At 36.3% G+C, this 72,089-nt stretch overlaps 2 protein-coding genes, 2 long non-coding RNA genes and 1 pseudogene across 5 annotated transcripts in view; 2 read left to right on the plus strand and 3 right to left on the minus strand.

The window, feature by feature from the left end:
* Window positions 1-5,113: 5,113 nt before the first annotated feature.
* LOC146731539 (monocarboxylate transporter 13-like) lies at window positions 5,114-8,936 on the minus strand. The gene is made up of 4 exons (XM_085492847.1): window positions 8,788-8,936; window positions 7,374-7,517; window positions 6,285-7,115; window positions 5,114-6,091 (listed from the first exon to the last, which is right to left on the minus strand). The coding sequence occupies exons 1-4, from the start codon at window positions 8,912-8,914 to the stop codon at window positions 5,859-5,861; spliced, it is 1,335 nt and encodes a 444-aa protein (XP_085348973.1). The 5' UTR covers window positions 8,915-8,936; the 3' UTR covers window positions 5,114-5,858.
* A 549-nt stretch (window positions 8,937-9,485) lies between these two features.
* LOC146731540 (uncharacterized) lies at window positions 9,486-10,329 on the plus strand. The gene is made up of 2 exons (XR_014927072.1): window positions 9,486-9,563; window positions 9,770-10,329. It is a non-coding gene; the product is annotated as an uncharacterized LOC146731540 (long non-coding RNA).
* A 23,352-nt stretch (window positions 10,330-33,681) lies between these two features.
* On the minus strand, window positions 33,682-38,076 carry LOC102805381 (monocarboxylate transporter 13-like). Its single transcript, XM_085492912.1, has 4 exons — window positions 37,869-38,076; window positions 35,954-36,097; window positions 34,865-35,695; window positions 33,682-34,668 (listed from the first exon to the last, which is right to left on the minus strand). The coding sequence occupies exons 1-4, from the start codon at window positions 38,074-38,076 to the stop codon at window positions 34,436-34,438; spliced, it is 1,416 nt and encodes a 471-aa protein (XP_085349038.1). The 3' UTR covers window positions 33,682-34,435.
* A 431-nt stretch (window positions 38,077-38,507) lies between these two features.
* LOC144349914 (uncharacterized) lies at window positions 38,508-39,372 on the plus strand. The gene is made up of 2 exons (XR_013420079.2): window positions 38,508-38,636; window positions 38,843-39,372. It is a non-coding gene; the product is annotated as an uncharacterized LOC144349914 (long non-coding RNA).
* Window positions 39,373-55,098: 15,726 nt separating this feature from the next.
* Window positions 55,099-72,089, minus strand: part of LOC100377315 (rab GDP dissociation inhibitor alpha-like) — a 28,562-nt pseudogene continuing 11,571 nt past the window's right edge. The window contains exons 3-9 of the transcript XR_014926973.1: window positions 60,567-60,669; window positions 59,820-59,957; window positions 57,576-57,774; window positions 57,314-57,445; window positions 56,951-57,225; window positions 56,254-56,453; window positions 55,099-55,378 (exon numbers count right to left, since the gene is read on the minus strand). The product of XR_014926973.1 is annotated as a rab GDP dissociation inhibitor alpha-like (transcript). The remainder of the gene's footprint in view (window positions 55,379-56,253; window positions 56,454-56,950; window positions 57,226-57,313; window positions 57,446-57,575; window positions 57,775-59,819; window positions 59,958-60,566; window positions 60,670-72,089) is intronic.

Raw genomic sequence — 72,089 nt, forward strand, 5'->3', positions numbered from 1 at the left:
TGAAGCCTAAATTTGTCTTTCACACTTTGTACATTCTTCGATTTCATTAAATTTTTTGACTATGTGGTCATAGTTTTAAGATTGTTACAGGTCTTGTTTACAATTCTTGAGAATAATTGAAAAAAATCGGCAGGTTAATACTTTAAACACCTGAAGCGTGTTCGTATTGAAACAAAATCATTCTAGAATTATATTTAAAATTTATAAAATCAGTTGCAGTTGGTCAACTTGGTCGATCAATAAATGAATAAATACAGGATGTAAAAAAAAAAAAAACAGCCACGTTGGAGAGAAACTGAAACGGGATAGTGAAGAATATAATCTCGCGAAAATAACAATTAAAATGGTTCATGGCGATTTACATCGTGAATAGTATACCACTGTGTTTCACTCTGTTATACGGTCAACAAATCTACTTCTACGCATATATCTTGCGCATCTCGCGAGGGCGCATCATGATTTATTCACTGTCAAAAAACGAGTGGCAGTGCTATAATTAACAACATAGGAATTTTACTCTTCAATCTAATTCAAAATCTAACTCTAATCACATAGAAATCACAATATTTCAGACGTATGGTCTTGGATCTTACATATAGATGATGATGCTATTTTGCAGTGGGTCGACCTCTGGGACAATATGCTCAGTGCATTTAAAATACAATCAAGAAAGACAAACTGTGACCGCAGGGTTGGACATGGACTTGTGATGTGATCAGAGAACTACTCACGATCACATCAGGTCTGCTTGACCTTGTAGCGAATGATAACTCCATAATTGTGAGAGGCGCCCTTCCCGCGGTGATACAGCTGTACTTAAGGATTGCATTTCCAACAATTTTAGCAATTGTCAATATACATGTACCAGGAAATGGGTTTCTGTGTCCATTACCGTTAGATACCCTGCGGGTAAGCGTGGAATCGATTTCATGTTAAGTTCTAATTGCTGCGTATAGTGTATGTCTAGTTGGGTTGCGTAGAGTGAGGGCGCACTAACACAAATACTATGCGAAAACAATGGAATGGATGAAGACGTCAAAAACTCACTTTTGGCGGTTCACAAAACGTCACGTCGACTGCGACGAAACAAAACTGGGTGATATTTTGGAATATTGCGTATAATTTATTCTCTATTGCTGTCAAATGCGAAGCAGGTAAAAGTCATGACCTGAATTCAAATTATCTCTTCATCATACATAAATCTTAATTTTGGCGAATTTTCCATGTTAGAATAAATTTTCATTTTGTTAAAAAAACGCCAAAGTAATATATATGCAAATTAGGTTTTGTAATTAACGGGTTCATTATTTTAACGACTTTCTCAATCATGTTTGCGATTGTCTTTGGTATGATAGCGACACGTCTCCCATTAAACGAATGATTTATTTATGCTACACGTGATTTACGACCTGTACTTATATTGTTGTCTCATGTACACACAAAATGGCCTAATCATACGGGCACTCGTATCTAAAACTGAGTGCAGTGCAATGGCTAACATATCCGTCCAGCATCAGTGCGCGGTGTCATGAATGTTAGGAAACATGGATATTTCAGTCCCGAATGCTGTTTCATGATGAAAAATCATAAACGAGTATACTGATCTTAACTATACGTGAGACTTTCTCTCCACTCCTTGTTAATCAGTACGTATTAGTTATATTAGCTATCGAGTATAACATGAAAAATGCACGGCCTATAAATTTAGGAGATGATTCGATTTATTTATGGAATGTCATGCCGTTCACCGTCAGAATTAGTGTGACCTTAAATACAAATTCACGGAAAAAATTATTGAATCAACAAAGCAAAGGAGGTTATAAAATGTATGACCATTATTTAAGAAACCTAAACTATTTTTTTTAAATGTAGGCTAGTAGCCCCATTCTGAAAAAAGTGGATCTAATTTGACTCTGCGGTCTTGTTCTGGCATTTTTTGGCACTTCACTCGAGTAATATAAATATTGATATCAGCAGTTGTAATGTATGCTAAATGTTAGATTGGGCAAATATTTTTTGAGATGTTATTTTTATTATGAAATCTGAGAACATTCAACATTTTTAAATTACGTTTTAAATTACCAATATAACTTAGTAATAATTTAAATTCATGATTTGTTAAGACATATGCCTAATAATAAATACGTTACATATTACACCGGACAATTTATTACACTATAGTGCAGTTATTTTGTGTATCGGAATTGCAATTATATGTTTAAAAACATGAAAATACACCGTTTATTTAAAAACTTGCCTAAATCCCAAGAAATCACATGTGAAACAATGAAAACAGCAGCACGGTTAACGGTGTTCAAAGTTGCTACCATGTAACCTCTGACCTTCCATCGCATCATGGATAATAATAAAATGGCAGCCTAATGGTGAACTGGCTGGCTTATTAAAGCCGGGGAGTCGTCATATGTGCATGCGTCAGATGGCCATAACGTGTCAATGTTTACAAACAGGCGTCTACCCATGAGCCTTTGTGATTTTAGCGTGTGTTTTTATCGTCGCTTGGGACTCAATTTCCGCGCGTGCGCAGGTGGCGACCCTCCCGCTTTAAAATGTATAACAAATTGAATGAATTGTAGTTTTACGTTTTTTTTAAATCATGCGACTTAGCTTGTCCCCGGTGAACAGCGCCATTTTCACCGCTATGCGCTGAGCTACATACAGCGGCGAGAAGGTGTGAATGCGTTTGCGTTTTGTAGACATAAAGGGGGAATGTCACAGGGTCAACAAACACGTACGTTTCCGATCATAAATACACAATCAAAATACCTGAATTATAGCTCTGAGTTTTGATATGAAAATTTGAAGAAAAAAAATAATATAGAATAAAACAAATTGCAGCTACAATTGAGCATACAAATATGGATATTGCATGGAAATACACATCGGTAATCTGAAAAATATGGTAATAAAAGTGGGCATTACATGGTTTTGCGTGTTTGTAGGGCAATACAATGGCAATGGGGATTCTAGACACGTGGTCATTCAAAATAAGTATTATAATAACGTATTTTATACATCACGCGTTACATCACATACTAAAGGAACGCATGGCCCCGATATGGTTGTATGGTCAATGTTTTCTTGACACGTACGATTAGAGGTACACTTAGCACATATACTAAAACGTGGAAATGTCACATTAACAGGAATCCATTAGCCCGAATACTAACAAAAACGTGCAAATCACTCAAAGTTTAGATATAAGATTAATCACGTAGTTATTTGCTATGCTTGACTGCAGATTCGTTGTGTTTCGAAGAACGTAACTATCGATGATGAAGTAATACAGGTGAAATGTACATACAAACTCACGCTTCAAAATAATGCATACATTTATAATTTTCAATTTTTTCCCATAGACTCTCAGTATATAATTAAATCACCCAAATTTTGTAGGAACTAATTTGGATATTTAAATCGAATCGGTCGATATTGAGAAATAAGTTGGCGATGAATAATACACCACACACTTTCTAAAGACCACATGAAGACAATTCGTTCACTAAATGTCTTCGTCCTTCCTAATTTTTACATTTATATATTTCACACTCATTGTGCTATAGTACATTGTCAACTCCCTTCGTCTACTGCGCCATGCTGATTGGAAGAGTGGAATATGGAATTGAATAAATCACAAAAGACCATTTTCAGTTCAATTCAGGATCCCCCGTTATGCGTGAAATAGAACGTGAAAACAGAACAAAACAAAAATCATAGCGTGGCAGTGACGTCAAATCATCGCGTTGGATTCGACAAAGGCAAAAATATAAGGGTATTTTCATGCTTAATAATGTACTGTACACATTTGATGATAGTCAATGAATTAAGTGTATTCCAACGCAAAATTCCCCTCTACGACGATATGCTGGCATTTCGACATTGAATTATATAAAAAAACAAAATCAAAATCGTTCGATTTATGCGGCAGACGTTTGGTCAACACCTTTCACGCAGTATGCCAGATCTCGCATTGAACTTATTGAAAATACATAAGTATATACAAATGACATCGACATCAAATGGTGTATGCATGCAGGACGAACCACACAAACACACCGTGCTGGCTGGCGAGTTTGCAAAGGCGAATATTCGGAGTTCGAATACGGGCAGGTTTGATACACTTGATTACTACTACATATATTGAAAATAATCTTGTCAACTTGATTACAAACAATTTCAATTGTGCAACGCGATTAGCTGACCAGATCGCAACCACGCGAATCGCTTGTAATAAACCAACACAAGTTTAATACGCCAACTGCCATTCGTACCGCCACATGAATTTGACATTCAAGTACATTCTGAATTTCGAGATGACAAAAAAAAAATTATCTGTAAACGTCTGAATATAAGAAGATTTTACTCCGTGGTGCGAAACATATTCAGTACAGTGGCGCCTTGGTGAATAACTGAATCATCAGGAGACAAAAACTTAAACACCCCTCAGTTGCAGTAATATTTAATTATGAATAGCACAGGGTAAGTGAAGAACACTGAATTATGTTTCTCATAGCACGGCCGCTTGAGGGCGTCGTATATTTAGTTTTTATTAGTGCTTTGGTGCGGTCGAGTTTACCGTTGGTGGCGTTTGATGTCAGTTTACTCGTCTTATGTTATTTGATGGCAGGCAATGTATACTCACTGCCGTTGGTGTGCTATACTTGTTTGTGTAAACACAGAGAAACTCACTTGACCTAGTTACCTGAACAATTCCGAATGTATCGAATGCAGACGTGGGCAACATTAGAATATAGCCCCCCTCCCCCCATTTCGCGCACTGCCTCATGAGAAACTAATCATTTTGACCTACCCAAAAAGAAGAAATCTAATTTAAAAAATGTAATTTACGTCATTGGCTGATAAACAATATGCACCATTCTATTTGTATTATGACAGATCTGCAAAACAAGGTGCACTTCGTATTATAGAAATACTATCGTGTCGACACCATTACGTGACCAACAGTCAAACGCACACTCGTGCGAACCTTGGTTCCAGGAAATGCTTGCCCTGCAAGGTGGAATATTATTTTTACAGATGACTACGAAAAAGGTTGAAAATTCATGTTGCTTGTTAGACATCACATTATAACACGCCAGAGTTAAAATATATTTTATTGTCTTACAGTATTTAATAACTAAGACTTAAATACAATCATGTAACATTTTTATTTCATTTCGAGTCAAAAGTAGTTTGATCTGCTTTTTTTGCCAACTTACATGATACTATGTTGTATTTTACGTCATATATTGGAAATAAGTATGGCATTAATTTGTACGTAATTTGCATACTAATGTACTACTTCAGGATGTTATTGTTTACTTCCGCATGTATTATATTGGCTCGTTGTTACAAATAAATTGTTTAAAATCGGTGCTATTGACTATATGTAGCGTCCAAGGTTTAATATCAAAGCTGGGTCAATGAGAAGTGTACTGCACAATCAGATAACCATGCTTCTTGAAATGTATCCCGGTATAAATAGGATAGTTTAGATGCTGGGCAGTCAAGTCGTTGGGCGACCTGGTATCTGCTTCAAACACTCAAGTGACTAAATATGTCTCGAAACCTTTGCCCTAGAAACTCAAGATAATATTGAACGTTCAAATCAATGGTTTGCTCAATATATACGTTTTCAAGATGGTAACCTGCGTTTATCCTATCGTCACCTACTAGCACATGTCTCACTGTCCTTATTGAGCTTGATACATCTGTTCCACCAGCTTGTTAAATAATGTGCATTAAGTATCCCTCCATAACATTGTGAAATACACTGTGAATTAATTTACAATAATTATTCAAACTGACACTGAAATACCAAACACTGACTTCACACAAGTTCAGCTGCCTGTCTGCGTTGTTGAATCACACGTGTCCGGTCTTCCGTGATATTCATAAACGACTACTTCGTCGAATTCGTTGTTTATGAGAATATCGGTATCCCTGTCTTTTGTCCGGTGGATTCGCAGAATGATTGGTTCTACTGTTAACATAAGCATCCCAGCAAATGTAGTGCAACCACCGCAGAAATAAAAAGAAGTGATAGAATCTTCAGTAATATCGTATAGCAATCCTAGAATAAAGATGAAATTAAGATGTGAATAATACTAATGATAGTATGTGGTGTGAAATTTAGAAATCTGCGTCAAAGTATATGATTGAGAATTTCAACGAAAATTTCATTTTTTAAAGTACTTGTTGAAGCTTCTTCAAATCGAAAGGTGTTTGCCAACAGGCAACTAATTTTTTTTTAGCAGTAGTCTTACCAGCTACGGTTGGTCCAATCATTGCACCCAATCCATTAAACGTTGATGCTAATGCGAGAGCAGCAGTAAGGTTTGGTCCGCCAACGTAATCTTTCGTAACATGAGAATACAGCGCAAATACAACTCCAATGAAGAAACCGTACAGTGCTGTATGCACGGCATATGTCACATATGACATTGTCAAGTGAGGACTGATCACAGTAGAAATGCCAGCCAACAGTAAACATATACCAAACAGGCGGCCACTATTCATCCATTTACAAGTTATATGTAACAATACAGGAGGGGCGACCCTTCCGATTATCCCACCAGTTGCAAGTATTGAAATTAGAAATGTGATAATAAAAGGCGATGCCAGATGGAGGTCATTTGCATTAAGCACGATAAACGATGGTACGGCAAAAGAGCCTAATCCAATACCACTAAAAACACACACAATTTGAAGGGCAAAAAGAGGATGTCTGCTAATTAATTTCAAATCCAATGCGTGTAGTATTGCGTCTAATGGAGCACACCAGGCAACATGATGTCGTTTTGCAAGATCGTGATCATCACTGGGACGCGAGACTAGATCTGTGTTATTCTGTCTGATCGTGGTTGGAGCTTTGAACAAAGCTCCCGATATAAACATATGGGCGTTTATTGCTGACATCACAATGAACGTGCCTCTCCAACCGTACGCGTCAATCAGTAGTTGAATTATGGGTGTAAGTAAAAATGGACCAATTCCAGATCCCAGTACTGCTAGTGAGTTTGCTAGTGTGTATTTCTTCTTAATATACAGAGGTATAATTCCAAGACAAGGGCTCAGTATCAAGCTGTATCCTAGTCCTAATGGAAAATAAAATTGTTAACATTATACATTTTATATTGGTGTGTCCCACTCTATAATTCCACTTTACAGTTGTGAATAACCATTTTCTCATATTTTCCGATACATGCAGAATATAAAAAAAAACAAAAACATTATTCTCACATTGATGTAGGGTCATGTAATTTACACAATAACAATGTATTTATCAACGACCACACTTTGAATTAGTTAATTTTTTTTCACCATCCTAGTATTGGTAAAATTAAATAACTCACCTACGCATACACCATATGTTATGTATAGAACTTCAACACTTGGTGAAAACGAACTGGAAAGAAATCCAATGGATGATATCAATGTTCCGGTCATGATTGTTGCTCTATATCCAAACCTTTTTACACACACGTTAGCTAATGGACCTGGTGAAAATATAAAACTAACATTTACAAATGTCATCACTACAAATCAAGAAAACGGACATACAATCACATATTACAGTGTCATGGTGCCACTGGCGCTGATCAGTAGATGAAGTAATTATCTTGGGATGGCACCATAATCTCAATTTTATCCTTGTAAATTGTAAATTGGTTTCGGTTGTAACTGTTCAAATACTTTCGGTGAATTTGTTAGTAAAGCTTTATAGCAATAATAAGTGAACATTCCCCATAGTGCACAAAGTCAGGTGTAGTATTTGGACCATGATTTTAGTGAAATGTGTAAAAAATTCAATTTGTAAATAGATTTTTTTTGAGAACCACAAGGTCTGTTTAGTTGAGTTTGGGTACATTTTCTCGTCAGGCTGGGAGATAAATTTTCTTGAAAGGTAGAACATATAATGATGACACCTAGCATCCCATAGCAACCAGTTCAAATGATATATAGTCGTAAGTTTCTGACCAATACAGTTCATACTTTGATGATACATTTTTGTTCCATTAACCATTGACGTAATCATAACAACGTTGGTGCAATAGCGTATTGGCCCGATCATTGCTGCTCGCAGCTATAGTTTGACTTGAGTCAGCTTATTGTTTGCGATTCGATATATTCGATATATGACAAGGTTTAAAACAGTGTTCTTCAAATTAATGTCAATTACTTGTATTTCAAACACATAATGGAAGTATCATCACGGGCATCATATTTCCTTACAGCAATATTGTTATATATATACTATGTGTAATCCCAATAAAAGTGACGCCATTACATCATTCTTTGCGATGAATATCATCTGTCAAACTGTGTGTATTACATGGCCTTGCCAATCTGCTGAGGGGCAATTGGAAAACCCCGATAAACGACTACCAACGTTACGAATGGTCGTCGCGACATGTCGTTTTAAAAATAAAATATTTGCTATAAAATATCATATTTATTTTTATTGAATGATATATATGAGAACGGAATAGATGAGTTCGATTCGTAATATTGATTTTGGCGTTTTCGTTTTGCTGGTGAATAATTAATCATTTTTTTTTAAAGTGTTTCTGACCCCATGTCACAACGGAACTTGGAACCCTCCTCATAACATCTCGCTTTTCAGACCGCCCTTCACCTTGTCATCGCTTAAAAAGATGTAAAAAATATGTTGAGGGGTGTTATGGCAAAACATTATTTCTCCCACAAATGTATGTTGTGACATAAACACACAAATTAATTCAGTACATAAGCTGCTGGTGTACTTACCTAACCCTAGTTCCAGGAATAAAGATAGAGACAAAATCCACGATGTACATGAAGATGTTGCATGGAAACAACATTGTATTGCCACGAACAGTGGACCAAACGCCTGGTAAACACCATAGATGAACATGCAGCAAATATGGGAACCGAGAACAACCAACCAACCGTCACAACCACCATCTTGTGGTCTCGTGGTTTTCTTCGCAATCATCAGTATAAACACAACACTCACAATAACAGAAGAATAGTCAGTATGAGACAAACACCGTCGTCAAAATAATGTTTGTCACGAATGCCAGACCTTATTACTGCTTACTAAACATGGAACTAGAACGCAGTACAACACCGGAAACAGGTCAAATGAGGACAACATACGCAAACGATAGAGACATTTTGAACCCTAACTACGTTTCCTTTCGTGACATTTTCGGTGATTTGTTGTAAATCCCCCCAAAAGTTCACTACATGCTCAGAGCCCTTGAAAAAATTATAAACGCATTTGTCGGCTATTTTAGTTTGAATCATTCGTTTCTTCGACCGCATCGAACATCTCATGAATAATTAATCACATCACACAATGCTTCGTGATGTCATACTTTGAAAGTAAGGCTATTCACACCCATCATTGTCGTGACGTCAATCCCTTTGACCACCGTTAGGCTACGTTCGAACTGACACGCTGACACGTATGTGGATAGAACCAGAGTTCTAAACCAGCAGCATTTGATCGTCACTTCGTCATTACCCAAGTGGATTTTGGTACAGAACTAAATCGAGAGGTAGGCTACAAATATCGCTGTCACGGGTCTCTACACTTACAGTTTGTTCTCGTTTCAATATCGCAGGTCATGTTGCGTCTATTTCCGGCATCAGAGCAGTATATGTGAAAAATATATATTTAAGATAAAATACTAGGTTATTGGTTATAGCGAGCATTGTACAGCATTTGTGATGGGGCAATATAAATAATTATCTCCTTACACAGGACTACAACAGAGCGATCGGGGTCAATGACCGACCAGGCACCTCAAAAGCTATACAAAGGAAACGGGACAAACAGCGGTAATCTATAGAATAAATCTATATGAGAATATAAATAGAAAACTCCGTGTGACGTCACAACTATTATTTGTTGCACCGGTAGAAAGAAAGATGTATTCCATGATGATATTTCTTGATATATTCTAGATAAATATTTTACATTTCACTGTACCCTATTTATCATCTAGATCAATGACCCCATGTATCATTTAAAGTATCGTGTAATGCGAACAGGGTTTCTGAATATGCGCCAGTGGCATAATATAAATAGCATTGCACAACGGATTAATGAACCGAATTTGACCTACATGCTATATGTATGAACTAGATTGAATGGTTTTATTTTGTGTGTCCGACTTTGCTCACTGAGATCAAGGTCAGGGCAAGGTTGTGTGTTCACATCATTTTGTATATTTAGTTTTAATTGTGTTAATGTTTTGTCCGTCTGGCATGAATTAAAATGTGAATACACTATGGAGTAATGTTATTTACTATTTGAAGCAATGTTTGAATATTTTGTTATTTTCTGCCTTGTGAAAAGTGTAGCAAATCTAAGAATATTCTTTCGATTTGCTAAAACTATCTAATCCTGTCTTACTGTCTCAATAGCCTCTGGTTACTCCTTCTGCACTGAAGGTTTCGTTCGGTGAAGGTATTTCATTCTTGACCTGTGTGAGTCATATGGAGTGGCGTGTAATAATAATTTTGCTTCACAGAGAATATCATTTTTAAATAGTGTATTGAATAAACAAAATTGTGTATTTGTGATGGGGGAAAGTTATTTATGGCTTGTCGTGCCATATCCTTACCTTTCTCTGTATAAAGCCGACCTGGCGACACGAGAGATTAATCGATTGACATATAGAGCTAGTCTGACAGGGGAAACCTCCAATGGCCTGCGTGCGACTCTCTGTGAAGAGAAGCCATGGATACGCTCAAAATTGCGGTAGTTTACCAACGCACCAAATATATATAATTATGAATAGTCAGTCTGCAAGGGGGCACACACAATGATATTAATTCCATTGGTTTGCTTGTATATCAATCAATTCGGTAGAAGCTCCTAGGTCGTTGGTATTGGCTAACATGGTTTGTAGGCGAGTTCTTGGTCCGGTTCTAGTCGACATCAAAAGTTCATTCATCGTCCCTATGTGGCGTGGGTCATTCTGTTGCCACTAATCACGACCAATTTGCCATTTTTATATTATCCCTTGCGTCCTTGTTTTCTCAGATTAGCCAGACATCTACGCTACCGTTTGGTTTTATCACTTCCAATTCCGCCCACTTTCAGGTCAGCGTGTACCGACAGTGCTAATATTTTGTCTTCGAAATGATGGAATTTCACGACAATTGGCCGATTTTGTTGATTGACCGTTTCATAAGTCTCGCCAACATCGATATCTAACAATACCACATTGTCTCTCCTAATAATTACTTCTCGTTTGTCAACGTCATCATCCAAATGTTTGACCTGATTTGCAAGTGTTTCTAGTTTATCGCTTAGATCCTATACATCAAGTTTGGAATATGCATGCTCTCTTTTAATGCACCCACGTCAGTAGTTATGTTCGATACTGTTTTAGATAAATCTTGCAATTTGTTAGCTATATTTGAACACGTCTGCTGTAGTTTATCCTGGGTCGCTTTCATTTCAAGGATTTCTGTAGTAGTCCTTTTTACCATTGAGCTATTTGCCCATTTTGCGAACTTCTACTATTAATTTAGTACTGTCGTCAGCCTTAGCTGTGTCCTTTAGGCCCGGGTTGGATTCTACATTGCCAATACACAGCAGCATAAGGATAAGTCGTATACTCATCACCAGATTGATTCCATTGTTATGTAAATGTATAGGTGTCACTAATGGACACCTCACCTTGGCGGCAATTGGCTGTGTAAAACAACCAATTCTTGCTCTGTACGCATCTATGCTTATTCTCATACTGATGGTATTTTCACAGCAAATCACGTATGTATTACAAGTACTTACAGTAGATCTTTACGTGAGATTGTATCTGTTACAGCAGCGAAAATCGGATAAATTTGGCAGCCGATTTAATCGAATTGTTCTGTCTTCTATTTGCTGATGACATTGCAATTAGCTTCATATTCACTTGTTGGGCTCCAGAGGGTACTAGAACAACTAGAATTGTATAGTGAGCGCTGGTGTATGTCTGTAAACTTGGACAAGACCAAAATGTTTGTTTTCAAGGCCAGGGGACATTTATCAAGGAACGAAAAGTGAGTTTATGGAGGGAATAAACCGTTTCATACTACAAATATCTTGGAATTATGTTTCCTGTAGACTACACCGGTCAATGGCAACAAAACAATTGGCGTAGCAAGCGAAAAAATCACTCTTTTGTTCATTTGTTCCTAAAGAATCTACAGAAGGTCTTTGATACAACTTCCCTGTAGAATGTTTCTTTGTGTTTCCAATAGATCACTGAATTGTAGTATTCTAGAAGAGTGTGGGAGATATCCTATTTATCTGTACATAGCGAAACACTGCGTTAAATATGGGGCAAAATTAATTTCCATGCCAAATTTAAGGTACCCCAAGAAATGTTAAAATATGCTATACAAACCAGAACAAAACACACCTGGATCAGTAACATCCAAAATTTACTTTCCATTTGTAATATAAATGATGATTGGGATGCACAAGAAGTTGAAAATGTTAATGTGTTTATCAATATATTTGTTTGAACGATTCTAACATTATCTTTCCTTGGTATGGAGGGCTGACTAAAATTACCATGGAACCAATAAATTTACCAAACCCAATTAATAAAGATCCTATTCCTTTTTATTGGTATAGAAAATATTATGGCTCACCGAACATCGTATCAACATCAGAGGTTTAAATAACAAAATGTAAACACGTAACGTGTTGTGTAATTACAACGGCATTGAATGAGATGCATTGAAACAGATACAGACATGGAACAACAAGATTGAATTACGGAAACGTAAAAAAAACAACCACTGACCAATAACAGTGTGAGTTCAAGTTCACAAATGGATTTGTAATTTTCCATTTTTCAAGGAACAGGGAGCGTCATTTGCGGTCCAAAGTGTGAAGTACTGGTTCTAGAACACGGGAGAGAAATTTACGTGAGTAGTGAGCTGGCAAAATACCGAACTACCAAAGAGGAACCGTTAAACCAGGTTGTAAAAGATCAGTAAATATATGAGAAATGAAGCGAAAAAGGCTGTCAATCGCCGGACATTAAATAAAAATATGAATGAGAGAACCCAGGTCACCACAATGTGAACAGTTTTCAGAATCAGCAAAATTTGCCCCCCCCCCCCCAAAAAAAAAACAAAAAAAACAGCAGTAGTGTATGCTCCATGCATTATACACCGTTTTGTGATTGGGAGTATAACACTATTTGAAATTGGGTTTAATATCTGAAGACAAGGCCAGCAGATCACGCCACACAGTGTCAAGTTTGTCCGGATAACCTATTTTTGTTCATAACCGCTATGAGGTATTTTTAAAAAGCGTCCTCTTCAAATTTGTATAGTGGCAAATTGAGCTCATCTGGGAAATGTAACTGGAAACTGAGGTGATTAGATAAAGGTTGATTTTCTAAATTGTCTTTTAATTTTGTATTTATGGTTGCCTTCTATTTACCAGAAATAGCATCATGTAAAACATTCAAACAAAGGCCAAATATGCGTCTGGAGTGTATATTGATTTTATTAACAAAAAATGCGATAAGAAGCCAGGTGTTATTTTCAAAGTCAAAAAGGCAACGTACACTCAAAACGGCCCATTGCGCACTGGATGACAAATATGGGGGTTGATAAACAATGGTTCAGCAAGAATGTCGGTAACATTTGAGTCATTCAAAGTAAGCTTCTTGCTAATTAGCTGTTTTGAGAGCATTCGCTTCATTGCTGTTATCTTTTCTTTGTTCGGTTCTATGCACCTGATAATAGGTACACTTGATAATGGTGAAAAATCGGGCGACTTGGGAGTAAATTCTAAAGATGGCACTGAGTCGAAAGTCATGATTGCAGTTTGTTTCATTGGCTGGGAATGCCCAAAGTGGCGGGTCGCGTACGACCTCCTCATATACATGTGGCGGCACTTCACAGAGTTTTGGGTGGGTTGAGGTGAAGATGGGGGTTCAAATCGGGGGTTTAGAGGAGGGGTCTGTACCTCTCTTCATCAGTTATTTTATTCAAGAGTTCTGTATTATTACTGTTATTGCCTTCGATGTTTTATTTTTTTCTCATTTCATTTAGTTTTTCAAGATCCACCTGCAACGTTTCTTATTTGCATTTCGCACTTTTATTTTTCTATCACGCTTATTGCCTCAAAATTTTAATCATTTTTCCCTTTTTTTATTTTCAACCCGAGTTTCATCTCTTGAGTATTACTTTTCACTGTTTCTATATGTTCTGTATGTTCACCTTTGTTTTCAATGACATATGTGACATTTTACCATAGTTTTTACCAGTATTAATTGCGTTATTTAAGTGTCCACTGTTATTGTTTGGTTCCGAGCTCATACTTGTGACAAGATCATAGTTTTTCACAGTTTTTACGGGTGTGATCCGGTTTTCTTTTACAAAGTAAACAAATAAACTTATCAGTAGAGACATAAATATTGTACACCTGACCATCATGTTGTATTGACATCAAACCATTTATATTGACGTCTTTTAAATATAGAAATACCTGTCTACGAAAAGGCTGGAGATTTTAATGTCGGCCTTTTACAACCGATTATCCGAACGTTGGTCATTACACAACCCTACACAACGAACAATATGATTTCTTGTCAGCTTAGGCTTAGATATGGTCAAGGCATTTGTTTGAACGGGGGCCCCCATCTTGGTTGCCTTTCCTCTTTGCCATACCTAAAAAACAGAACGCCTCCCAAAACGCCAAAATAACCAGGTAAAAGAACACAAATACTTACAAAATACTGTATGAAATATTTACAAATAACGTCATTGTATAGTATGGTGTGCTATAGAAAAAACTACACTGCAACGCCCATGCACAGTAGTTGTATTCATTCATTCGTTCATTCATTCATTCATTCGTCTGTTCGAGTTTCACTCTCTGTCGGAATAATCTTTGAGTAACTTGGTACTTTACTATTGCCACTGCTGCTACATTAGGCTTTTCTATTTTCTGTATGGCTTCTACTTTTATTGGATCTGGCTTCAAACCTTCCTATGTCAAGGAATGTCCAATAAAGTGTATGTATCTCTTTGCACTAGGAGACGTTTATATTTGTTTAGCTTTATACTTGACTCATCATCAAACTCAATCTCTAAGCAACTTTGCAAGGACCTTTTAGATTCTGAGTACCTTTTCATTTGTCAAAATGTTTCACCTTCCTTCTTCACAAACTGTTTTTGTTCCAGTTAGTTGCTCTACATGTGTCGATATGTTTTGTCTTGTAGATTTGGTTCTTGTAGCAATTTACGTCTGACAACATGTTTGTGAATGCCACACACAAATCTATTCAGTAAATCTTTTTGCAGTGTACCATAATGACAGTTATTAAACAGGGTTTGTAGTGGTGTTGCATAGAAATTAAATTCATTATTCTGACTGATATTAACGATTATTAAACACATAGCGTTGGTTTCACAAATGCTAGTGTGTTTCCTCATTCATTAATATTACTTGTTGTTTATTCAGTTTTATTCTCTCGTATTCGTAATTTAGTAATATTATGAGAATATATTTTACTGCATCCTTTCGTCTTCATTTTATACAATTTCAAGCTGTATCAGCTATGTTACAATAATTGAAAATTGTTACATATCTGAAATTATACAGTAATGCATGTATCTCTATTGTCAAGAAACATAGATTCGAGTTGCACAAGCCATTTAGTAATAACTACTATCAGCACGAACGCAATAGAAATCTGTTGCAAGGTCTAATTAAAGCTCAGTGGCGGCAGCACCGTGGGGGCAATGGGGCTGGTCGCCCCCACGAAAAATAGGTCATTGGGGCAATAAAATAAGGTGAAACACTCATCTATATTTGTAAATATACTTCAGTTTACCATGAAAATTTGCTCCCCAAAATGCAGGAAACAGCGTTTCAGAGGGTCTAGATTTCACAATTTTCTCGGGGGAGCATGTCTCCGGACCTAAAACGAAAGGTCGCGCTTTGGGAATGTCAATTTGTTGACATTCACATAAAATTTTCGCCACCACAGTCAAAAAAACCTGCCGCCGCCTCTGAAGCTGATATATCAATATTACTTTCCAATCATTGTGTTTTCTCCCAATCTTTAATCCAGAGGTGTGAATCCTACTCAACCCTATATAAGGACACCTCATTGTATATTTCTTTAGTTTGCATCCTTGTTACATTGTAGTTCTTATGTTGTAACACTGTACGAATAAACAGTGTATTGTTTAGATGTACATTACGCTGTCTTTATTATCTGACTATAGTGTATTTCTAAAGCGTATATTAAAGCCAATACTCGAGATGAAAGTGGCAACCCAGCACTCATTCCTGTCATAGAACAGTTTCATATACATCCCATATATTTTTCAATTTGCTTCAATTATCAGCAATATTACTATTTAAATTCAGCTTGGGTGGACCATTTGAGACAAAATTCGACTTTAGAGAAACAATCGCTAGTGTTTCCTCGCAGAAAGACCTGATGCAAACGTGTCCGATGTAAGGTTATCAAACTGGTAAACAGCACTTGGTGGTAAAATCGGCGTACGGAATTTTCAGTCACTACAAACTCACCTCGAAACTTAAATTCTTAGTAACAGACAGTTATTTGCATATTCATTGAGCACGGATCCCGATAATAACAAAATGTAAATTAAATCAGGCGACTTCGCAATTAGGAAAATGAAGTGACATTACCAAGATTCAGAGTGTAAATAACTTCGCCATTTTTTTTCTAAATCTAGAATTCCCGTGCAGGTGAAGGACATACCGTTAGGCTACAGGGATGCATATGTTTACACGTCAACGACGTTACAGTTGGGATAGAGTGTTTACGGGACATGAATTGTTGGATTGAACACTTCTGTTTCTAGAAATTTGCGTTGGTCACAACTAATTAGCAAAACAGCATTTTGCAAAATTATTTTTACATTTGCTTAACCTAACTGTGTCAAAGCATTCATTTTGAATGTCAACTAGTAGCTTCGCGGTGAGTGGCTTTCGCGGTAATTGGGTTTCGTATCTGTAGAGTTTTGCGGGGAGTAGGGCTTTGTCTCAGTAACTGGTCCTTTCATCCTTGTTGAGAATTAAAGTTTTATTTTTCTTTAACAACTGGCCCTATTCCGGGAATACCATCCTAGCAGGAGTTCCAAAATAAGACCCATGCTCTCATAATGCCTCTAGTTTCAAAGACCAATAAACATTACCATTATGATCTTATTGGTGTTGCAAAAGATAGTTGAATATTGTTTATTGAAATTAATAATTCCCATAACCGTTTTCCAATATAGATAAATTGTAGTACGTAACAAACTGTATAACTCAGTCTCAACAATAAAATAAAGGAATGTATACATTTAAATTATTTATACTTATTTATTACACTTTTATTGCTACTGTACTGATATAAATACTGTATTTCTAAAGATGCAATAAATATTATTATTATTATTATTATTATTATTATTATTATTATTATTATTATTATTAATAATAATGCATTGCAATACAACTAATTCAAATTGAAAGAAATTGCAATATAAAGTATTCATCAGTGATACTTCTCAAAGGCGTATTTCGCGGTCCGTGTTATTTACGAAAATATTTTATAAACTTGCTTGGCAATACCCACCCCAATTAGATATAATGTGTACATATTTTAATACATAAAGATATACTAACACAAATGACATATTAATTATTTCATATTTTATTATATAACCTGCACAACAGTAATCAATATTTTTCCTTGCTAGAATGATGTGTAACTTCATACGGGAATCCTGATAAAGTTCACAACTAGCGATTTAGCAGTATTAGGGATTGTCAACTTCCCGTGAATTTGATTACCTAACATGTTTAGGTTCATGCGTTGCAAGTTGCAGAGCACGTACCTAAGCGGCCGTCCCCCCAGCAAATAATTAAGCCAAGGCGGTTTCGATATCGAAATCAAGAAACCCTCCGATTTGACACAATCTGGGAAGTTCAAATTACTAAATGAAGTACAGGACGACGAAGCTGAAATATCCAAGAACCAACACATACCACAAATCTCAAAAGTGAATATTCGTGGTGTATTTTAATTCTAATCGGACAGGAAGTGGGAATTTGTTAGTACTCTAAATAACATACTGGCGATCTGCTCTGCTAGGTTTGCCCTTAAAATCACTTTTTGGCGATCCGCTCCGCAAGGATTGCCCTTATAATCACTTTTGTAGGTTTGCATGTGTGTGTCTGTGTGTGTGATTTCCAGTGTTTTCATGTATTATTTCTTTTGTGATTTTTTTGGCTTGGCCGATTTCGCTCAAAATTAGCAGGTAGGTCACACCTTCACCCTAGTTATTGGGAAAAATCTGAAAAAAAATTTGGCCCACCGTTGCCGTTTTTGGATAGCTTCGCGCCAAATGTATCCCCTCCTACAAATTTGAGATAAAACACCCCTAACATAGCTCATTCTACTCAGCTTGAGTGTGGGCACAAAGTTACTATTTAAATTTGTTTTCATTACCGAGAAATTTGACCCCAAAGTTGGGGTAACTGTTCACTATGAATGGCTTTTTAACTCTTCTGCGATTTTTTTGGCTGAGCCGATTTGGTTCAAACTTGGCAGGCGAATCACACCTTCACTGTAGTTAGGTTGTAAAATCTGCACACAAATTCTGGCCCATCGTTTCTAATGCAATAGCCAAAAATCTGATTTTGTTTAATACATTCGCGCCAAATGTATCTCACCCTACATTTCTACGATTAAAAAGCACGGACGTAGCTCATTATAATCAGCTTGGGTGTGGGCAAAAATATACTGTTTGTTTTCTTATGTCTATTTTCATTACCGAGAAAATTTACCTCAAAGTGGAGGTAACTTTTAATCAGCAACGACTTTTAACTCCTCTGTGATTTTTTTGGCTTGGCTGATTTTGTTCATACTTGACAGGCAGGTCGTACCGCCACTAATTGGAATACTTTCGTCCCAAATGTATTACATCTTACCAGTCTTGTAATAGCAGTGTTCAAATGACCATGCTTTTTATTTTGGCTACGTTGCCTGTACACCGGTAAGAGATCACCGGCGCCGACATTGTTAAACTGTATCAACGTAATCCCAACGCAACTTTGAACTTTGAATGAACTGTAAATGCTGCCTTCAGTCTAGAAACTACTATTGCAAAACGGTTGGAAATAATAAATTGAACAGCAGAATACGTCCTAACAATAAAATAAAGTGACTTCTAAAGACTGAGTGTTTTTTGGCGAACTTCGTATACGGTGCCCGGTGCCTACCGTGGCAACAGCCGAAAACATTTGCTTGTTTTTTGAGTGGAGCCGATCGCCAACCAGCCTACCGGCTTGTCTTAGTATAAGCTAGTAACAACTTGTCAATAATTATGGGATGATTTGTAGGCATAAGATTGTCATGTGAACTTCGTTCATTAATGGAATACTGTGCGATGACGCTATTTTCAGGGCCTAACTGATTCAGGCTCCTATATTGACTATGTCCCGAGCTGTTTACTAGTACCAACCTACTTACTTGTCAGTGTCTAACTGTTATATACAGACCAGAACACGTCAGAATAGTAAAAAAAGTCAGCTAATGTCAGTTGCCCGTGCCATGAGAGCCGGCGACAGAACCAAAACAATCGGTCAGCCTTCGCCGTCCACAGCATCGATATGATTTTATATTGCATATATGAACACTAAATGCAGCGATCCCGGTCAGCAATCGAATCATCAATCTTAGTGGTCCATAAGTGAATGTTGTCAAGTTCGAGAGTGTGTTTTAACGTACAGCGACGTGAACATTATTGCTACAATTTTAAGCTTGGACATGTTCTATATTAACCCAAAACAACGACGAACCTGAAACAAGAGTAACCGTCCGATCTAAACGACCTGCGTCTATGAAAATCGAGTCTTATCTCCCTTGCGTTTCCGATCGACAGGAAGTCGGCCTATTAGGAGGATCGTTTTCAGGAAAGTTGTGGCAATACAGAGATTATATTTTAAAGAGACAGTCCGGGCGTTCTGAGGGCAAACAAATGCAAACCAATTTCCATGCAGTACTGAGCATAGTTACCATGTATATAGGCTTGCCTGAATGTTTCGGATATAATTGGATGTGCCTGTGTTTCATGAATATAGAACATTGTTTTACCTGTACTTTCACCTTTATCTTTAATTTACACTATTTTTCAGCATTGCTGAAATGACAACGAAGGGTATTGAATACTAAAGTATCGTATAAACTATACGTTTTTCATATTTTATTGTGGTCTGTTATGAATATAATATATAAAACATACATAATAATATGTATAGTAATCGGCAACGCATTTTGTAAGTATTAACTCCAAAGAACCTTCAGTTTTCATGATATATCTACTTCATTATATAGCCTTCATAACAGCGTTGGAATCTTGAATACACACCTTCGTTGTCGTCTACGACATCACAGTTGTATTAAATGTGTTTTATTTGTGGGCAAAATTGATTAGTTTGTCATCAGCTACTCGTTGTTGTTAGCCAATCCGAATATGTTCCAATTGGATCAAATATCAAATAATCAGGAAGATGGAAGAAATAATCATGGTGCAGTTTTATTTTTAGATTTGGAAAAATTCGTCAATGTTAAACACAAATCACTTTTTATTCTGACTGTTTTTTTTATTAAAGACTAAGATTACCAACTTGTATGAACACAAGTACACAATTTATTCTTTCCATTTACTCCAGGATTAGTTTTCGTGACTACTCGATATTCTCTGCTCCAATTATTACCCGAGTTTTGTGGGTCATATCGATTGAGTTATGCAAAAACTAATCTCTCTTATATATGAATGTCTGATTTCCTGTCATCTCCACCCGGTTGACTTCTCGAGACGTCGTGGTATTGATTTGTCGATGCGTGTCAGCCATTCCCTAATTGCTACATTGGTAACATCAACGTATAAGGTTATGATTAGGATGAGTGTGTTTCTACAAAGTCAAAATCCATTGCTGTCAAGCAATACTAGCGTGAAATGTTGACCTTCGCTATAACGACTGGTGGATAGACGATAATATTTAAATAGCGCTGCATGAATAGCACATATGGTGCACGATACAAAGTACTAATTCGAATGTGTGTATGTCATGACATCGGTCATAGGTCATAGGTCGACATCATCACACTGGAGTGAATAATCAATATGTGTATCCAAGCGAAAATGGTGAATACATCAATATCCAAAGCATGCCATCACGTTTTTTATTTGCGTGCGTCAGTTTTCTTAAGGAGAGTTCAACATTAGTTCAGTGTAGACATGTCTAGTATTATCAACTTTATGGCTTTGTGTTGCCAAATGCATTCGTTCATCCAAATGTGTTATATAATAGCTAATGTAAATTGAATTATGTGAAATAAACTTTAAAATAAAGGGACAAAAAATTGCGATTTTTTCTATCGTGTTCTGGTATTGAATAAGATCTCGAATCCTCCATGTACAAAATCACATTCGAAAGTTTATCATACATATACCCAAGAAAAATGGGCGAATTTTGAAACAAAAGCTTGCATGGGTAATATATTGAGTGTTTTGAACGGCTTTGGTGTTTTCAAAAATAGCTTACATAAAAAGCATGAAGCTTATAGCATGTATATTAAAAAATGAGTTATATGAACTACCCTGAATAACATGATATAGCGGTTGTGAACTTGTTGCATGCATCATGAAGCTCACGTAATAGAACGCGACGCGCCAAGAGACGTTGCAAGGAATATTAAATCATTTCTCTTGATGTTTGCCACAATTGCCAATGCCTATGTTTTCTAATGCTTAAATGTATCTTTCGAAATTCAAGTTACAATACTTACATTTTATATTTATTACTATATTTAGCAATTACAATACATATATATATATTTCACAACGTGTCTCAGTTGCACCATGGTTTCGACCAAACTTTTATATTCTTAGTCGCAAACAACCTTCTAAAACCTTCCCGAATTTTCAATAGTCGAATAAACAGTACATGCTTTTTGGCGTCTAAAATTGCACGATGTTGTGATAACTTTTTTTTCCCGATAACACAGTTCATTCCAATTCGCAATTCACGTCATACAACACAGAACACACGTAATCAAAGCAAGCAATCGGATCTCACATTCAAGCGTTTGTTATTCCTGCTTCAGTTAGTCTCCGTGTAAATAAACATTCTTCTTGAAACGCGTTTTCCCTGGTAAATTTATGCTCGCAGATTATCAACGTGATATAGGCAACATGTACACAACTCAAGCAGTGTGTTGCGTGTGTTTCAAGGTCACCGCATAACGTGGTACTGTATTGAGTAAACGTTCCCACGATCTGTATCATCTACCATAAGCACACGCATTAAGAAAATAAAGTGCTAGTAAATATTCTACTCTCGGAATCGAGACTATTGAGGAATTGACATGTTTTGGCCTTACAAATTTGTCTTCTAATTGACAAAATTACTTTTATAGAGCAAGTCCCAGACTGTGCTGGGCTTTACAAGGACGTATATCTACCCATTCCAGGCAACGAATCGTTCAAGCGTTTAACTTTTAACAGATTAATGTGGACATAGTGACACACAATTGTATTATTCCTAAATTGTGCACGATACTATAAAACGAATTATTCAAACTACCTAATGTAAGTGTATTTGCAATTATAAATACATTAACGAGATGCAAACGCCTAATTGAAGAAATCGCCCTAACATTGCGCTTACACTGTCCAACTGAGAACAGTGAAATATATGTATAAAAACTTCATTATAATGTTTTTGAACGCAAATTCCCTCGTAGGTAAATCCATACCGCGATATTAATTGTCCCATACAATAGCACAATGACTATGTGTCATTAGAGGTAAAATTAAAATACAGGGTTTCAATGTTACGCAGGGGAAACCTCCACTAGTGGCTTATTGTTAAAACTAAACAAACATATACTGCAAATGCTACTGACTAATGAAGGCTCCTAAGGCACTCGGCAAAATCTCATAATAAATCGGCTGCCCTGCAAAGCTCAGATTTATAAAAAAAATAATGTGCATATAAGGTTAATTGGAACAGTATATATTTATAATTATACACATCAAAACTATTACATTGGAGTTTAATGTCCACAGAGAAAAGTACATAATCACTGCGACCTACATTCTGCTTTTGGGCCCCGGGTAAATGTAATGTAAGCAATAATGATACCACTGAATTATTTGTTATAGTACTTAACAATATGTATTTTATTTTCTCTGTATATTATACATTTCTGCCTTAATCGCTAGAGTTCATGATGAACCGATTGATTAAAAATGCTATTATAATGCGGTTATTGAATATTTGCTTAATAGTCGTATTTGTTGTGTTTGATGAATGAAAAGTACTTTTTTATGTGGAGAGTGCAAAATTTTGGTCTAAGTTTTAACTCGCCCAACTTATTCCTGGGATGCCGTGTGGATAATACAGCCGATTGTATTTCGGTAAACAATATTGATTGATAATTATTTGATTGGCATGAAGTACACGTGTGTGTTTAGTTTATATCGTTTTTAAAATAATTACTGAGCTATTTTGCAGCGCTCTCTGGTGTATTGTACTTACTTTGAATTTGATATATGTTTGGGGCCAGTAGCCTATTATATCTCAAGAAAATAATATTATTATCACAAACTTACCTTGCGTGATTGGTCAGTGTATGCAAATACGAATTATTTCTATAGCTAATTGGGTTCATCCGTGCAAAATCATGGTCAGAACACCAGTCTCCCAACAATAAATACTTACAAAAAAAAAAAAAAAAAAAAAAAAAAAAAAAAAAAAAAAACGATGTGTGTACTTTCAGACCACACATCTCACCAGTTGGCAGTGCAACCCAACCTTATAACAACGAAACCCATCTTAACTATGTTAAAACAAAGCTGCCTTTTGATTACATAGTTTTATCATGGGAGAATCGTTTTCAATATAATCAGATATACCACCAGGTTTAATTTGAAGTAGACTAGAATTTACACAGGGGATTATATCCAAGAACGTATTAGTGAAAGCTTTCCGCCCCTGCAACAAGCAGATTAGTTGGTCTAGGGATTAGAATCATGAAATGAACAAGGAATTGGGGGGATAGCATTAATTAAAATTACTTTGCCTGTGTATAAACACACACAAATTTAAGTATCGGCAATATTGCGATAACATAATCCGAGAGGAATTTACTTCCATATGGTGTATGTACAATAATAATTGGATGTGGATAGTAAGTTCATGTCTACACTTATTACAAACATATTAGTTTCGCTAACCTGCTGTGGATGGCGCTGTTTGCGCATGTAGCAACACATTGGCTTTGGAAACAAACCTTTTCTACACATGTCTGTGTTTTTTTATTCCTCGATAAACTCGGCACGATACAGTAATTGGCATATCAACGGATTGGTTTCTTAACAAGAAGCACAAACATAAACAATTTTAGCGTTGCCCAAACGTTAAAAAAACATGTTATAAACGAAAATTGTGCCTATTCACAGATGGCTTCGCGTTACACACAGTTCAATAGTTTTGGCATGTCTATATAATAATAACAGAAAGTGTTGTATGTGTGTGTGTGTGTGTGTGCTGAATCTAAACAAGACGAACAAAAATAGTATACGGTATACATCGCCCGCCATGTCGGTGTACCATAACCATATCGGCAACCTTAGATGATAGAAACACTAAAACTAAAGTTACAACATTCAGCTAATATCAAATGGATTACGTGCTCCGACGTTCAAACACATCATAGGAAACGTTACTCTACATGACAGATTGTTCTGATATTACAAGATGGTCAGCTCACTGTAAATACGTGATCAAGCACCAAAGCCGTACATACCCGCCAGTCATTGCCATTTAAACGCGCGATCTAATTGAAATTGTTTCTATTAATCAACACGTAGCGCAAATAATCGCTCGCTTAAATGAATGTGCGTCGAGATTCAATTTTGATTTCACTTCAAATCAACTGTGGCCATGATTGCATGCAATTTGTCATATATCTGACCTGAATCTTAGCGACAACTAATTAGTTATAGGTAAGGAATAAACAGGGGAAATACAAGGATTCATTCTTAACAGTAATTCATGTGGTCAATATTATGATAGGATCAATTGTAATGGATCGATGTAAAGTAACATTTATATACATAGTCCAAAGTCATCTTCACATTAAGGATCGAAAAAGGAGTGTTAGTCACTTTTAAGTGCCAAAAGCTACCACAACGTGTCTAGGAATACTGAAGACCTCGCCAACGTAAAACGTTATTATCGCGACGGCGCACGGCACTAGCTTACAATGTGTTTTAAAAGCACGTGCAACGAATGCGTTTTAAATAAAGAATGACAAGGTCATATATCCAAACATCAGGTAAACACGTTGTCTACCTATTTGGTTCTGCACGTTTTTGTTGCTTGAACAAATTAAAGTTTTCCCAGCCTTTAATTCTCCAATCGACCGTTTTTGTAAAATCCCCTTGTTTTGCGCACACTTGCTCCACACTAGTTTTATTGCATTCACTAAAGTTGTCATCAAATTACTATCTATTGCACCACCTCTTTGCGGGAGAATGTGACGCGAAATCGTATTATGAACTTGAGGGTACACCAGTAGACTTAAGAAGGTGAAGGTCAATGTGCTGATAACTATCATCCATTTCACATATTCATCATCATATTAAGTTAATGCCATTACGATACAGAACATGAAAAACAAACATATTAGTGTCGCCAATCAACGTTAGGAGATGAGTTCTAAATGTTATGTACTATAAAGAAAACTTGCATTTTTACACTGGAATTTATGATGTAATTTATTTGTCATATTTCGAAGATTTTTTTAGTTACATGCGATAATAAATTCATATACTATTAACGATATGAATCCTAATACTATTTCAAAAACATTTCTATTTATTTAGTGATTTTCTTGTGTGCTAATAATTTCATATTAAATTCAATGACAAGATCACCCCGGAATGCATTGCAGTAACAACTTGAATTTGGCACGAACTGCCTTAATATTATTTTGTTAGGATTACACGGGCGACATTACATAGCAAATGGCGTCACCTCTGTCAGGTGGTGTAGAAAGAATGTTATTCGACACAACAAGAGGACATAACGTAACAAGGGTTCATTTCTTGGTGAACAGCTGCAATTTTACTGTCACCGGACTAACAAACTAACCATTGAGCCACTCATGTAACCTTATAATTATAAAATTACTAGTATAGTACTCAAACATTTGTTTCGAATTTGTAAAATCATTCACTTGTTGATTTAACTGGGATTACGTTTGAGGAAACTGACATAAAGATAGGGTCGTTAAATATTAGAGTGTATATTCGACTCCAGAATAATATCATTATTAAGTCCAAGTACCAATTGTTTGTACAAATCTTCTTAATGCAGATGTGCCATGCGTGACACTGAGTAACTCTCACCCATATTATCGACTCGATATATACAGTTGCCTGCGTACACGGCGCAGTGTCCTAAATCAAGGGACAGGTGGCTACAGGCATGATACTAACACGATGCCTCCGTAGAAAGACTTAAGACAGCGTTGTATGTATAGTTTTTCATTTTAAATATCCCTCTCTTGTTTCTTCTCTCAACCTTCAACGAGTTACAAAAAAATTATTTCTCTTTAGCATGGTGTAAGTATCTCAACAAGTCATTAAAATATTCTGTTCTATCCCATGGCAGTTGCTGACATCAATGGGTGATCCCCACCACACTCGTATTACGCATGTACAGTGATTGTGTACGTGCTTGGCTTTAAATAGCGTGTAATCGGCTATGCTAGTGGCGCTCTACAAACACCACATTGTGTTCTCGTGTGACCATAGTCTAGTCAATAACATCCCGTAGTGGGAAATAATAAACACAATTAATTGCAACTTCTCAGGCCGATCTAATAAAATGTATACAACTTAAAAAAAAAGATCTATGTCGGCCCCATAAAATCGCTATTTGTTCATGTCGTGTCTATTTTGTCAATGATTCCTGTATAACTCTATCATCACGGCCCTCGATTGACTTCTCGGTAGTGCATGTTGCTAAAGCGATTAGTTTCAAACAAAATACATATGATGAAAGACATTTGGGGAAAGCTGACGTTCCTGAGTTCCCATTGTAGGGAAGTTAATTCACCTTTGGGATTTCCCTAACAACCTAACCAAAAACAAATCGAGAGATTTTTTTATTCTGGTATTAAACAGATTCGCAGATTGTTGTGAAATCTGTAGTATAGTGATGACTTCCTATCCCAGTACCCAGGCACTGGTTTAAGTGGGGTTGTAAATCTGTCGTATGGTGGCGATCACAATCTTGCCTCGGGCACTATACTCGCCCGTGTGAATTCCGTTCTGAAATAAAAATACATGTAGCTGACGCAATTAATGATTCATTATTTGTGAAGCGACATACACTGGATTTATTTGAGGATTTGTCCTGGCCAGCGATTGAACATAAATTTGTCGAATCTCAGGTATGAACTAACACCACCACCAGAATAATAATAGATAACGACGTTTCTGTAATGGTTGCCCATATAAAAGACTAATTGATTTGGGCACTGAAGAGGGTAGGAGGGTGGAGGTACGTCACCTTTATTCATCAACATCTGAGTTATTATTGACTTTGTAGAATAGGTAGAGCTTCAAACCACTATTGATTAATTCGATTTCACATATCCAGGTTCTAAGGTGTCAATTATTACAAATTACCAGCATAGTACTGTGCGTGTCCGTACAAAAAATTTTCTAATTACTCGAGTGACACTATTGCAAAAGTGCGTCTATCGTGACAAAATACTACATGTATAGATTAATTTGTTGTAGAACTTGCTTTGAACGCCATAGTTTTTGAAGCCCTAATTTGTCATTCACACTTTGTACATTCTTCGATTTCTTTCAAATTTTCGACTATATTATTATAATTTCAAGATGGTTACAGGTCTTGGTTACAATTCTTGAGAATAATTGAAAAAATAGGCAGGTTTATACTTTCAACACCTGAAGCGTTAATAACAACAGATTTGTTTTCGTATTGAAAAAAAAAAAGAAATCATTCCAGAATTATATTTACATTTTATAAAATCAGTTGCAGTTGGCCAACTTGGTCAGGCACTAAATGAATAAATACAGGATGTAAAAAAAAACAAAAAAAAAGCTACGTGGGGGAGGAACTGAAACGGAATAGTAAAGAATATAATCTCGCGAAAACGATAAAAAGTAAAATGGTTCATGGCAATTTACATCGTGAATAGTATACCACTGTGTTTCACTCTGTTATACGGTCACAAATTCTACTTCTACTCATCTATATTGCGCATCTCGTGAGGGCGCATCATGATTTATTCACAGTCAAAAAACTAGTGGCAGTGCTATAATTAATAACATAAGAATTTTACTTTTTAATCTAATTCAAAATCAAACTCTAATCACATAGAAATCACAATATTTCAGACGTATGGTCTTGGATCTTACATATAGATGATGATGCTATTTTGCAGTGGGTCGACCTCTGGGACAATATGCTCAGTGCATTTAAAATACAATCAAGAAAGACAAACTGTGACCGCAGGGTTGGACATGGACTTGTGATGTGATCAGAGAACTACTCACGATCACATCAGGTCTGCTTGACCTTATAATGACAATTGTAGCGAATGATTACTCCACAATTGTGAGAGGCGCCCACCCCGCGGTGATACAGCTCTACTTAAAGTGCCTGTGCAATGCCCACCCTCACGTTTCGCATTTTAGATCTGTGTCCCACTGAAATGGGCAGTTATTGATTTTTTTGCAGAAAATGATTACTCGTATCCAAGTAAATTTGGGAAATTTCTGGTGTTGTAGCCACGCCCACCAATCCTGAAACGGTCGACTGTTTCCGGATTTCCGACTCTCGCCGAAAGTGCGCCACCAAATACCAAAATGTGAGAGGAAGACATACCCCTGAGCCGTAATAACACTGGTCATTCACTATACTTTTAAACGATATACATTTTTCAGTCGGCGTTTTTTTTTCTTTCTTTTTTTTGTCTATTTTCTTTTTTTTGAGAGAGAGTTTTTAGATGTTGTGTTGTGGGCAGTTGCAGTGAAACGTATAGTTATAGTGTAAGTATTCACACGTTTCTAATCGATCCGAAGGTGCGACATCAGTGGACGAATGCCACTTAACCTCAGATTCCTGTTTTTGGAAATACTGTCCTCGTGCATGAAAAAAAAAACTAGGTTTAAAGAGAAACGCCGACAACATAAACCTGGCGCAACACTTTTGAAAGAAATAGATTCCGGACTATGATCACCGAGGCGGATTTCAGAAGAGAGAGAGACGTCCGGCAAGTGTTTCAAATGAGTTGACTTTTTTTGCAATCGTGATTATTGTTTTATAGAGACCATTTAGTCCCTGTTAAGTAAAAGGTAGCAATAATTTTGACAGTGACACGAAAACGAAGCGTCGGACAAACAGGAAATTACACAACCCTTACACACTGCTAATTGTTTTCATTTTCGAAGGCTAAAAGTTTCTGTATTGTTTGGTGATTGGTGTTGAATGTCGAATTCACACCTCCGTTCTTTTTTTACCTCCATGCTTGCAGCTTGATCTGGGTAATAATTTATGAAATAAGAATCCGGGCTTAGTCAATGTATTTCCACCAAATAAAGTTTTAATATGATGTTATAATTATGACAATCACGCCATGGATCACGCTAACACGAATCCACTCTGAATTTATCTGTATGTGTGTCGACCTCGATTATTTTTGTTATCCAATTAAACGCCGCTTTTAACGCACTTGCCTTCGTCCTGACCCGACGCGTTCACCTATTTCAATAAAATTTCAATTTATTTCCACGCGGCTGTCATTTATTTAGTAACTGTGATTTGTCGTTTTTTTTTAATTATTTTATAGTGATCACTATAGTCTAATGTTTAGAATGTCAAAATATGTTCTCTTTTATTTTAATTTTGAAAGTTTTACCCAGACGATCAATGAAATAAAACAGTGTAGTGACGTGCCTAGTAACCTGCTAAATAACGAGATAATTCCTACGTCAAATTCTATTTTGTCCAGCGACAGTGTACAAACGTTTGCCGCTGACGATCACGGTGACCACCTACACCAGAACGAACATATTTCGCATCTAACTCAACCCCATGCAACAAAAATTGATACTATGTGTTCATTATGGTCCATTCCTCCTCGACGAACAAGTACATAAGTGAAAATTTAGTCAAAGATGAGAAAACTGCAGAAGAAATTTGCCTTATTTACACGTATCGGCAATGCAAGCTGCCATGCGACTTCCCCTTCTGACGTCACAAGGGGAATTTCTGTATGCAAATAAGAAGCTAATGAGGAGCCTCGTTTTTAAATACACACAAATTAAGTTGCTGTGGATTGAGTTTAAAGCACATTTTTTCACTTAAAAAAATAATTCATGCTTATAAATTAATAAAATTAATAATATTTATGTATCAATGGATAATTTTAGGCGTGAAAATAGCAGCCATTTCACAAGCACTTTAAGGATTGCATTTCCAACAATTTTAGCAATTGTCAATATACATGTACAGGGAAATGGGTTTCTGTGTCCATTAGCGTTAGATACCTCGCGGGTAAGCGTGGAATCGATTTCACAATGATAAGTTCTAATTGCTGCGTATAATGTATGTCTGGTTGGGTTGCGTAGAATGAGGGCGCACTGACACAAATACTATGCGAAAACAATGGAATGGATGAAGACGTCAAAAACTCACTTTTGGCGGTTCACAAAACGTCACGAAGGTTGCGACGTAACAAAACTGGGAGCATACTTTAAAATATTGCGTATGATTTATACTCTATTGCTGTTAAACGCGAAGCAGGTAAAAGTCATGGCCTGAATTCAAATTATCTCTTCATCATCCATAAATCTTAATTTTGGCGAATTTTCACTGTTAGAATAAATTTTGATTTTGCTCAAAAAAAAAACGCCAAAGTAATATATATGCAAATTAGATTTTGCAATTAACGGGTTCATTATTTTAACGACTTTCTCAATCATGTTTGCGATTGTCTTTGGTATGATAGCGACACGTCTCCCATTAAACGAATGATTTATTTAAGCTACACATTTGACCCTCCCGCTTTAAAATGTATAACCAATTGAATGAATTGTAGGTTTACGTTTTTTTAAATCATGTGACTTAGCTTGTCCTCGGTGAACAGCGTCATTTTCACCGCTATGCGCTGAGCTACATACAACGGCGAGAAGGTGTGAATGCGTTTGTTTTGTAGACATAAAGGGGGAATGTCACAGGGTCAACAAACACGTACGTTTCCGATCATAACTACACAATCAAAAGACCTAAATTATAGCACTGATATGAAAATTGGAAAAAAATAATATAAAATAAAACAAATTGCAGCTATAATTGAGCATAAAAATATGGATATTACATATAAATACACATCGTTAAACTGAAAAATATGGTAATAAAAATGGCCATTACAGGGTGTTGCATGTTCCTAGGGCAATACGATGGCAATGGAGATTCTATGCACGTGGTCATTCAAAATAAGAATTATAATAACATATTTTATAAGGCGTTACATCACATACTAAAGAGCGCATGGCCCCGATATGGTTGTATGATCAATGTTTTCTTGACGATTAGAAGTACACTTAGCACATATACTAAAACGTGGAAATGTCACATTAACAGGAATCCATTAGCCCGAATACTAACAAAAACGTGCAAATCACTCAAAGTTTAGATATAAGATTAATCACGTAGTTATTTGCTATGCTTGACTGCAGATTCGTTGTGATCCGAAGAACGTAACTATCGATGATGAAGCAATACAGGTGAAATGTACATACAAACTCACGCTTCAAAATAATGCATACATTTATAATTTTCAATTTTTTCCCATTGACTCTCAGTATATAATTAAATCACCCAAGTTTTGTAGGAACTAAGTTAGATATTTAAATCGAATCGGTCGATATTGAGAAATAAGTTGGCGATGAATAATACACCACACACTTTCTAAAGACCACATGAAGACAATTCGTTCACTAAATGTCTTCGTCCTTCCTAATATTTACATTTATATATTTCACACTCATTGTGCTATAGTACATTGTCAACATTGTCAATGCTGATTGGAAGAGTGGAACATGGAATTGAATAAATCACAAAAGACCATTTTCAGTTCAATTCAGGATCCCCCGTTATGCGTGAAATAGAACGTGAAAACAGAACAAAACAAAAATCATAGCGTGGCAGTGACGTCAAATCATCGCGTTGGATTCGACAAAGGCAAATATATAAGGGTATTTTCATGCTTAATAATCTACTGTACACATTTGATGATAGTCAATGAATTAAGTGTATTCCAACGCAAAATTCCCCTTTACGACGATATGCTGGCATTTCGACATTGAATTATATAAAAAAACAAAATCAAAATCGTTCGATTTATGCGGCAGACGTTTGGTCAACACCTTTCACGCAGTATGCCAGATCTCGCATTGAACTTATAGAAAATACATAAGTATATACAAATGACATCGACATCAAATGGTGTATGCATGCAGGACGAACCACACAAACACACCGTGCTGGCTGGCGAGTTTGCAAAGGCGAATATTCGGAGTTCGAATACGGGCAGGTTTGATACACTTGATTACTACTATATTGAAAATAATCTTGTCAACTTGGTTACAAACAATTTCAATTGTGCAACGCGATTAGCTGACCAGATCGCGACCACGCGAATCGCTTGTAATAAACCAACACAAGTTTAATACGCCAACTGCCATTCGTACCGCCACATGAATTTGACATTCAAGTACATTCCGAATTTCGAGATGACAAAAAAAATTATCTGTAAACGTCTGAATATAAGAAGATTTTACTCCGTGGTGCGAAATATATTCAGTACAGTGGCGCCTTGGTGAATAACTGAATCATCAGGAGACAAAAACTTAAACACCCCTCAGTTGCAGTAATATTTAATTATGAATAGCACAGGGTAAGTGAAGAACACTGAATTATGTTTCTCATAGCACGGCCGCTTGAGGGCGTCGTATATTTAGTTTGTATTAGTGCTTCGGTGCGGTCGAGTTTACCGTTGGTGGCGTTTGATGTCAGTTTACTCGTCTTATGTTATTTGATGGCAGGCAATGTATACTCACTGCCGTTGGTGTGCTATACTTGTTTGTGTAAACACAGAGAAACTCACTTGACCTAGTTACCTGAACAATTCCGAATGTATCGAATGCAGACGTGGGCAACATTAGAATATAGCCCCCCTCTCCCCATTTCGCGCACTGCCTCATGAGAAACTAATCATTTTGACCTACCCAAAAAGAAGAAATCTAATTTAAAAAAATGTAATTTACGTCATTGGCTGATAAACAATATGCACGATTCTATTTGTATTATGACAGATCTGCAAAACAAGGTGCATTTCGTATTATAGAAATACTATCGTGTCGACACCATTACGTGACCAACAGTCAAACGCACACTCGTGCGAACCTTGGTTCCAGGAAATGCTTGCCCTGCAAGGTGGAATATTATTTTTACAGATGACTACGAAAAAGGTTGAAAATTCATGTTGCTTGTTAGACATCACATTATAACACGCCAGAGTTAAAACATATTTATTGTCTTACAGTATTTAATAACTAAGACTTAAATACAATCATGCAACATTTTTATTTCATTTCGTGTCAAAAGTAGTTTGAGATGCTTTTTTTGCCAACTTACATGATACTATGTTGTATTTTACGTCATACATTGGAAATAAGTATGGCATTAATTTGTACGTAATTTGCATACTAATGTACTACTTCAGGATGTTATTGTTTACTTCCGCATGTATTATATTGGCTCGTTGTTACAAATGAATTGTTTAAAATCGGTGCTATTGACTATATGTAGCGTCCAAGGTTTAATATCAAAGCTGGGTCAATGAGAAGTGTACTGCACAATCAGATAACCATGCTTTTTGAAATGTATTCCGGTATAGATAGGCTAGTTTAGATGCTGGGCAGTCAAGTCGTTGGGCGACCTGGTATCTGCTTCAAACACTCAAGTGACTAAATATGTCTCGAAACCTTTGCCCTAGAAACTCAAGGTAATATTGAACGTTCAAATCAATGGTTTGCTCAATATATACGTTTTCGAGATGGTAACCTGCGTTTATCCTATCGTCACCTACTAGCACATGTCTCACTGTTCTTGTTGAGCTTGATACATCTGTTCCACCAGCTTGTTAAATAATGTGCATTAAGTATCCCTCCATAACATTGTGAAATACACTGTGAATTAATTTACAATAATTATTCAAACTGACACTGAAATACCAAACACTGACTTCACACAAGTTCAGCTGCCTGTCTGCGTTGTTGAATCACACGTGTCCGGTCTTCCGTGATATGGATAAACGACTACTTCGTCGAATTCGTTGTTTATGAGAATATCGGTATCCCTGTCTTTTGTCCGGTGGATTCGCTGAATGATTGGTTCTACTGTTAACATAAGAATCCCAGCAAATGTAGTGCAACCACCGCAGAAATAAAAAGAAGTGATAGAATCTTCAGTAATATCGTATAGCAATCCTAGAATAAAGATGAAATTAAGATGCGAATAATACTAATGATAGTATGTGGTGTGAAATTTAGAAATCTGCGTCAAATTATATGATTGAGAATTTCAACGCAAATTTCATTTTTTAAAGTACTTGTTGAAACTTACTTCTTCAAATCGAAAGGTGTTTGCCAACAGGCAACTAATTTTTTTTAGCAGTAGTCTTACCAGCTACGGTTGGTCCAATCATTGCACCCAATCCATTAAACGTTGATGCTAATGCGAGAGCAGCAGTAAGGTTTGGTCCGCCAACGTAATCTTTCGTAACATGAGAATACAGCGCAAATACAACTCCAATGAAGAAACCGTACAGTGCTGTATGCACGGCATATGTCACATATGACATTGTCAAGTGAGGACTGATCACAGTAGAAATGCCAGCCAACAGTAAACATATACCAAACAGGCGGCCACTATTCATCCATTTACAAGTTATATGTAACAATACAGGAGGGGCGACCCTTCCGATTATCCCACCAGTTGCAAGTATTGAAATTAGAAACGTGATAATAAAAGGCGATGCCAGATGGAGGTCATTTGCATTAAGCACGATAAACGATGGTACGGCAAAAGAGCCTAATCCAATACCACTAAAAACACACACAATTTGAAGGGCAAAAAGAGGATGTCTGCTAATTAATTTCAAATCCAATGCGTGTAGTATTGCGTCTAATGGAGCACACCAGGCAACATGATGTCGTTTTGCAAGATCGTGATCATCACTGGGACGCGAGACTAGATCCGTGTTATTCTGTCTGATCGTGGTTGGAGCTTTGAACAAAGCTCCCGATATAAACATATGGGCGTTTATTGCTGACATCACAATGAACGTGCCTCTCCAACCGTACGCGTCAATCAGTAGTTGAATTATGGGTGTAAGTAAAAATGGACCAATTCCAGATCCCAGTACTGCTAGTGAGTTTGCTAGTGTGTATTTCTTCTTAATATACAGAGGTATAATTCCAAGACAAGGGCTCAGTATCAAGCTGTATCCTAGTCCTAATGGAAAATAAAATTGTTAACATTATACATGTTATATTGGTGTGTCCCACTCTATAATTCCACTTTACAGTTGTGAATAACCATTTTCTCATATTTTCCGATACATGCAGGATATAAAAAAAAAAAAAAACATTATTCCCACATTGATGTAGGGTCATGTAATTTACACAATAACAATGTATTTATCAACGACCACACTTTGAATTAGTTAATTTTTTTTCACCATCCCAGTATTGGTAAAATTAAATAACTCACCTACGCATACACCATATGTTATGTATAGAACTTCAACACTTGGTGAAAACGAACTGGAAAGAAATCCAATGGATGATATAAATGTTCCGGTCATGATTGTTGCTCTATATCCAAACCTTTTTACACACACGTTAGCTAATGGACCTGGGGAAAATATAAAACTAACATTTACAAATGTCATCACTACAAATCAAGAAAACGGACATACAATCACGTATTACTGTGTCATGGTGCCACTGGCGCTGATCAGTAGATGAAGTAATTATCTTGGGATGGCACCATAATCTCAATTTTATCCTTGTAAATTGTAAATTGGTTTCGGTTGTAACTGTTCAAATACTTTCGGTGAATTTGTTAGTAAAGCTTTATAGCAATGATAAGTGTGCATTCCCCATAGTGCACAAAGTCAGGTGTAGTATTTGGACCATGATTTTAGTGAAATGTGTAAAAAATTCAATTTGTAAATAGATATTTTTTGAGAACCACAAGGTCTGTTTAGTTGAGTTTGGGTACATTTTCTCGTCAGGCTGGGAGATAAATTTTCTTGAAAGGTAGAACATATAATGATGACACCTAGCATCCCATAGCAACCAGTTCAAATGATATATAGTCGTAAGTTTCTGACCAATACAGTTCATACTTTGATGATACCTTTTTGTTCTATTAACCATTGACGTAATCATAACAAGGTTGGTGCAATAGCGTATTGGCGCGATCATTGCTGCTCGCAGCTATAGTTTGACTTGAGTCAGCTTATTGTTTGCGATTTGATATATTCGATATATGACAAGGTTTAAAACAGTGTTCTTCAAATTAATGTCAATTACTTGTATTTGGGAGTATACTGTATAATGGGAGTATCATCACGGGCATCATATTTCCTTACAGCAATATTGTTATTTAAATTAACTGTGTATTACCTGTATATCCATATATACTATGTGTAATCCCAATAAAAGTGACGTCATTACACTTATATAAATTATCACATTTAATTTCATTTGAATACATCATTACTCAGTTCTTGATTATTTTAGTATTTTCATGATTTCTGTTACTTGGCACTATATTGGTGTATATTTGTTTTGTGACCTTGGATCACGTTTGATTTATAAGTTATGACGTCATATAATGGATGATGGAACATATTATTTGAGTACATGAACCTGGGAGAAATCGATCTTGAAACAAGTTGACCTGCGATTGGGAAAGGCTTCCGTTCCTGAAATATGTGTACACACTCGACAAGTATTTATGTTCAACTCTCTGTTTAAACTAGCAAACTTGAGGAATGTTTGTTGAATGCAACATATTTGTGAGTCATGCAACAATGTTTGGAAAGTTTTAATGTGGACAATATGGACTTTGCTAGAATCTAGGAACTTCCAACGCCAACCACATTTGGGGCTGACAGTAGCTGCCCTTCAAAACGGAATCCATCATTCTTTGCGATGAATATCGTCTGTCAAACTGTGTGTATTACATGGCCTTGCCAATCTGCTGAGGGGCAATTGGAAAACCCCGATAAACGACTACCAACGTTACGAATGGCCGTCGCGACATGTCGTTTTAAAAATAAAATATTTGCTATAAAATATCATATTTATTTTTATTGAATGATATATATGAGAACGGAATAGATGAGTTCGATTCGTAATATTGATTCTGGCGTTTTCGTTTTGCTGGTGAATAATTAATCATTTTTTTTAAAGTGTTTCTGACCCCATGTCACAACAGAACTTGGAACCCTCCTCATAACATCTCGTTTTTCAGACCGCCCTTCACTTTGTCATCGCTTAAAAAGATGTAAAAATATGTTGAGGGGTGTTATGGCAAGACATTATTTCTCCCACAAATGTATGTTGTGACATAAACACACAAATTAATTCAGTACATAAGCTGCTGGTGTACTTACCTAACCCTAGTTCCAGGAATAAAGATAGAGACAAAATCCACGATGTACATGAAGATGTTGCATGGAAACAACATTGTATTGCCACGAACAGTGGACCAAACGCCTGGTAAACACCATAGATGAACATGCAGCAAATATGGGAACCGAGAACAACCAACCAACCGTCACAGCCACCATCTTGTGTTCTCGTGGTTTTCTTCGCAATCATCAGTATAAACACAACACTCACAATAACAGAAGAATAGTCGGTATGAGACAAACACCGTCGTCAAAATAATGTTTGTCACGAATGCCAGACCTTATTACTGCTTACTAAACATGGAACTAGAACGCAGTACAACACCGAAAACAGGTCAAATGAGGACAACATACGCAAACGATAGAGACATGTTGAACCCTATCTACGTTACCTTTCGTGACTTTTTCGGTGATTTGTTGTAAATCCCCCCAAAAGTTCACTACATGCTCAGAGCCCTTGAAAAAATTATAAACGCATTTGTCGGCTATTTTTGTTTGAATCATTCGTTTTTTCGACCGCATCGAACATCTCATGAATAATTAATCACATCACACAATGCTTCGTGATGTCATACTTTGAAAGTAAGGCTATTCACACCCATCATTATCGTGACGTCAATCCCTTTGACCACCGTTAGGCTACGTTCGAACTGACACGTATGTGGATAGAACCAGAGTTCTAAACCAGCAGCATTTGATCGTCACTTCGTCATTACCCAGGTGGATTTTGGTACAGAACTAAATCGAGAGGTAGGCTACAAATACCGCTGTCACGGGTCTCTACACTTACAGTTTGTTCTCGTTTCAATATCGCAGGTCGTGTTGCGTCTATTTCCGGCATCAGAGCAGTATATGTGAAAAATATATATTTAAGCTAAAATACTAGGTTATTGGTTATAGCGAGCATTGTACAGCATTTGTGATGAGGCAATATAAATAATTATCTCCTTACACAGGACTACAACAGAGCGATCGGGGTCAATGACCGACCAGGCACCTCAAAAGCTATACAAAGGAAACGGGACAAACAGCGGTAATCTATAGAATAAAACTATATGAGAATATAAATAGAAAACTCCGTGTGACGTCACAACTATTATTTGTTGCACCGGTAGAAAGAAAGATGTATTCCATGATGATATTTCTTGATATATTCTAGATAAATATTTTACATTTCACTGTACCCTATTTATCATCTAGATCAATGACCCCATGTATCATTTAAAGTATCGTGTAATGCGAACAGGGTTTCTGAATATGCGCCAGTGGCATAATATAAATAGCATTACACGACGGATTAATGAACCGAATTTGACCTACATGCTATATGTATGAACTAGATTGAATGGTTTTATTTTGTGTGTCCGACTTTGCTCACTGAGATCAAGGTCAGGGCAAGGTTGTGTGTTCACATCATTTTGTATATGTAGTTTTAATTGTGTTAATGTTTTGTCTGTCTGGCATGAATTAAAATGTGAATACACTATGGAGTAATGTTATTTACTATTTGAAGCAATGTTTGAATATTTTGTTATTTTCTGCCTTGTGAAAAGTGTAACAAATCTAAGAATATTCTTTCGATTTGCTAAAACTATCTAATCCTGTCTTACTGTCTCAATAGCCTCTGGTTACTCCTTCTGCACTGAAGGTTTCGTTCGGTGAAGGTATTTCATTCTTGACCTGTGTGAGTCATATGGAGTGGCGTGTAATAATAATTTTGCTTCACAGAGAATATCGTTTTTAAATAGTGTATTGAATAAACACAATTGTGTATTTGTGATGGGGGAAAGTTATTTATGGCTTGTCGTGCCATATCCTTACCTTTCTCTGTATAAAGCCGACCTGGCGACACGAGAGATTAATCGATTGACATATAGAGCTAGTCTGACAGGGGAAACCTCCAATGGCATGCGTGCGACTCTCTGTGAAGAGAAGCCATGGATACGCTCAAAATTGTGGTAGTTTACCAACGCACCAAAGATATATAATTATGAATAGTCAGTCTGCAAGGGGGCGCACACAGTGATATCAATTCCATTGGTTTGCTTGTATATCAATCAATTCGGTAGAAGCTTCTAGGTCGTTGGTATTGGCTAACATGGTTTGTAGGCGAGTTCTTAGTCCGGTTCTAGTCGACATCAAAAGTTCATTCATCGTCCCTATGTGGCGTGGGTCATTCTGTTGCCACTGATCACGACCAATTTGCCATTTTTATAGTATCCCTTGCGTCCTTGTTTTCTCAGATTAGCCAGACATCTACGCTACCGTTTGGTTTTATCACTTCCAATTCCGTCCACTTTCAGGTCAGCGTGTACCGACAGTGCTAATATTTTGTCTTCGAAATGATGGAATTTCACGACAATTGGCCGATTTTGTTGATTGACCGTTTCATAAGTCTCGCCAACATCGATATCTAACAATACCACATTGTCTCTCCTAATAATTACTTCTCGTTTGTCAACGTCATCATCCAAATTTTTGACCTGATTTGCAAGTGTTTCTAGTTTATCGCTTAGATCCTATACATCAAGTTTGGAATATGCAAGCTCTCTTTTAATGCACCCACGTCAGTAGTTATGTTCGATACTGTTTTAGATAAATCTTGCAATTTGTTAGCTATATTTGAACACGTCTGCTGTAGTTTATTCTGGGTCGCTTTCATTTCAAGGATTTCTGTAGTAGTCCTTTTTACCATTGAGCTATTTGCCCATTTTGCGAACTTCTACTATTAATTTAGTACTGTCGTCAGCCTTAGCTGTGTCCTTTAGGCCCGGGTTGGATTCTACATTGCCAATACACAGCAGCATAAGGATAAGTCGTATACTCATCACCAGATTGATTCCATTGTCATGTAAATGTATAGGTGTCACTAATGGACACCTCACCTTGGCGGCAATTGGCTGTGTAAAACAACCAATTCTTGCTCTGTACGCATCGATGCTTATTCTCATACTGATGGTATTGTCACAGCAAATCACGTATGTATTCCCAGTACTTACAGTAGATGTTTACGTGAGATTGTATCTGGTACAGCAACGAAAATCGCAGAAATTTGGCAGCCGATTTAATCGAATTGTTCTGTCTTCTATTTGCTGATGACATTGCAATTAGCATCAGATTCACTTGTTGGGCTCCAGAGGGTACTAGACAAACTAGAATTGTATAGTGAGCGCTGGTGTATGTCTGTAAACTTGGACAAGACCAAAATGTTTGTTTTCAAGGCCAGGGGACATTCATCAAGGAACGAAAAGTGAGTTTATGGAGGGAATAAACCGTTTCATACTACAAATATCTTGGAATTAAGTTTCCTGTAGACTACACCGGTCAATGGCAACACAACTATTGGCGTAGCAAGCGAAAAAATCACTCTTTTGTTCATTTGTTCCTAAAGAATCTACAGAAGGTCTTTGATACAACTTCCCTGTAGAATGTTTCTTTGTGTTTCCAATAGATCACTGAATTGTAGTATTCTAGAAGAGTGTGGGAGATATTCTATTTATCTGTACATAGCGAAACACTGCGTTAAATATTGGGCAAAATTAATTTCCATGCCAAATTTAAGGTACCCCAAGAAATGTTAAAATATGCTATACAAACCAGAACAAAACACACCTGGATCAGTAACATCCAAAATTTACTTTCCATTTGTAATATAAATGATGATTGGGATGCACAAGAAGTTGAAAATGTTAATGTGTTTATCAATATATTTGTTTGAACGATTCTAACATTATCTTTCCTTGGTATGGAGGGCTGACTAAAATTACCATGGAACCAATACATTTACCAAACCCAATTAATAAAGATCCTATTCCTTTTTATTGGTATACAAAATATTATGGCTCACCGAACATCGTATCAACATCAGAGGTTTAAATAACAAAATGTAAACACGTAACGTGTTGTGTAATTACAACGGCATTGAATGAGATGCATTGAAACAGATACAGACATGGAACAACAAGATTGAATTACGGAAACGTAAAAAAACAACCACTGACCAATAACAGTGTGAGTTCAAGTTCACAAATGGATTTGCGTCATTTGCGGTCCAAAGTGTGAAGTACTGGTTCTAGAACACGGGAGAGAAATTTACGTGAGTAGTGAAGTGGCAAAATACCGAACTACCAAAGAGGAACCGTTAAACCAGGTTGTAAAAGATCAGTAAATATACGAGAAACGAAGCGAAAAAGGCTGTCAATCGCCGGACATTAAATAAAAATATGAATGAGAGAACCCAGGTCACCACAATGTGAACAGTTTTCAGAATCAGCAAAATTTGCCCCCCCCCCCCCCAAAAAAAAAACAGCAGTAGAATATGCTCCATGCATTATACACCGTTTTGTGATTGGGGAGTATAACACACTTTGAAATTGGGTTTAATATCTGAAGACAAGGCCAGCAGATCACGCCACACAGTGTCAAGTTTGTCCGGATAACCTATTTTTGTTCATAACCGCTATGGGGTATTTTTAAAAAGCGCCCTCTTCAAATTTGTGTAGTGGCAAATTCAGCTCATCTGGGAAATGTAACTGGAAACTGAGGTGATTAGATAAAGGTTGATTTTCTAAATTGTCTTTTAATTTTGTATTTATGGTTGCCTTCTATTTACCAGAAATAGCATCATGTAAAACATTCAAACAAAGGTCAAATATGCGTCTGGAGTGTATATTGATTTTATTAACAAAAAATGCGATAAGAAGCCAGGTGTTATTTTCAAAGTCAAAAAGGCAACGTACACTCAAAACGGCCCATTGCGCACTGGATGACAAATATGGGGGTTGATAAACAATGGTTCAGCAAGAATGTCGGTAACATTTGAGTCATTCAAAGTAAGCTTCTTGTCACGTGATTTCCAACAGCGTAGCAAGCCAGGGTGAAATGCAGGAAGTTGATGAAATGCAGCGCTTAGTGCATAATAAGTGTTTGTATTACGATAAATTACCAGCTAGATTGAAAAATCAGTGATTTTAAAACAAGGATGTTCATAATCGGAGTATAAATAACACTGCGCGCACTCAAGGCACATACTTTCAATGTGGGGTGGTAAGTGTGTGTGTGTGTGTGTGACATTTTACCCACCACTTCCTATATATGGGCAAATACAAAGTTTCCGCCTGCACCCAATGTCGGCCAGTTTACAAAAGACATATGGAGTGAGAAGACAATATCAGGGGGAGGGGACAAACTGTAGAAGCGACAAAATAACTGTGACGAAAGCAACTTGTACGACATTGCAGGAGCAAATCGTGCGCAAAACTCTATTTTGTTTTCAACTGTTTGCTTTATTTTCGTCCATAGATGTTTTAGTGTTACCCACAGTCCTTTCAATATGTGCAAGTTAATTTTAGAATTTGTTGCACTTTCGTGGAATTTTAGCCATTCTTCTAGTTTATTGAAATCTTGTTTTGATCCCGTCTGATCAAGTAAATGCTCAATTATAGCAATTACATACAACAGTGTTGATAGAGAGCATTCCTGACGAATGCCTCGAGATAGTATGAAAGGTGATGTGAGGGCGCTGTTTACTGTGACAAAGGCTGACAATTTTTATACAACAGACTGATATATTGAATAAAATGTTGACCAAACCCAATTGCATGGAGAGTTATAAACATGTAGAAGTGATTGATTCCGTCAGATGCCTTTTCCTGATGAATGAATGTGACGGTTTACTGCAGCTCTGTTCAGGAGTGAAAGAGTTTTAGTGAATTTCGTGAATTAGCCAATGTTTTAGGTCGGTTGTATTTCCTTTCTTAGGCAGGACTTGTGCGAGCACGTGGAAAAGCCCCATCATTAAATGCACTGACAAAAACACCGCACAGATCACTACCAATTATATTCCAGAATTTCTGGTAAAATTCATAAGGAGGGCCATCAATGCCTGGTATCCTCACTGTGGCAAGCGCTTAAACCGTTCTAGTGAGTTTGTCAAAAGTGATGACGTCATCTAAATGGGGAAAATCAGTGACGAAATCCTTCCAGAACACTTTGAGAGTTGTCACCTGTAATATCGGGAGTGTAAATGGGTTTTGTAAATGTTGCGAGCAATAGTCATTACTTCATCGCGATTTTCGGTGACAGCACTGCGATCTATGTTCGGTTCTGTAGTGCATTTTAACCCCTCACCTTCAATCACCGGACCTTCATTCAAGTTGCTGAGGTGCCTCCCTAGTTGCCCAAAGCGGTGTATGCGTTCCTTGGTATCAATGGGAGCATACACATTAAACAGGTATACTGGTTCAATATCAAGTGTTACATGAACATGTAAAAGTTGGCCACGTACAATATCAGTAACTGAAATAAAATTTACAGCTACCCCCCCCCCCCACACACACACACATACAACGTGCCAAGTGCTTTCTTTAGAAAACAGGGAATCGGTTTCAATATTTAAATAAATGTAGCAGGAGTGATCACGCTTGTATCGTTTCGTAGAATCTCGGCAGCCAATGATATTTAAAGTGATACCAGAGATGGAGGTTGCCAAGCTATAATAAATAACATATATTGTGACGTGCAGTGAACATTAAAATTCGGCAATGTCATTGCCAGTTGATTTGATCTTCTTTTTATTTTATTAGTGAGATATTTTCATTCAGATTTTCTGTGAAGAGTTCAGTGGTTGTGTGTACGTGTAAATGGAGTGTAAAAACCAGGAAATCTTTATTGAGTTCGGACTAAGATTGATCTACATGCCAGGACAGCTAGAGATGTCTGATACTATAGAACCTTCATCATCACTGTTCTCATTTTCACTTTCTTCACGGTAATCCCGTGGTGCCTGTGGGTGGCAAACAGATACTGCGAATCAGAAAAACTAGACCCAGACAAACCAGAAATCGGAAGAGGTACTGAGTCGAAAGTCATGATTGCAGTTTGTTTCATTGGCTGGGAATGCCCAAAGTGGCGGGTCGCGTACGACCTCCTCATATACATGTGGCGACACTTCACAGAGTTTTGGGTGGGTTGAGGTGAAGATGGGGGTTCAAATCGGGGGTTTAGAGGAGGGGTTTGTACCCTCTCTTCATCAGTTAATTTATTCAAGAGTTCTGTATTATTACTGTTATTGCCTTCGATGTTTTAATTTTTTTTCTCATTTCATTTAGTTTTTCAAGATCCACCTGCAACGTTTCTTATTTGCATTTCGCACTTTTCTTTTTCTATCACGCTTATTGCCTCAAAATTTTAATCATTTTTCCCTTTTTTTAATTTCAACCCGAGTTTCATCTCTTGAGTATTACTTTTCACTGTTTCTATATTTTCTGTATGTTCACCTTTGTTTTCAATGACATACGTGACATTTTACCATAGTTTTTACCAGTATTAATTGCGTTATTTAAGTGTTCACTGTTATTGTTTGGTTCCGAGTTCATACTTGTGACAAGATCATAGTTTTTCACAGTTTTTACGGGTGTGATCCGGTTTTCTTTTACAAAGTAAACAAATAAACTTATCAGTAGAGACATAAATATTGTACACCTGACCATCATGTTGTATTGACATCAAACCATTTATATTGACGTCTTTTAAATATAGAAATACCTGTCTACGAAAAGGCTGGAGATTTTAATGTCGGCCTTTTACAACCGATTATCCGAACGTTGGTCATTACACAACCCTACACAACGAACAACATGATTTCTTGTCAGTTTAGGCTTCGATGTGGTCAAGGTATTTGTTTGAACGGAGGCCCCCATCTTGGTTGCCTTTCCTCTTTGCCATACCTAAAAAACAGAACGCCTCCCAAAACGCCAAAATAACCTGGTAAAAGAACACAAATACTTACAAAATACTGTATAAAATATTTACAAATAACGTCATTGTATAGTATGGTGTGCTATAGAAAAAACTACACTGCAACGCCCATGCACAGTAGTTGTATTCATTCATTCATTCATTCATTCATTCGTCTGTTCGAGTTTCACTCTCTGTCGGAATAATCTTTGAGTAACTTGGTACTTTACTATTGCCACTGCTGCTACATTAGGCTTTTCTATTTTCTGTATGGCTTCTACTTTTATTGGATCTGGCTTCAAACCTTCCTATGTCAAGGAATGTCTAATAAAGTGTATGTATCTCTTTGCACTAGGAGACGTTTATATTTTTTTAGCTTTTTACTTGACTCATCATCAAACTCAATCTCTAAGCAACTTTGCAAGGACCTTTTAGATTCTGAGTACCTTTTCATTTGTCAAAATGTTTCACCTTCCTTCTTCACAAACTGTTTTTGTTCCAGTTAGTTGCTCTACATGTGTCGATATGTTTTGTCTTGTAGATTTAGTTCTTGTAGCAATTTACGTCTGACAACATGTTTGTGAATGCCGCACACAAATCTATTCAGTAAATCTTTTTGCAGTGTACCATAATGACAGTTATTAAACAGAATTTATAGTGGTGTTGCATAGAAATTAAATTCATTCTACTGACTGATATTAATGATTATTAAACACGTAGCGTTGGTTCACAAATGCTAGTGTGTTTCCGCATTCATTAATATTACTTGTTGTTTATTCAGTTTTATTCTATCGTATTCGTAATTTAGTAATATTATTAGAATATATTTTACTACATCCTTTCGTCTTCATTTTATACAATTTCAAGCTGTATCAGCTGTGTTACAATAATTGAAAATTGTTACATATCTGAAATTATACAGCACTGCATGGATCTCTATTGTCAAGAAACATAGATTCGAGTTGCACAAGCCATTTAGTAATAACTACTATCAGCACGAACGCAATGGAAATCAGTTGCAAGATATAATTAAAGCTCAGTGGCGGCAGCACCGTGGGGGCAATAAAATAAGGTGAAACACTCATCTATATTTGTAAGAGAAATATACCTCAGTGTACCATCAAAATTTGCTCCCCAAAATGCAGGAAACAGCGTTTCAGGAGGGTCTAGATTTCACAATTTTCTCGGTGGAGCATGTCTCCGGACCTCAAACGAAAGGTCGCGCTTTGGGAATGTCAATTTGTTGACATTCACATACAATCTTCGCCCCCACAGTAAAAAAAACCTGCTGCCGCCTCAGAAGCTGATATATCAATATTACTATCCAATCATTGTGTTTCCCTCCAATCTTTAATCCAGAGGTGTGAATCCTACTCAACCCTATATAAGGACACCTCATTGTATATTTCTTTAGTTTGCATCCTTGTTACATTGTAGTTCTTATGTTGTAACACTGTACGAATAAACAGTGTATTGTTTAGATGTACATTACGCTGTCTTTATTATCTGACTACAGTGTATTTCTAAAGCGTCTATTAAAGCCAATACAAGAGATGAAAGTAGCAACATAGCACTCATTCCTGTCATAGAACAGTTTCATATACATCCCAGATATTTTTCAATTTGTTTCAATTATCAGCTATATTACTATTTAAATTCAGCTTGGGTGGACCATTTGAGACAAAATTCGACTTTAAAGAAACAATCGCTAGTGTTTCCTCACAGAAAGACCTGATGCAAACGTGTCCGATGTAAGGTTATCAAACTGGTAAACAGCACTTGGTGGTAAAATCGGCGTGCAGAATTTTCAGTCACTACAAACTCACCTCGAAACTTAAATTATTAGTAACAGACAGTTATTTGCATATTCATTGAGCACGGATTCCAATTATAACAAAATGTAAATCAGGCAACTTCGCAATTATGAAAATAAAGTGACATTACCAAAATTCAGAGTGTAAATAACTTCGCCATTTTTTTTTCTAATTCTTGAATTCCCGTGCAGGTGAAGGACATACCGTTAGGCTACAGGGATGCATATGTTTACACGTCAACGACGTTACAGTTGGGATAGAGTGTTTACGGGACATGAATTCTTGGATTGAACACTTCTATTTCTAGAAATTTGTGTTTGTCACAACTAATTAGCAAAACAGCATGTTGCAAAATTATTTTTACATTTGCTTAACTAACTGTATCAAAGCATTCATTATGAATATTAAATATACTAAATACAGATTATAACAAACAATAAAAACTGTATCTTTTTTATGTTTTCTTTGTTGCATTATCTTTCAAAGCGTGTCTGTCTGCCAATTTATCACCTCTTTTCGATTTTTAATTGAATAGGCAATGCATATTTGACAATACACCAATAACTGTCAACATATAACTAAAATCCAGTTTATATGTATCATCTACTATCAGACACGTTTTTCCTGTTGTATGCATTTTTTTTAATTATTATATTTGTTTCTACATATTGCTTAGGATAATGTTTCTGCGTTGTAATTTTCAGGTTCTATAACAGTTACGTATCGTTTTGTTCTCGGTGTATTAAATTCCAATCGATTTTGTTTTCGGTAATACTACTGATGGTTCATGTTGATGTACATACCCACCGACATTGACTCCGCCCCTACTAGTTTAGCAATGACTTCTAATATAGAGAATACTGTAGCTGAAATAAAGGCCACAAATACGTGATTGTACATGTACTGTATCCAGTAATTAAGGATTTCAAACTTTAGCCCATCGTAAACATTAATTCACTTTAAATACTACATGATAACAATAAATCAAAATATGGAACTGTCTTATGAAAAAAGAGAAGCTTAAAAGATCTCAACAGCTGTTTTATCCCAACCTGTAAAGCTGTTTTACCCCAACATGTGACACTGTTACTACCCCATATGTAGAGCTGTTAATGCCCACCCTTGGAAGCTATTACTACCCCTATAAGTGAAGCTGGTACTTCTCTAAAGCTGTGAAGCTTTTGCTGCCCTCAGCCCGTAAAACTGTTACTACCTCAACCTGTGAAACTGTTATTACCCCAACCTGTGAAACTGTTATTACCCCAACCTGTGAAACTGTTATTACCCCAACCTGTGAAACTGTTATTACCCCAACCTGTGAAACTGTTATTACCCCAACCTGTGGAACTGATTATACTCCTACCTGTGAAACTGTTATTACCCTAACCTGTAAAACTGTTACTACCCAGAACTGTGAAACTGTTACTACCCCAACCTGTGAAACTGTTATTACCCCAACCTGTGAAACTGTTATTACCCCAACCTGTGGAACTGATTATACTTCTACCTGTGAAACTGTTATTACCCTAACCTGTAAAACTGTTACTACCCAGAACTGTGAAACTGTTACTACCCCAACCTGTGAAACTGTTATCACCTCCAGCCTGTGAAACTGTTCTTACATCAACCTATGAAGATGAGAAACTGTTACTACACTAACCTGTGAAGCTTTAAATACCCATTATATGGAGCTATTACTACTCTCAAATTGTGGAGCTGACACTACACTAACCAGTGACGTTGTTACTACATCATATGTGAAACTGTTACTGCCCCCTACACATGAATCTGTTACAAACCCCAGTCTGCAAAGATGTTACTAGCCTAACGTGCGAAGCTGCTACGACCATCAACCTGAGCAGCTGATTTTTACAATAACTACAAAATTATTTTGAATTCAAATTGAATTCATATTAAATTTTATATGTGGAAAAAATAGATATTAGCGGAATTCATTTCCACATAAATTGATTTTAGTATTTTTTTCTCATAGAATCATGCCTGAAAAAGTGCACAAAACGGGGTGAATCCAATAAAAATATGTTACGAAACATGCCAAACAAAAAATCATTTTATCTCAGTACCATGAAGTGATAGCAACGGAAAATTGTCCCATTGTTTAAGATGTGGAAAAAAATTGGGGGTAGCATCACTTAATTCCACAGTGATGAGATTTTGTACAAAATTTGAGCTTTAGTTTGGAATCAAGAGATGGTAACCACCATTTGTTTCTCCCCACCATCCTTCTGTTAAGACATACACATTCACGTTGTGTGGAAGGATTGGGCTTAAAATAGCTTTTAATGATTCACAACAAAACGTCACTTCCCATTTTCACAGTTATCTTTTATCTTTTAAGTTATATTATAAAAGAGTAGATCAGTAAGTACTGCATTTTTATTTCAATATCCTAGAGGCATAGTGGTCTAGAAATATCAGGCTCAGATACTTTTCCACAATTAATACTATTTTCAACACTGCGCAATCAACCAGGGGGACATACAGACACAGACATATGCATAGACTCATTAGGTAAACAAGCATAAATTAAATTTAATTTCTATATTCACAGACAAATTGTCATACATAAACATTACTATTAATTATGATACTAAACATACTAACTATTAGGCACACAGTAAATGGCTTCTGAATATACATTTTCATAAAAGATGACATGTGATATGTATGTAGTCACAAGAATTGGCAATCACATTTGTGGAGAATCGCTGAAAAATGTTTAATTACATAAAACAGGCTCCAACAAGTCATTGAAAATGACACTGTCCCCATTAAATTTTCGAAAGTTCTCTTTGCGCTCGTCATATTAAAACGAAGGGGTTGTCGCGAGCGTGTCTTTGAAACTTTAGTCCTAAGTGGCGTATATGACAGATTGTTTATTTACGTCAAATTCGAACACATGTTGCGTGACGACCCCTATAGTTTAAGACATAGGAATGAAAAACATAGATCACAAGGGAAAGCATGTCCAAGTTATCACATTTTCAACAAACAAGATGGCAGCCAGTTGGCCGTGTTTGATCAAATTGCAAATTGAATTGACATGTACATGTATCCATTTATGAAATGCTAAATATCAATGAAAATAATACATGAGTGACAGAGATATAGTAATATGGTCAAAAATAAAAACAGCCGTTATTCGGCCATCTTTGATCTGATTATGAAATAAACTGACATGTATATGCCAAATACAAATGAAAATGATACATAAATTTTAGAGTAAGTATAACCGAATATAATAATATTAGTCCAAAAATAAATGAGAATAAGTTATAGATGTGACACATATAGATGTTTTTGAATTACAAACATTCCAGAACACTAAATACATTTTGTTTAGTATTTAGTCATTTTATGATCATGACAATTATGTGCATATTTTAACAATATTATCATTATATATAGGCAATTAAACAACTGTTGCTGGCGCATGAGTTGTTAGCATACTTTGTGTGATCTTATGTCCAAAATTTACAATCACCATTGGCCAATAAGCATTATAAACGATTGGCTGAATGTTGTCGCCACAAAAGACAATATAGTGGATTTAACGAGAACAGAGTTATAGAAAAGAACAAACTCATTTTACTTTCCTTTTTTTTAAATATTAACGTGATGGTATTGACTCAATACAAATCAATGTATATAATAGCCTTCGTTTTCATACATTTTGTTTTTCAACAATTTAACTTGTTATCGTGACATTGTTTTACTATTTTAATATTTGTTATTACTATTCTACAAACTTTATTTTTTCGGAAATTTTGTTAAATATACAATATTTGAAAATATGCCATGGAATTAAGAATTCAATTTTCAGTATGCATAACTTTAATGAAACATATTAAAATCAACGATATTCCAACTTTACATTCTAAATTAGAACAATTACAACATAATATCACGCAAAGTATGCTAACAACTCATGCGCCAACAACAGTTGTTTAATTGAATGAAACTCATTCTGCTTGTGTGAACTAACTGGCTTTATATAATGATCATTTTGTTAGTGTATTTAGTGTTCTGGAATGGTTGTAATTCAAAAACATCTATATCTGTCACATGTATAATTCATTTTCATTCATTTTTTGACTTCAACCTCACAACATTCACATCGAATTTGAATCAAATGCCAACTCTGATAAAATTATATAGAAAACGTTAAAGGCCATTAACGTGGTGGTAATTAGTCTAAAAGAAAACGCTAACTGGAGGTTACCTATATAATATCTCCTGTTCTATTCATAAATTATGTTACGTCTGAATTTGGGTCTGCGAGTATGATAATATTTGGTTAAAGTCGATGACACGAATCGTAGATTTCAAAAGGTTGCTCAAAATGTTACTTTCTTCCGTTGTAGATTGTATGCACTCAATTGTATTCCAATATAGAATTAATTTGTCATTGGGCTAGGTTTATGAGCCAGTCAGTCCTCTGAAACCGAGAATACTTATTTATTAGGTAGTCTCCAATTCTTACCATTATGTTAATGTAACCCCTTGGATTCCATTCCCAAATAGTTTCATTGACGTTAAATCTGCTATGCCAATTCACACCGGAAGATGGAGCTAGACCGTCACAGTGAGTAAAAAAAACTTTGTTTTGCCGGAATCGTACCTGTTTGCTCCTGGGTAGAGTCGTATTCGTGTCCGCGAAAGGAATATATTTCCTGAATTCGGTGACTGGACAGTCAGGCGGCTATGGAATGCTCACGTCGAGATTGAATCGTATTCGCTGTGCGATGTCTTCTGTGGAAACCACTGCGTAACATAATTTGAATGTAAATTCGCAAATGTCACTGACAATTTGTAGCAGTTGATGCGATGTGAAGAGACATGCGTTAATATTCGTGAGACGACAATGTTTAAACGATCGTTTGTCAGCATGCGTTTATTCCGGCTGCAGCGACTTATTTGTTTCCAACTATGCAAAATAATTACCCGGTACTTAAAGACATTCTGTTGCTGATTGCTGCTGTTAATATCCGTTAAACGTGATATTGTAAACAGCGTCCTCTGTGCCTTACATGACTAGTGCTTTCGTTTGAACCATAGTTATTATACGGTGTAGCGCTCATATTACGAGAAGCCTCGTCGAAGAACTATTTGTGCGCTGTTAATTGGCTTAATGCATTTACAACATTGCAGACGGTCAACTCATTGAATGAAATGCCATCGGGTAAACAGTAGCGCCGCGATGGTGTGATCGTATAGGATCACGTACAAACTTCAACTGTTGCTGGTAATAAATGTGTAGATAATTAATTGTATAACATGTTTGTGTATTCCATCATACACACTTTTGACCTACCTAGGTAAAAAAGAGATTGGTCTGATTGTTTTGTGTCACTTTCTGAAACTTGATTTATGATGCGATATTAATGGTACTAATAATATGCAGTTTGTACAGTGTTATCCTGGAAGGTGTTTAGACGTGTTTCTTATAAGCAAAGATCAGCTATTAAACTCTGTACAAAGTTAGCCCAAGTAACTTATGAAAATGTTCGTGCGACATTACTATTCTGATGTATGTTTATCACTGATAAAGTACACTTCTCCACTGGTCCATGCATTAGTGTAAGCAGTGTCTTTCTGGTGCGATTTGAGAATTACGTGGAACCAAATCCAGTCTGTGATGTCGGGGGTGTCTAGGTTCCCAGGCGTGTTGGATTGCCAGAATTGATGCTAGCCGAATATGACTGCATCTGCACTAGCGTTGACAGCGAATTGATCATACAGGGAAGTCATCAATGACTAAGTGGCTGATGGATGACCTGCTGTACAGACAAATATAACAACTTCAGTGGGATATTTATTCACATTACCTCTATTCAGAAGCATAGAGGAAGATCTATGCTAGTAAGTGAGTCATCTGTTGATGGTTCAAACAATGATGGGTGATACGCAGTGTTAATTGTATAAACTACCGAGCCTTGTTTTGATCTTATACATGACAGCCTTTTGAACATCGCTTAGGTTTGGTGTAGTGTGGAGGTATATGCCAGAAATACAGAGGCTTGCCCTGGTCTTCGTTAAAAACTGGGATTGTTCGAACATTGATAGCATTTGATCCGATACCCACACATGCCTTCATATCGAACATTCTTGCTCATCCGACTTGCTTGCACTGGCCCATTGATCATTGCTTGAATTTGAATACTATTCTCCGAATTATGTTCGGCTTGTACGTTTGAGCAGGCACATGATACACACCACATCACTTATGAAAATAAGGTTATGTTGGGCTGACACAAAATTAGTTGATATTCATATGACTTTTCTCGTGACCACCATCACAATGCTTGGAACCCTTAGTCTTTTGATATCCATGAAAAAACAAATGATAACGAGTTAAAACACTATTTTTGCAGAATAGCTCGTGAAACTATAAAATATTACTTATGAAAAGCAAAAAGAAAACTACCACAAATTCCAAATGATAGAATCAACATTACCATTGGAACATGCTGATTCAATACAATTGCAGTCTGTAACAGAAATAAGTGAATGGCAATAAGTGAAAGACAAAAGGAAACGCATTTTGTATACTTCCTTTAATACAGTACAAGTCCAGCATACACAAGTAATGCAAGTACACTTTGCTTTGAAGATAATTCAAACTTATAAGCTATGGAATTAACAAGATCAAGGTTTATATGGTAAACATGATGATACAGTAATAGCTTCATGAAATTATTGAGCATGACAATCCAACTAGCTACAACTATTCAATATGAAAGTAAATGCAACAACATAGTCCTCTAACATTGATCCCCGTACTGTCAACTTCAATGCATCAGACAAAATGAGGAAAATATTTCATTCAGTACTGTGTATGGTAAAGCTAATTTAGACTTCACCTATTTGTCTATTTTCCATGTCGCCCGACATTAAATTACACGCAAAAGTTGCTTCTTTGGGGGAACACCTACAGAAAGTACACTACTTATGGCTCTTTTTGTTGTCAAATACTCTTCATGCGGTAAATAAGTTATGAACCAACGCGCCTCCTACCCCTAATACAACCAACACAATTACCTAACTATCATAAACAGAATACCGTGGTTCTATTCCCATACTGATGTCGTGCATACTAGTGTGTCACTGTGGCAAGTACCTGCTACATGAATCCTCAAATTTGATAAGCCACAGAAAAAATAACACAACAGGGGGAATTATTGGACCATGATTTCAAATATTTTCCACATATATTCATACCATATTTAGATTACTTAATTGATTCACATGTGATTGACACTGTCAAATGCTAACAAAGGATAAATAAGTATTTTACAACTGCACATGCAAGTCTCTTTCAACAATTCTTAAACTGAAAATATTGATCTGCATATTTTGTTTTTCCCGTTCTCTCTATATATGGACACCGATAAAGCCGATTGTCATACATGATATATGACATCAAACGAACCAAGGTCCATCTGAAAAGTCCTCATCACAATGGTTTACAAGAACATACATAATAATACATCAATAAATCTACAGGGAAGCAAATAGTAAAACCTACTCAAAGTAAATCACGAAATGTACAGCTCGAATCAACATTGCTCATTCAGCAGAAAAAAAATATCGTATACTACAATTTGGTTGAGCAACTAGCAGTACCGGTACATAACACATATTTAGTACATAACTGGCATTCTTAATTGATGTTTTTTGGGTGGGTGATTTTAACAATGTTCTGCAAGCAATATTTTTCTTGGATAAGAATGAGAGACATAAACTTAGCGAAAAGGAGATTTGACTTTCAGATTTGAGACGTTGTACTAATTTTCCTCTGAAGTCTGAATCTCGTTAAACTCAAATACTTCACCAAATCATTCGTGTCCATACATCCAGGATATCATTACACGTGGTTTCAAAGTGAGTTGTAGCATCGTAAGATGCGGTCACAAATACCTGTTTGGAACAACAAACAAAAGTTAAGACTCCTCTATAATATACATAAAAGAATTTATTAGTAGTATGGTGCTCCCATGTATTGACAGTGTATATGCTGTGTACTTTCGTATTTGCTCTGTCACTCCCGCCAATGGTTTACAGAAAATGTGTGGGCCATATTCCCTTAAAATAGTTCTTGTATTAAATAGTTCCTCCTCCGAAAAACTATAAGCGTAGCAGAAGCGGTTTATGTAAATTAATCTATGTGTGGTAATGACATATGCAAGTGAGCACCTCACTTTGTATCAAAGTAGCCAGTTATGCATACATGCACTTTCCATCAGAATATATGTTGCCAGTGCATTCTATTTGCATGCTCATTTTATTTAGTACTAGCTAGCTGCCTGTCCAAGAGAGTCCAGGGAAAAATCACTCTGTATGGCCACATTAGGTCATTATGCGTGTAACTAAAAAAGAATCACAAAAATCAAACTTCAGTTAACAAAAAATGAAATATCTGACCACCACAGGTAGTATAGAAGCTCCCTTAGAATTGTATTTCTCCTGTCAAACATACATTTAAGCAACTGGCTATTAGGATTGTGGACATTTTTTATAACTAAACCTAGGAGGCCTGCCTTGGAACACTATTGGAAGCACAATTAAAAACTTCTGTCTACCAGTTTCTAGCAATATGGTGTATTGTATTTCTAAATTAAAGGACACGATCAAGCAATGTCAAATAGTTTGCAATCAATATCTTACTATCAATTGGATGTAAGGTAAGTATGGCTTAATACAGCAAATAATGTAAATCTGATACAAGTCACACAAGATGATGAAAACGGTGGAGATAAAAGGACTTCAATTTCTGTAATTATGTAATGCCATACCTTAGACTTTTTACCATCATCAATAGGTACATATATGTCAGCTACATACACAAACTTCTGTTCTATTGGGCCAAGTAAATCAAGACCTGGTTGTAATTCAGCTTCTGGGTTGTCAGTCTCAACAGTGGTGGATACCGTTGCGACATAAAAACCATAAGTTGCTATGCAATGAGTGCTAGATACACAACTCACATAGATATCTACAATGGATAACAATGCTGGATATCAGTAACCTTGTTTCGCATTCATGGTTACATATTAAAATATACTTCGATTTTCAGTTCACTGGTAACTTTTTATATAATAATATTTCAATCATATTAATTATTCTTATTTTCACAGATTCAACGAGGGTTATAACTAAATTCAAGAATCAAATACAGCTTAGAAACAGTTTGTGTGTACTTAGAGAGTGTAGAAAAAATTGACTAGCATTAAACGAATCATTTGAACAAGGATCCCTGATGGCTGAAATAGGGTTACCCTGTTGAGCTAAACATTACAAACATATTTGCTAAAATTACAGAAGTGAAGACATTCTCATGAATATCTCAATCTAATAGTGGTCCACACAGGGTACATATATATAAAGTGTCAAAGCAGCTGCATAACAAACATGTATATTAATTAACTCGTGAATAATTAATAGCCAGTCATCAAGTCAGACTAGGCAAAACCCAGAAAATAATATGCTTACCTGATTTCCTACTCACTTGATTTTGTGGAATGATGATTTGACATGAGGCGTTATCATTTGTACGTGGTATAGGATGAGTCATGATGCAAATAGCACGTACTACTTGAGCTACTTTCTTGACCTTATCTGTTCCATATGTGGGATCACACACAACAGTTTTACACTTGACAGTTTCACCTTCAGATGTGACACCACAAACCTCACCATTGTCATCATATACAATAGCGTCAATTGGTTTGTCAAGCATATGGGTGCCACCATATATAGCTGATAGCCTGTAAATAAATATACATTTCTATCAACATGTGTGGGTAAAATACAATTGTTTACTTATGCGATGACAAATGATCTTCACATACTAACCTTGCAAAGCCTTCTGGAAGTTCTCCCAGTCCATACAGTGGGTACAAATATGGAGATTTGCCATAATGTTTCTGAGATGAATCGTACAGTTGAATTCGCTCTATTGTGTCTAAAACATTTTCTTGTTTGTAGCTAAAAACAATATTCCAAGATTATTTATTTATCTATTTTGGATTAGCTGTTGGCAGATTTCCGGATCACTAACTAGAGACAAACTATATTTTGAAATAATTGCAACTTTAACTGGTATAATGCTGCTTACCTGTCATCTCTATGCAGTGCCAGTGCATGACCAGTGAAATCTGCAGTATTATCATCCAAGCCATATTTGCGGTACAAATCTTGCATTGTGGTTGTATTTGGGTCAATACCATTATAAGTTTTGGGATTACCAATTTCAAAAGCAGCAACATCATTCAAAAAATTACGGTATCGGCGCTTTTCAAAGAATCCCATTAAACCTAGAAGGAATAATAGTAGAACATGTGTACATGTGTTATTCAGTGAGCTTTCAGCTACTCAGTAAAGCAAATATGCATTTATAATGGCAAAGTCCGAATTGAAGGCAAAATAATTTGTGTTGGCTGCTTGTTCATAGTCACAAATAAAAGACAGCTTAGAAAAAAAAGACACATGGAGACACATTAAAATTAATTCAAAATTGAAGATTAGCCTTTCAAAATAAAGAGCTTGGCAACTAATATTTGTCTGCTATTTGAGATGTACAACGTGAATGAAAACAATGTACTCCACATTATCAAAATTACAAATTATCTATTATAAATAACATATGTGGTTTCAGTCTAATTATTTCCAACAACTCTACCACAAATTCAATTTAAATGTAATTCTTTGAGATATTAGAAATGGGCTAATAATAATTCGATAATCAATACACATGTTTTTCAACATTAAACTAACCATGTCTGTGGATTACCCCAAGGAACCAAATGAATTATTATGCAAATTAAGTAATTATTATGCATATATTTAGGTCTGTGTATTGTTCCAGGGCCACAAGTTTCATTATAATGTGATGTTGAATACTGAAAAACTTGGTGGAAATTATTATGCACATTTGGTAATTATTACGGATGTAAATAAACCCAAAACATTAGATTACATTAGATTGTTGCAATGTCTTGGAGTATTTATGTATCAGGGTTCATTGAAATAAGATAAGTACTTGAGATATTGATGGAAAAGCTGAAAACTAATTGTTATGCAAATAAGATAATTAATATGCACATATTTCAACACAAAACTAATCAGTTATGTGTATTGTCAAGAGCATATATCTACCAAGCTTCATTGAAATTGCTTAATGAGTACTTGAGATATGTAAAAGCCAAAAATTGGCTAAACAAATTATGCAAATTTGATAATTAATATGCACACATTTTAACCCAAACTCAGGTCAGTGCATTGTCCTATGACATCAATGTACCAAGTTTCATTGAAATGCGACGATTAATACTTAAGATATCAGTGTAAAAGTCGAAAATTGAGTAATCATTATGTAAATAGAGTCTTGCACGTGCGATTTGGTGCTATGAAGTTACTGGAAAAGCTGTGTCAAAGAGTCTTTCGCTTTTAGTTCATTTTTCTTTTTAAAGTAGAATTGTGAATTTTCTGGTCATTACAGTCCCGATATATGTAATAATTGAAGGCTGCAGCAAAGCTGTTCAATTGACTTCAGTTAGTCAGTAATGATTTTTAATTGTTTGACTATTGCATAATGCAGGACCGACCAGCTTTCAACATTTATTTTCACATTGAATGGGTCAGTTTGGATGTACCACTGGATAAATGTTATGTTGGAGAAATTTGCAAAAAGAAAATGTAATAATTGTTAAAAAACCTAGAAGGAAATCTGATTTTTTTCCAGAATGCCTCCAGTAATAATTAACGGCCACTAAACAAATGCTAAATTGTTCACATAACTGATGCAATTGTGGATTATATTTATACAAATCTCCTTCATATATACTAAAATAATTTTTTTTGTTTGACAATGTATGCACCATAGTTCATGTAAGCAAAATGAGATTAAAATTACACCGATTCATTGTTTAATAATAGATATTAGCGACTATGGTCTAATTAATATTCATTAATTAATTAGTCTATAAAGGACAAAAATCTGAAGTTCCTTCGGGTGGCCATAGACTGTTTCAACTGTCTCTCAAAACACGACTAAGAATCTAGTTCTAGAATGACAGAATCGCTTGATTTTAATAAATTTTACCACTATAATGGCCACTATTTGGCCATCTAGAATTGGATCATGAACGTGTTTATGTGTGATATGATGTGTGTGTAAAGTCTGAACCTGGCATGTTGAAGATACAGTTCAGACAGACCAACATGCGCACACACACGAATACAGATAGATGAAATTTGCGGACTACATGAACAGATTGAATGCTACCTTGCAAATCTTGTTTATATTACTTCAACAATACAAGCTGATACAATCAAAAATACAGAATACATTTGTACTTACTTGTAGCCAAAGCTTCTTTTCCATCAGCTGGAACCTTATGAATGTTATAACCTTTTTTGTAAACATAACTACCATCTACAGATTTGAATTCGAAAAACTTAGTAACACCACTGTGTATTAGTAATTTGACTAGCTTGCCTGAAAGACACAATACATGATTTTTGGTAAGTACTGCATTTGATCTACCAAGAGTGCGTCTCAAACATCAGCCCATATGAACATATAAACAAAAATCACATTTGTTCTATACTGAATTATTAATCAATACTAATTTCAATAGAAACACCACTGTAACTTATGTAAGAGCATGTGCTCCAAAATAGAGCAAAAGTATCAGTTGTCATCTCGGTATCCACACATGTTGTATTATAACATGACTTATACAGTGGTGGTATTCAAAAAAATCTACTAAACTTCAAACTGCAGTACACATCTTTTACGCAACATTCACTTGTCATAACCAGGCAACTCAAAATTTATAACTCTTCGTTGATAGAGTCGTGTGTAAAAAATGTTAACATGACAGAAACAAACAAGTCAACTGTTATGCATTTGCGATTTTCCAGTGCAATTGTGAATACATTTGGTCACATAACTAACATACCCCACCTCCCTACATGTCAGAAACACAATGACCTACCTCAGCAATAAAAAATGTAAGAATTTGTACCCACAAAATCATAATTGGGTCAGTCACATTGAATAAAATTCTGTAGTTGCTACACTTTACTTTGAATGACAACTTACCATTAGCCATGAAAAATTTAGGGATTAGATCAACATTCCAGTCTTTCTGGCGGCCAAAAGATTCAGGTACATCTTCTGCCTTTAAACCAAATTTTTCATATAGCTAGAAAAAAATAGAAAAAAATATAATTTCAAATCTTGGCAATATTCTGCAGAAGACAGTACTCCTTATACTTCAACCGTACTGTATGTACTTAACCTTATGACACTGATAGCACACGAAAGACATTATTCGTACTACAAACATTATCGATTACATCATCGGTCCCAATTTGTATTTGACTAAATGACCTTAGTTAGATTAAAGAGTAATTTTATCAAAAAAGCATAGTTAAAGAAAGTATTTCTCAAAAGTGTGACAATTTGTCACTCATAATTTTGTTCGCTTTATTTTACCATGGGCAAAACAAAAAATATGTAATAAACTTGTGTGATACAATGTAAGCATATTTGATAACTCATTAAAAATGAAAAGTTCTGAGAAAAAGTAAGCTGAATTAAGAGCTGGCACTGGACCTGATATTTCAGATTAAACTTGCATCAAGGTAACAATCTGAATTGAAAAGTGCCAACAAGAATTTAATTCAGATACTAATTAAGCTAATGAATTATATTCATATTAACAACAACACTTACAATTATTGCATGTTTCATTTTAATCTAAGCACTAGTTCAAAATCTGCTGCACAGAAAGACAGACAAGACTAGAACATAAGCTCTTGTTGACTGTCAACAGCAGCTAACAATGCCTGATTTAGTATTGCAGGATTTGTGGCAAGACTAACTAATTTTACATTTCATGGGGGTGTTCAGCATATAATACAAAGTGGAATGCAATTGCAATCAAAAAAAGCTTAGAAAGAACTCCCGTGTGCTGAGAGTATTGAAGACACATCAAAAATTAATTCAAAATTACTTGTACTTGAGATATTGATGGAAAAGGTGAAAACTAATTATGTAAATGAGGTAACTAATATGAACAGATTTGAGTGTAAAACGAATAAGGTCTGCGTAATGTAATATTTATGTACCAAGTTTCCTTGAAATTTGATTAGAACAAAAAACAAATATGAATTATTATGCTAATTAGAGAATTAATATGAACAATTTTTTCACCCAAAATTAATCGGGCCTGTCTATTATCCTAGAGCTTTTATGTACCAAATTTTATTCAAATGAGATGATCAGTAATTAAGATATCATTGTTAATTAATTTTGTTAATTAGGTGATTAATAAGCATAAATATTTACCCAAAACTAATTGGGTCTTTGCATAGTCCTAGGTTCATTGAAATGTGATGATGAGTTCTCTTTAAAAGTTTCATTAAAATCAAATTAGTCGTTTTTTATATATCAGTGAAACATTCATGGAAAAAATTTACTAATTATGCAAATTAGGCAATTAATATGCAAAATTATTTACCCTAAAACTAAACAGGTATATGCATAGTCCTTGAAAATCTATGTTGCAAGTCTCATTGAAGTATGATGATTAGTACTTGAGACATTAGGCGACATTTCTCTTTTTTTATTAATAAGTATAAAAACTCACACATAGGTGAGGGGAAAGGAACGATTGAAATGAGTTTTGATTTGATAAAACGAATGAAAGAATGATACATTGGTGGATTAATAATAACGATTAAATTAAGTACGATAAAATTGATAATAATAATGACTGATTTAAATTATTACATAAATTTCAAATAAAGACTGATATAAATAAGATAGTAGTGTAAATAATCGTTTTTTTGCCAGTGTGGGCTTGGTCGTGTCCTTTTCAGTAGTAAGCATTGGTAGCTTAACCGTTGTCAAGGTAGTCTGGAAATGTCAGCTCCTGCCCATTGAGTACTGCTACAGCATCATTGATGCACCACTGGGCTCTAAATACATCAATTAGTCAACAGGTGGTAGTTGAACCCGTCTCTGATTCTCCGTTTAAGACGCGATTTAAAGCACTGCAGTGCATCAGATTGAGTAGAATCCCTCAGCTTGTTAAATCGCGTGATGTGAATTACTGATTTAACAGAGCTAAGCAAATAGCACAGCAGGCAATGTGTGAGGGTGATGGTCTTCCTTCTTGGTGGGCCGAGCACATAATGTGCTATGGGTATGTTGTCTTGATCGCATAGCTTCTTTGTAATGATTTTAAGAGTGAGAAACAGCTGGGTTAATCTGATGCACTCAATAAATATATGAACAAGATCATCCGTTGCACTACAGAAAGGACAGCCGTCAGTGTTTTGCAATTTGGATTTCAGTAGGAAACCTCCTGTGGGATAGGCCCCGTGTAAGAAGCGCCACTGAAGATCCCCATCTTTGTTGGTTATTGGTGTAATGTAGCTGTCTGTATATATGGGTTCATGTGCATTCTGTAGTGATAGAATGTCTGCCCAGATGTTTTTGTTGACCTGGTGTTTTGATATTTTATTTGTGCATACTATAAATTTATAGATGGCACCTTTTATGGGAGGTTATAGCGGACAGTTTAAGAGCGTGTCATTGTGATCATCCCTGTACAGTAGCTCTAAATGGTAGGTATTTTCTGTGACTTGTGTGCCACTACCATTTTGACCATTTATAATTTCTTTGAATTTTACAGGGATTGCCTTATGGACTACATCTAGAGCCATGTCAAGGAGCCTTTTTCAATAGATTGGTATTTTGCCCTGCAGTTCATCAGAGTCAAGCCATGTATTGATTGAGACCAGGTCATCAATTTTAGTGACTCCCGCCTCACGAAAATGTGTGAGGGTAAGTGGTTCATCATGGATGGGATGCAGTATTAGTTTATTGTATAGCAAAGGTTCGCCACGGACTTCATCATACGTGGTTGGTAATTTTTTTCTTAATGAAGTTAGGGAAGACCAAATTTTCAGTAACCTGCAATAATATTCAGGCGTGTTTTGAAAGGAGTACTGTACATCTGTGATGAATAACTGTTTAGTGTATTTCAGGTTGTTTACTTGACTAAGAAAAAGACTTGTGAAGGTGAAACAAGGATGGTTGGAACTGAGGTTCAGGTATCTTTGGATGTATTGTATATGAAACGAGGTAATACGTGATGGAAGGTGAACAAGACCCTGTCAACCTTCAAATGGAGGTAGGTAAACTATTTCAACAGGGAGCCAATGCCGCCCCTGCCAAAGGAAATCCAGAAATAGTTTCTGTTATTGGTTGATTATGTTTTTAGGTGGACATAGGCAAACAAACTTATGTATGATTTTGGAGGCAACCAGTTGATTGATTATAAGAGTGCGCCCTCTGTAAGACATTGAAGGCGCATATTTGGAAAACCAATCAAGTTTAAATTTAATTTTTCAACGGCATCGGACCAGTTTCTTTCCTCATATTTGGGATCATTGCCGATAAAAACACCAAGCACTTTCAAACCTTCAAGCCCAGACAGCGAGCAACCCTGGCGTATGCCACGCATAAAAGGAAGTGGTGAGGTGATTGAACTGTTCACATGAATGAGACATTGTGTTTGTGTGTAGTGTCATGAATTTGTTTTTGCGTATCTGTTGACCGACTTAATTAGCTGATTATTAGCTGAATTGCTGTGTTATGTCTGTCATCGTTTAGGTCTATTTGAAGTTTTGGACGGAACTTGGCTCAGTGATTTGGAACTAATTACCAGATAACCACCGCTTTTTAGACTACTCATTCTGACAGTTTATATCCATAGTTATTAATGTAGTGAACGATTAATCAAAAGATATGACGTATTCAGTACTTAGTGTGATTGGCTTTATGATTGAAGGTTACGCCCTAGAGTCTTTTTACTGTTTTGTAATTGGTTAGAGTTTTGAAAATGAATAAAGAGAGTTTGAGTTGGTCTTGACGAACACAGCACGATAGACGCAGTAGAGAAGAGAGAGACGTAGTCCGAGAGAGTCCAGGGGCGAGCCTTGAGGCAGTCCAGTCTTGGGCTAGTCTTGGGTCAGCCTTGTGAGAGTCTTGGGGACTTTTCCCCAGGGCGCTGTGTCTTATAGAGTGCTCCAACAGATCGACTAAGACGAGAGCTGAAACGTATTTCGTTGTGTGTGTCTTATTTGACTGTAAAGTATAAGTGACTTTCCCGATCCCGTACCTCAAGGGGACGAGATATAGAGACGAGACGAGTTCCCCCCCTGACAAGTGTGGAGAACCCGAGAGAAAGAGAATTTCCCCCTGACAGTAGATTAGTTTGATATATTTGATGAAAAACTCACCAAACCCAAAAGCCTCTAGGGTTTTCAGAAGCTACCCGTGGTTTACACGGTCAAAGGCCTTTTCTTGGTCCAACGAAACGATGCCCAATGTGATGTTATTGATGTTTGCATACGTGATGACGTCACGCACTAGATTGATGTTATCAAATATTTGTCTGCCAGGGACACAATAACTCTGGTCAATGTGTATGATGTTAGTGCAGGTTTCATTCTAAGGGAAAGTGCCTGTGCGAAGATTTTATAATCGGCGCACAATATACTAACAGGACGTCAATTTTTCAACAGGTTAGTATTTCCTTTTTTAGGAAGAAGAGTTATAATAGCTCGTCTGCTAGAGAGTGGCAGTTCACCAGATGATATTGATGCTTGGAAAACCTGGAATAAGTCGTTGCCAAAAGTTGGCCAAAAAGTGTTTGTAAAATTCGACTGGAAGGCCGTCTATTCCTGGAGATTTGCCAGTGGCAATGCATTTGACTGCTGATGTTAGTTCTTCATAGGTTAATTCGGCATCACAGTCGCTTTTCATGGTTGGGTTTTCATCAAGTTGGGGGAGGTTTGCATGCAGTTTTTGTTGGCAGGCAAGTGACACAGGATTGGGCGAGAATAAGTCTGAATATAATTATCTTGTAAGCTGTCTCATTTGACAGGGTGTATTAGTGATGGTACCATCTTGTTTTTCTAGTTGTGACATTATGATGTTAAAAAAGAAAGATTTTGGTGCATTATTCTCATTCAACACCTTGTGCCGGGAGCGTATTGCTGCTCCACTGACCTCATTTTTTAACAAGTTTTCAAGTAGAGTTCTTTTTTCATTAAGTTGGTTGATCAGAGTGGAGTGCAACTGTACTTCCTTTTCAAGAGCAGTGATTTCATTTTGCATACAGTGTTTAGTTTGTCTGTAGTAAGTGCAGAGCTTAGAAGTATATTGTTTGGTTAATATTTTTATTTTTCAGCTTCCCTATATCCCACCACATTTGGATATATTTGAAGCGCCCTCTCTCTTTTCTCCAAGTTAACCAGTATTCATTAACAATTTTACAATAATTCTCATCTTGCAGGAGGCTGGAGTTGAAGCACCAGACAGGGTTGCGATATGTATAGGAAGTGAAAGAAAGATGGAGTGTAACAGGGCAGTGATCAGACAAATTTATATGAGGCTGAATGGAAGAAGATTTGATTCGGGTAAGTAGAGACTTTGTAATGTAAAATGTGTCAATGCGAGATTGACTTTCTTGTCTACTCCAGGTGAATTGTTTTGCAGTAGTGTTATGATTGCGCCAAGCATCAACTAGTTTGAACCGGTGACAGATATTTGAAAGTAGATTAGATGAAGGTAAGTGTGTTTCCGGGCTGTCATTTTCTGAATTTAGAGTGCAATTGAAATCGCCTCCAATGATAACTGGATCATTATTCAAGTTGTTAAGAGAATTGTTAAGAACCTTAAATAATTCTAAGCGCTCCGGTCCATTGGTTGGAGCGTATACATTGAATAAGTGTACAGGAAGCGTGCAAGTGCAACAGACGACCAGGCACGACATTGTTAAAATTCAACACATCAATATCCGTGTTTATTTTAAAAAGTATAGCAACCCCAGCAGAATGGGTATTTTCATGAGAAGAATAAATTGGGGCTCTCCAAACAACACGCCAATGTGGTTCATTACCCATTGTGTTGAGGAAGTTAGTGTTTTAATTGATAAACATCTTAATTGGTCATGTCACATCGATCACATCAACAGTATAATTAGAAAAAAATGTGGCCTATTATATAAACTCAGAAACTTCATACCCCTTAACATTTTAATATTGCATTATAATTCCCTTATACAGCCTTATACAGGTTTGGGGTAATACATATCACTCACACTTAAATACCATTTATATGACCCAGAAAATGTTAGTTCGCGCAATGACGTTTAGTTCGTTCACTGAACACTTGGCCCCTTTATTCAAAAAATTAAACATCCTTGATACCTATAAAATGCACAAATTAGTCACCTGTACTTTCATCCATGACTTAATAATAATTCATAATTCTGCCAATAATATTAATGACTATTTCAAACCTATTTCAAACCTATCCATCATCCATACCAAACCAGACAACTCCACAATCAAAATCTTTTTGTTGAATATACCCGTACAGCATTTGGCCAGTTTACGATTACATACTCAGGTGCAAAAATATGGAATAAAATCCCGGCTAAAATTAGGTCAATTATCTCACGCAGTTCGTTCAAAGAAATGACTAAACAATTATTATTGGCAGAAAACTAGATACATATGATTGTGTTTGCTAAGTTGTTTATTTATTCATTTTATTTTACCTGATTGATTTTTCCAAAACTTATTTTCTTAGACTTAGAAGTTCTGTATGGCATCAGGTTAGTTTTGGCGGTACCACTTTCGCGGATGCCCTGTGGTGTTTGGTGCTGGTCGTGGTGTTGGCAAAGTGTGATGCCATACAGACATATTTGTTCACTTATTGATTAATAAGCTATATGTTTATTCATCACCGATTTGTATTAACTTTCATATTCATTTGTTTAGTTATTTATTAATTTGGTTAGTTAATCTTCATATTGATATACTTATTTTGGCCCTCTACTATATACATTATAATTTACTTCCAATATATATAGGAAATCAGACAAGACTTGCAGTAAGCTATTTTCTGATTTCATTTTTTCTGTTTGGCTTACTTTTGTTTTTGTTTTTGTTTTGTTGTTTCAGTGTTTCTTATTGTTATTATTATTATTGGGCAAATAAATAAATATTATTATATTATTATTATTATTATTATTATTATCACTGGGTACAGTATGAGTTTCCTGTAGGAAACAAAAATCATTGGACAAGTTTAGTTTAATGTGTTCAAAAAGTTGATATCTCTTAAAGGAATCTCGACATCCGTGTATATTCCAAGTAACTCCTGACAAATTTGCCATGACAACAAAGTAGACAAAATAGTACAATGAGCTCTTCGTAATGTTACTCAATACCATAAATAAGGTAATTATCTTCGTAGTTTACTACTCTTAGTAGTTGATATACCACGTTTTTTGTCAAGTACTTCATCACTGCGTTTGCTCTGGGCTCCAGGCAGACTGCACTCAGTTGCACCAACTTTTTGTTGTTTGTTTAATTTTATATAGTGTTTAGCTATTTTGTTGGTCATTCTTTGGATTCTTATTTTTTCCTTGCTAGTAAAGTCGGTGTTTTTGCGCATGTGATTGAGTGAGCGCGTAAGAAGTCTTAAATCAGGACAGAACTGTGTGGCATGTTCAATGATCCTTTTTGATTTATAAGAGCTCTCAATAAAGGCTCTGACTGTATCATCAGGTAAAAGTTTTTCTCTTTCATCTGGAAACAACTGAGAGACATCAGACATATCAGAAGCAACTGACTCAACCTCGTCCATGTCGTCAGGGTGATATTCAGAAACATGACGTTTTCTGTCAAAAACGTCAATGGATTCGTCAGGAGGACAAAACGAAACACAGGGTTCCCCAGGAAGCCCAGAGAAAGAGTTAGGGGTTGAAACCCTCTCCTCACCAGTACAGGTAACACCAGTTCCATCAACAGACATTTCAATAACAAGATCAGTAGTCAAAGAGTCAGATTGTGTATCAGTTTCATTGCTGTGGTTGAGGTCATTTACATAAGAATCAGCATTGCGCGTGTCACTGTTGCGAGTATTTTTTGATCAGTGCTATTGCAATACTATCAGTTGTTTTATTTTGATGATCAGAAGTTTTATTTTGTTTGACCATGGAAGGTACTAACGGAAGGAGCCACGACGCTATTGTTTTAGCTTTACCCCATGATCGTTTGTCATTGTTTGGTCACAAACATTGGTTCTCGTTAGCTCTTAACACCTTCGTACAATGGGTTACGCTAATCTCGAGCATTCGGTAATATTCGGGGCATGTTCGGAAGCGATAGACGAACCTCGCATAAATAAGACTGAAAGTGGCGTCCAGTTTGATTGCTGTTGTTTCCGGAGATTTTGGCGAACTTGGCAAATATAACATCGATTGAAGAAGAACTGATGAACTATTGTGAATCTGTTTGTATTTGTAATGGTGATAAGACTTAATCAATAATTGCCTGTGACAATAACTATTGAATTATTCAATGGTACTATTGTCATTGCGTGGGTTTGACACTCGAAACAATTGAAATTTTCGACCACCGGGCATCGGCAAACACCGCCAGAAAAGATAGTATCGAAAGAAGGGCATGCCTAGACAATTTCTCAGTGATAATACTTTTTAGGAGTCCTTAGGAATTTTTGTTGTAGACACTCGAATTCTCGTTCTTGTTACAGTTGCTAATAACTAAAACATGTGAAATCTGTGAAGTCAAACGTTCATCTGCGCATGTGTGATGACCGTAGTTTCATAATGCGCATATATTTTATGGTCACATTTAAAAATCAGCGGGGTTGTATCATATTCCGCTAGCTCGTTACTTGTGTAAACAATCGCAAACTATCATCGACATCAAAGATGAGCTAGACAACGTCCTCATCGGGATTAACTTGGGTTGAAACAAAATAAAATAAGCCCGTTAAGAAGCTTAAGTGGCCACTTGAGAGGCTCCTTCCGTTGAATTGTTTAGTGGTAGCGTGAAGAGTACGCCATGCGTCTACGAGCTTGCATCGACGGACAATGTGTTGCAACGATGTTGAAGAGTGAGCATGTGGTTCAGAGCTGTCAGCTCTGTCTACATTAGCATTGAGATTACAGTTAAAGTCCCCTCCCATTATAATGGAGTCATTATTCAATCTATTAATGGGACATTTTACGTGTTGAAAAAATTCTATACGTTCTGGGCCATTTGTTGGTGCATAAACATTTATTAAATGAACCGGAAGACCATCAATATCAACATGAACATGCAGTAGTCGTCCTCTGATCACATTGTCAACATTTAATATAGTTAACTTTCTGTTTGGGTTTAACAATATTGCCACCCCAGCTGAGTGTGTGTTTTCGTGACTAAAACTAACCGGTCCTCTCCAGACAACTTGCCAAGTAGATTCATCGGATTTGATGGTGTGTGTTTCTTGTAGAAAATAAAATGAACTAGGATGATTAATTTTGATGAACTCGAAACGTTGGTATCGTTTAAATGCGTCACGACATCCATGGACGTTCCATGTCAGCTCAGATACATCAGCCATGTACGAAACAGAGAACAAGACCAGAAAAAAACAATTCATGAATGTTATTTAAAAAACATTGAATCAAGACACATCGACTATTCCATGTTTTGCAGGTGCTAACACGGAGACAGACGAGTTCAAACTGGTAGTATTGAAAGTCAAAACGAACAAAGGAGTAGCTCATGATGCTAATCGCTATTATACACGAGTTGTGAAGCAGGATAGCTACCTTAAATAGAGAGCCGGCATTATGATAAGCTTGGCTATAGTATGATGTGTATTTATAAAAAGTATGGTCGTTTAATTTTAAAATATTAAAAAAGTATGATATAAACAAGACCTAAGTAACGACGTTGTTGTCATGCTGACAATATCTTGTACACTTGTTACCCACTCAGGTGTAACATAGGATAGTTGAAACCCAACTATGAGAACCAGTTTTAAGTTTGATTTAAAAAAATAAAAGATGCGTGATATAGACACAGCCCAGATAACGACGTTGTTGCCATGGTGAACATGGTTTGTACACTTGTTACACACTCAGGTGTAACTTAGAATAGTTGAAACCCAACTATGAGAACCAGTTTCAAGTTTGATTTTAAAATATTAAAAGATGCGTTATATAGACACAGCCCAGATAACGACGTTGTTGCCATGGTGAACATGGTTTGTACACTTGTTACACACTCAGGTGTAACATAGAATAGTTGAAACTCAACTATGAGAACCAGTTTCAGGTTTGATTTTAAGATATTAAAAGATGCGTGATATAGACACAGCCCAGATAACGACGTTATTGCCATGGTGACAATAGCTTGTACACTCGTTACACACTCAGGTGTAACATAGAATAGTTGAAAGTCAGCTGTGAAACCAAAAACTATGTATATAGTATTGAGTCATGAGTAATGTAAAAAAATGCCACAGAATACAAACATTGCTGCTACGGTGATAGTTGACAGACCAGTTACAAACTTTGATGTATCACAAACAAGTTGAATATCAACTTCGGAATTAATTTCTAGGCATGGTTTTACATTATTAAACCATGGACAGAGTAGACAATACCCAAATAGCTCGGACGTTGTTGCTATGGTGAACATAGCTGGCAAAATTGTCATACACATAACGGAGGATAGTTGAATATCGACTGCAAGAGCAATCTGCATGTTTGATTTTATAATATCAACGACTGAGCAGTACAGATAATACCCAAGAAGCATTGTTGCCATAGTGAACATACCTGAAAGACTAGTAGCAGAGCAGAGTTTTATTTCAACGGTGAAAACATTCCCTAAAATCGATTTGATAAATGTGACAAATAAGGGTATTAAATAGCACAATGTAGGCAAGAAGACAGATGTTAAAATCTGACCAGCAATGACTATGAAGAACATAGATCCAGTTATTGGAACAATAAATAATATAATAACACTAATACTCGTATATGGATGAATATGATAGCAACAAATAGACCATTGATACGTCTCAAGTGGAGAGTCCATTATTATAGTTGTCATGATACAATTTACTGTTTATCTCTTTTTGACCTTCTACTACAGGTAGTAGAAATACCACGCTTTTTATCGAGGATTTCATTGCTCCGTTTGTTTTCAACGGGTGTTCTTGTGATCCCAATATTTTTAGCGATTCTGCAGGATAGTCGTTGGATGCGGACCTTTTCCTTGGACGGCAGGTCATTGTTTTTGCGGAAATCAGTTAGTGATCTTATTAGTAAGCGGACTCCACATCGTCCATGTCGTGAAAGGGAAAGGATGATGAGGTCTGCTTCCTGTCAAAGACATCAATGGGCGTTGAAGTGACAGCAGCGTAAGAGAGAGGAAAAGCGGAGAGGGTTTGTACCTCCGCCGCATCAGTGGTAGTTGTTGAGCCGTTTGGTTCAGATTCAGTTGAGCGAGTGGTTGTATCAATTGTTTCAGTGGAATGCGGGTCTGTTTGAATGAGTGACGGTGTGGGTGTATTATCATTGACACACTCATTTTGAGAGGCATCATTTGCATTAGAAACGACTGAACGCGTGGCAGATTGTTTATTTTGAGCTGGTTCAGATGACGTTGTGTCGATCGCTTCGTTCACATTTGTTTCTTTACTTATATTAACGTTTTGTGTGGTATCGAT

This window comes from Saccoglossus kowalevskii, chromosome 18 (assembly GCF_978046115.1).
Source record: "Saccoglossus kowalevskii chromosome 18, keSacKowa6.1, whole genome shotgun sequence".
Classification (NCBI taxonomy): Eukaryota; Metazoa; Hemichordata; class Enteropneusta; family Harrimaniidae; genus Saccoglossus; species Saccoglossus kowalevskii.

Coding starts and splice junctions, on each gene's coding strand:
- LOC146731539 (XM_085492847.1), bottom strand. CDS start 8,914: ATGTTCATCTATGGTGTTTACCAGGCGTTTGGTCCACTGTTCGTGGCA. Junction 7,518..8,787: donor ATTCCTGGAACTAGGGTTAG/GTAAGTACACCA, acceptor TATTTTCACCAG/GTCCATTAGCTAACGTGTGT. Junction 6,092..6,284: donor GATTGGACCAACCGTAGCTG/GTAAGACTACTG, acceptor TCTTTATTCTAG/GATTGCTATACGATATTACT.
- LOC102805381 (XM_085492912.1), bottom strand. CDS start 38,076: ATGATTGCGAAGAAAACCACGAGAACACAAGATGGTGGCTGTGACGGT. Junction 36,098..37,868: donor ATTCCTGGAACTAGGGTTAG/GTAAGTACACCA, acceptor TATTTTCCCCAG/GTCCATTAGCTAACGTGTGT. Junction 34,669..34,864: donor GATTGGACCAACCGTAGCTG/GTAAGACTACTG, acceptor TCTTTATTCTAG/GATTGCTATACGATATTACT.